Below are 72,089 nucleotides of genomic sequence, written 5' to 3' on the forward strand. Positions count from 1 at the left end.
TTTGCCCAACCCAGCCTCTGAACTTGGCAATCATGAGTCCCCCCTTGAAGGGAAATGAACCTTTTCTAAAATCCCAAGTTTCCTTTAGAACACCTCTAGGATCCACCTCTGCTAACTCCCTCTCTTATACACTGTCCTATAACCTCCTCTCCAAACTAGAACAAATAATAGGTACTGGGGAAGTGCAGATGGGACATAGCCCTGATCTCAGAAGTTCAGTAATTACAGAAGAATCTATTTAGGAAATCCAAGTTGGGGTAACAAGTTTCCTGGGAATGCAACTCCATCTCTCAGAAAAGTTTACTTTTCTCCTCTAGAAAGTTTTTTGGTTTGTTTTGTTTTGTTTTCAAATACAAACTTACTAAAATTATAGTCCTCTCCCTTTCTGAGAGATGAGTTTTACTCAACTATGTTTTTCCTCTTTACCAGTAAGGAAAAATAGTCAGCAGGCAGCCCCTGCAGCCCACTCCCTATAGCCTGTGTATCTGTTCACAGGCTCACTTACACATGCCCTCTACTTCTTCATGATCAGGTAAACAATTTTTTAATCCTTTTGTGGTCGCACACAATTGAGTTTATTTTCACCAATGATGAAATCGTGTGAAGTCCCGCACGTGTAACCGAGTAGTGAGTCTGGCTTTCCTTGAAAATACTTCTATTGTGGAGAGAAAGAAATGATCCCTGCAGGTATCCAAATGGTAAGTCAATACTCCCAACAGGTGTATCCACTGAAAAGGGGCCAACAGGTAAGGCAGCTGGGATCTGTGACTGGTTCACTCCCCCATGGACACCACAGGTCTGTAACAGCATTAGCCAGAGTACATTGTTGAACCTTGGACTCTAGAACAAGTCTATAAAACTAATGCCTTTGTAGCATTACTCCAAGGCTGAACAAATTCCAGTAATTATTTGACTGCAGAACAGTTTCTGAGATGCTCTTGCTGTTGGCGTGCCTGTCCCCTACCAACTATTTTCCAACAGCAGCCAGGGTAAATCAAAGCCTGTCTGGTGTAAATCAGAGCCCTAATTGTAAGCAAGGGAGTCAAGCCCTTCAAAAGGCCATCTTAATGTAGAATAAAACCCATACTCACTTTAGGTCTCAAAGCCTACTTAAGCTGATCCCACCTACCTTTCTGATCTTGCTCCCGGTCAGCACACTTGGAGACTCAGGCCTTCTATTGGCTCCAAGGGCAGATAAAGCCCTGAGTCTTAGAACCCACAGTTCTGTCTGTCTGGCATTCCCCTGTCAAGGTTTTTCACTGACTTGACCCCTTCAGGCCTGAATTCCAACTCAGAGAGCATCTGTTATGACTCTTGGCTTCTTGGCCATGACCTCTTTGCTTTCCATCACTAACTCTCCTTATTTCTTCATAGCATACCACCTGCTACAATTTTATTCATCATGTTGCTATTATGTGTCTCCCTGCACCAGATGAGAAGCTTCATCCCACCACACCAACACTCAGGAAGTGCCTGGCACACGGAAGGTGCTCAGTAACTATCTGCTGGACGATGGATGGATGCATGGATGGACAAATAAAGATCATCTATCTACCTATAGAGTTCAGACAAAAAACTCCATAGTACCTCCCTCTCTCTCTGCCCCTCTCCTACTCACACTCTCTCTCTCTCAAAAATAAACATTAAAAAAAGTTATGTTTACTACTCTAATTTCATAATCTAAAGTCATTCCTTCAAAATATGGAGAATTGGGGTTGCCTGGGTGCATCATTCAGTTAAGCATTTGACTCTTAATTTTGGCTCAGTCATGATCGTAGGGTCATGAGATCGAGCCCCAAGTTGGGCTCTGAGCTGGGTGTGGAGCCTGCTTGAGATTCTCTATCCCTCTCCTTCTGCCCCACCCCCACTTGCTTGCTCACTCGTGTGCAGGTGTGTGCATGTGCACATTCTCTCTCTCTCTCTCTCTCTCTCCCTCAAAAAAAATAAAAATAAAAATAAAAACAAAAGTACAGGGAATCCAATAGATCTAATATATCTGTTTCTGTCTATTCAAAGTGAGTATTCTGGCACTGAACTAATCTCCTTTAGAGCTGCAACCTCTCTTTCCTCTGTGGAAAGAACAGTATTGTGGTTAAGAGGCTTCCAACCTTGGCTGACAGGAAATCCCTGACCAACAATGTGACTTTGGGAGGTTATTTAAGCTCTCTAGGACTTAGATTCCTTGTGGGTTCAGCTTTTGTCTTTGACCAGCAAAGCTGAGGATGGCAGAAAGGATTACTCAAGACTCCATTCAAGACAAGAGAGGTGAGAGGGAGGCTAAGGGAATTTTCCCCAAGCTTCTCTCAAGCTCCCATATTCATTAAGCATACATTTAGGGAAACAATAAGTCAGTGGTCTATGTGCAAATAAGAACATATTGAAAACGTGCAGAAAAACAAGTTAAAACAAGATAAAATATTCCATGCGATAACATGCTCTAAGGAATTTATGAGCATAGGCAGGACATAAACCCTCAATATACATTAACTAGAGAAGTGAAGCATGGCCACTGTTTTCTGCAAGGCCAGAAAGCAGTGTTCTGCTTTGCAATGTGTTCTCTATAATCTCCTAACCCAGGACATAGCTCTTTGATTTCCCACATATCCCCCTTTTTTTGGTTGAAGAATATTCTTGTTCATGGGAGCTGAGGAGGGCAATAAGTTGTTGCTGATGACATCTTAAGGAGGCCACTACAGTGTAGATCATTCAAAGAGCTATGAGAAATTTAAAAAAAGATTAACAAGCAGAGAGCTCCAAAAATCCAAATACATAAATTGAGGCCATGGAACCAGTTGGTTGGATTCAACCATTCCACATTTTCAGATAACTCCTGTTCAACTTGTATCTGTGCTTTCTGTTGAATATCTAATGGTTGTTGGTGCAGCTGGGAAGACAGAGCATTCATCTCAGACTGTAAATTGGTGGAAAAAGATCCTTGTAGGTGTTTTTTTTTTACTAAATCCCAGGAGTATAAAACGTATTATATTATAAGGAAGTGACACAAATTTTGTTGTGTTGCTGGTCACATTGTATATTTTGATCAACAAGTGTCTGTTGGTGGTCCCCCATATGCTCGAGTGCTGTTCTTGCAGCTTGCAGTTTCTGCATGATACTGTTATCAATCTGTGTTTGAGTAATCATTGCTTTGGTGATATTAGTCATTAGTGATTGACTACTTTAGCAGTATGGATAGACTGTCAGGGAGACCACTGCAACAGAGGCTGTGGCTAAGATGACAACCAATGAGATAAGGAAGGCAATGAGCCATCCAACAAATCTTTTAGGTCTCCACTTAGAAGTGGCTTGGGCTAATTCAGTGAAGCCATTGGAAACTTCCCGGGGCCTTGTTAAATTTACTGGCAGCCAAATTTGAGGATGTCTTATTAAGATACACATATGTGAGACAGGAAGTTTGGTATTATAATGGCTGATACAGGCTGTGTACCAAGCCAGAGGAGGTATTTCAAAAACATAATATGGGTTGGCAAATGTTATATTAACAAGCTTAGTGGGAATTATGAAAACATAGGGATGAGATATACAGATCATGACGCTGTCTGAGACATTCTGTGTGAAATTCATATAATAGGTACTGTTATTATTAGCATAATGCCTATGGGAGAGAGTGTATTAAAAAGGGTGGGGGGGCACCTGGGTGGCTCAGTCAGTTAAGCGGCCGACTTCGGCTCAGGTCATGATCTCGCGGTTCGTGAGTTCGAGCCCCGCGTCGGGCTCTGTGCTGACAGCTGGGAGCCTGGAGCCTGTTTCAGATTCTGTGTCTCCCTCTCTCTGACCCTCCCCCATTCATGCTCTGTCTCTCTCTGTCTCAAAAATAAATAAACGTTAAAAAAAAATATTTAAAAAAAAAAGGTGGGGGGGAGGCTAAGACACCATAACTTGTCTTATGCATTGGGCTATGTGAAACTTTGTTTTCAATTCTTAATATTGGACTTAAAGTCTGCCATCAGTCCAAAGGATGGAAGATTTGCTAGGTTCTGAAAACCTAACAGGTTTGCCTGCTGAGGTTAAGTGTCCTTTAGGACCCCAGTTAATGAGAGTAAGATTTTGAAAAAATTCCTTTTTATTGGCAAGTGAGGTCTGGCAGGGGCTGCCAGATAACTGAAGAACTACTAGGGGACCATATCTTGTTTATCTGGCAATGATCAATGGGGGGTGGGCAGGTGGATAAGAATCATTGGTGGAGGTGTATGTAGCAAAAGAGGCTACTGAAATGAATGTCAAATTTGTTTTATAGTTTTTGTTTAGGCATGTAGTGAAGATATATCTGTGCTGTGATTTTTAAACATTCAGAAGTGTTCATAGTGGTTACACAAATAGGAGGGAAAGGTGACACAAAAGGAACAGAAGTATTCAGCTTTAAGCAATCTCTCCATTCAGTAAGAGGGCCTTTTGGCAGGAGCCAGATGTCTCCAGTCCAAAAAGAATCATTAATGGTTAGTGGTGGGATGCAGAGCCACGACTAACCAGTAATGTAACCAACTTAAAGAAAGGGGGTGGGGGGGTCTATGATATTAGCCCAATGAAATGATGAAAAAGCAATAGAGGTCTGGATAAAGAGAAATATTAAGAAAAACATTACCTTAGCCAAGTTTTGAGAAACCACAGCTAAATATGCTAAAAACCTGTTTTCTGGGGTTGGTGGTGCTCCAACATGGTGCATGACTTCAGTGGCATTTTGATCAAGCTTCTTAAGTTGTCCCCAGGTGACATCATTTGCCTTGGTTGCTCATAGGCATGGTCTCCTCTATTGTCCTTGTAAGGATAAATTAGCCATGGGAGAAAGAGAGGTGAAGGGCTGATCCTTCCAACTCATGATATGGTTATAATCAGATGGGCAGGCACCCTGTGTGGTCCTGATGGGAGAAGAACATGTGCATATTACCTTCCCCGTGTTATCAGTTCATAAGGTTCTTTCCAAGAATTATTGCCTTGTATGTCTTTGAGTAAAACCTTGGTTCATGGAGTCGAGCCAGGAGATGGTTTAAAATGCTGTTTGGCAGCTGTGAGTCCTTGGAAAACACAATTTTAAAAAATTAGAGTGTATAAGGCTTTACGTAGTGAATTCCAAGGGGAGGAATTCTGTGGGTTTCCCCTTTTTTGTTTATGAAGCATTTCTTTTAAACTGGCATGTGTACATTCTATAATAGCTTTTCCAGTAAGGTCATTTAGTTGTTAGCAAAATTTAGCTCCTTCAACACTGAGAAGTTTTAAATAAGTCACCAAAGACCTGAAAAACACAAAACATAAGCTTTGGTTTTCCTGGCAGACAAAAAAAGGAAAAAAGAAAACACCTTGTTTACATTTTCTTATTAAGAGCAGATCACAGTCCAAGAAAACTTTGTAATTTGAATAGAGGGGAAAGCAGAATTCCAATTTTATACCAGTGTACTTTTAAAATTCATTCATTCCAACCTTGGTCCATCCTGACCACACATAAAATTTATTTTCAAAGATTTCCTTTCATGAACCTTCTATAACTTTCCTTGCATTCAGAGTTTGCCCCACGTCATTTCTCTCCAAACAACCAGTCTCATTTAGGACAAAATTACATTCTTTTACCTTTAGTAAAAAATGTATTTCATTCCTTATATCTTTCTTACATACCTCCTACTTGCCTACATACAGAGTTGCTTTCCTTATTTCCATCAGTCTTAAGTACACTTAGCAGAATTTTAACTCTTAGAAACCTTAGCCTCCAATGAAAACTTAGTAACCAATTGAGAACAGTTACAACAGTTTTTAGAAGGTAAATTTATCAAGTAAGCACAAAGAAGGTTTTCCATAGTAAAATCTTAAAAAAGCATGAAGCATGTTTACCAGACCCAAATAGACTTGGTTGTTCTGCAATAAGCACAAACCTACATCTACTAATCAGTGCCTTAGCTTTTTATCTTATTAGATATCCAAAGAATTCAATCCCATTTATGGTGCAAATAAAACTTTAAAGTTTCAGGTTACCAAAGACTTTGAAAGCTATCTCAATTACCCATGAAAAATTTGAGACAGAATTAACTATTATTCTAAGTCATCCTTTTGCTAACAAATTACAACAGAGATAACATGAGATTATTTGGCCTTTAGCAAACCAAGATAGAATAAAAAGTTTTTTATTTAATGCTGATAAACAAGTCTGTATCAAACCAACAAACTTAGATTAGCTTAAACATCCAATACATTCTGTATCCACTAAAAAGTTAATTTGTTAGGGGCACCTGGGTGGCTCAGTTGATTAAGCATCTGACTTCGGCCTAGGTCATGATCTCATCAGTCCCAAGTTTGAGCCCTGTGTTGGGCTATGTGCTGACAGCTCAGAGCCTGAAGCCTGCTTCAGATTATGTGCCTCTCTCTCTTTGCTCTTCCCCCACTCACACTCTGTCTCTTGCTCTCAAAAATAAAATAACACATTAAAAGATAATTTGTTGTTCCCATTGCAAGTTTTTACCTGGGACACCAGTGGGGGAATCTGAAGTAGTTGGTCCAAGGGGGTGCTCTTTGCTACATGACATTGAGGATAGGAGGAGGAACGTATGGTGCCTGAGGCACTGAGGAGCCAGTATGCAGGGAGCACCCCAGGTGGTACAGAAACAGGAGGAGGGGGAGGGGAAGGCAGAAGATGTGAGGTGCTAATAGAAGACAGAGAAAGAGGACTCCTGGTTCTAAACCTTGTCAGCTCAGACAGAGGAGCAGGCACCAGGTTTTTGTTTTGTTTGTTTTCCACCAACTAGTGGAATTAGGCAGTCCATGTCAGGCTAGAGAAGACAGGGAATTTCCTGAAACAAAGGGAGTTTCAGCAGCTGCTTGGGAATATTCTTTAAAGTTGCCATCCTGAGGTAGACTAACCACAGTTGGCTCCAATTATCATAGCCATTAACCTGGGAAATGAATGAGGGACAGGCCCTCACCTTTATTAAAAACAGTAGGAGAAAGTCAGCATCCCCTTCATTATGGATGGCCTGTGTTTCCTCCAGCAACTGGGTTCTATTAGGAGGTGGCATATTTAGATAATTATTATCCAATATATCAGGGGGAGTTTACTGGCCTTGTTCCTGACCAAACACACTCTGCAAGAGGCCCGTGGGTCCAGGTCCTGATTTAGAGCCATGAAGGCCTAGACCTAGGGTACCTCTGTCCATTTGCCCTGTTTAATAAGGTCATGTAGTGTTACAGGAGATCATTTCCTTCCCAAATTTTTCAGTCTGAATTGTTTCCAGTGGGTTAAAAAGGCATCCCAAGGGAGAGTCCTTGGAGACCGAAGACAAGCTTCCATATTCCTCCTCGAGAGAGGCCTTGCTGAGAAGGCCAAGAAGAAACTGCTGTTTCAACCCATGGAAAACACTGTAAAAGCTTTGCAAGGGGGAATTATCCAATTTTGTAATGTAGGTAGTTGGTAGGGGACATTGATAGAAAACAATAAAGACAGAAATCCATCATGATCTAAGTGACATTCCAACACATATAGAAAAGTGAGGTGAGAGCCCCCTAGATATACATTAACTAGGTAAGGAAAGCATGGTCTGCTGTTTTCAGCAAGGCCAGAAAGCAGTGTTCTGCTTTGCAATGTGTTCCCTATGGTTTCCTAACCCAGGACATAGCTATTTGATTCCCCAAAATTCCTTATCTGTAATATAGGGAAAAAATGATACTATCTCTCCGGCATGGCTATGGTAAGAACTTTAAAATTATAGTAACACAAGTAAAGCACTTAGAAATTGAGCCCAATATATTTGAGCCTTTAATGAGTGTTAGCTGCTTATTGTTTGACTTAATTCATTTGGGGGCCCATGGTTTCCTTGCATGGTAATTTCCATAAGAGGGCAAATATTAACATGTAAGCCTTGAAAATATCAGAGAAAGAAAAAAGGCAGTTTAAACTGTGAGTAGCATAAACTCATAAGCAAATGTAGCTATCACTTTGTGAAATAAATTAAAACAAACAGATTTTGAAAATGCAAGATAACCATGTGTAAGGACATTTTATGATAATAGAATTGTGTAAGGCACCCAGGTAGTTCAATTAAACAAACAAAACAAAACAAAAAATGTTTACTTTGCAATTACCAATAAATGGAATCCTAAACAAATTTTAAAGATCCATTGCATTTTTAACCTTTGACTTATATTCTATCAGAGCATTATGAACATCATAAACCAGGAATGGCAAAAGGTTTCATCTTTTAGCCAACTATTATCAATTGGAACTCTTTGAAAAATGTTAAGAAGGATTCTGAGGACACATTTCGGTTCATTGGAAAGAGTTTCCTGATCAATTATTAGCACACACTACAGATATACAGGGAAAGTGATGCTGCACATGCCACAGAATTATTCTTCCTTGTAATTCCAAAATAGTTTACCAGTGCCAGAAAATAGACAGCCATATAGCAAACAGTTTGGAACCAAAGGTCTGTCTGTGTTGTCAGTGAGATCTGCTGCAGATAATGACCAGGGCTTTCATTGGCTACTTCTTTCACCTCCTCTTTCCATTGTTAAGCATTTAGATGTAGCCTGATGCTCGACTTACCTTAGCGGGTCCTATATCAAGGGAACTGAGGGACAGGATCAGTGTACATCCTGTCCTTGTTTGTGGCACACATCTGAGGCTTCAGAATCACAAAGAATCCTGCAAGAAAAGCCTAAAATAAGCAGAGTCATCGAGTGTCAACAAATAGAAAGCAACGATCAAGGTCTCATAAAACCACTTGCCTGGAATCTTGTGAGTATTACCCAAAAGTCCTTATATGGAATCACCAGATTAGTTTCCTTCAAGGAGAACATAAAGCAAGGTCAGGAAGATGGAATGAAAGCCGATTACTTTCTACAGCTCATAAAGGAGAAATCTGTTTTTCAAATATCTGAAGGAGAAAAAAGATACTTTTCTGCCCCTAGTCCCAAATTTCCCAAGGCCTCTGTCCATTGCTCCTATGGTGGCCTTAATGGATTAAAGTATAACTCTTTCCTCAGAATTAACTTAAATTCTCTCTGAGCACACTATTGCCAGGTCTTTCCCCTCCCTGCAAGTGGGAGACACTGCTGGTCTACCTCCACAGAGTAAGCCTCCCAATCTGTGTCTGTCAAATAATGGAGACCATCCTAAAACAGGTTTCAGACGAACCAAGACACTTAGGTCTCAGGTTCTCTGCCAAGGGTGTCATGACTGAGCCAGATTTCCCTGCCTGTTCAATGGACGTTGTTTTGAAAAAGTTGAAGGGCACAGTGGCAGCAGATTCAGGAGCCCAGGCAAGCAGCCTACAGGGATGACCATAGGCCTTCTTTGCCTTTCTGTGGCTACAGAAAGAATTCTCTCCTCCTAACTTACTATCTTCAGAAAAGGTTCGGGCTAGGCAACCATAGACATTTAGTTCTGGGAGTGGAAGGGCAATGCGCAGGCTCTCTGGAGCCTCAGGCCAGGGAGCTGTGACATTGAGTTGTGACATTCCAAAGCCACAGGAGAAACGGGAGCCTGAGGTAGTGCAGGGCATCTTGCATAACCCACATCTGCATAAATGAGGCTCAGAGGTTCTCTGAAAGCTTCACCCTTTACCTCAGTAACAGGTTGTCCCGTTACTGAAATCTCCACCCCTTCCCGAGATGCCGGAACTTGGGTGGTGGAGACAGTCCCTGTGTGGCCAGCATGATCAAGTGAGTGAACTGCATCAGGTCAATTCTGTGACATTCCAGAGCTGAAGTTCTCCCCTCAGGTGGGCACTAGTAGTGTTAACTACTACCCCCAGTAACCTCCTGAAAGCTGCTCTACAGGGCAGTGTGGGCTCCTGGGCCCTTCACCTTGCCTGGGAGCCCAACAAAGTTGTGTCAGAATGCAGTAAATAGGTGGATGGGGAAGCAAGATACATCCCTGGCCCAAAGGGACACATTCACATTCCACCAAGACAGGGGACTGGAACTAGGGGCCTGCAGGGGGGCACTCATGGGCTAGTGTCCTGGGCAAGTCCTATCTCATGCATGCCTCCACTGGCTTAGCTGTGATTGAGGTTGGACCCAGAGGGCTTGAAATCAGGAGGAAACTCCCACCTTCACAGTGCACAGGAGAGCTGACCACATGCCAATTCCATTTTCCCACAACGAAATACACAGGCTGGGGCTTTGTCTGTAAGTAGTATCAATGATGATATGCTGTTGGGGTTAAGGTCGCACAGAAGGCAAGCTGTGATTCAGGAAGAAAAAGATGTGTCTTCCTATTTGATTTGATAGATAAGCACATTTAAAGTCAGTTAATGACAATAACAAAAATCAGGATCCCACTCTGTGCCAGTTATCAGACCAGCACTGTGGAGGCCCTGAGATAAATGGAATGTGGTTCCTGAGATCAAGAAGCTGAAACTAGTTTGTTTATAGATTTCCAGGGCACCACTGTTTTCCTGTGTCATGGAACTTGTTTTCACCGAACTTATTATGTTTAGATGATCTTTTAAGAAGGATTTGGTTTTTAAATAAATGTTATTTAATTTTTCAATCAATGTAAGAAGTTTTAAAAGTTTAAAACCCAGGGGAGTCCTTTCTGCTGGTGTACAGAATAATAGTTTCTTCCCTTAAGCCAAAAATAATAGATTAATAAACTGGTTCCAATAACAAAACAAACAAAATTGCTTGAAAATCCTGCCAATGCAAAGAAATTCTATTACATACAACAAGCATACTTTTGGGCCAGGGATGTATCTTGCTTCCTCATCCACCTAAATGTGAAGCTGAGCATGGAGGAAGAAAAAAGGACATTTAAAGGTACCCAGGGGAAAAAAGGCTTGGTGTAGCAGGGCACCGACCACTGCTGGGTGTGGTGGGGAAAATGCCCATCTCCTCGCCTGTGAAGGTCAGAAGCGGGGACCTGAGGGAACTGAAGATAAACAGCCCTGTTGTGAACTTGGATTCTTTAAAATATTCTGAAAAAAAAAGTGTTCTGAAGAAAACTTGTCTCTCTGTACCAGGAGACAGTGAGGAAGCTTGACTATGTTTTCGTGGGTTATGGATGGAAACAAGTGTCCCCTAAAGATTTGTGAGCTTGAGTCTGTGCTACAGATCAAATTCTACAACCCACTGGGCCCAGCAACTGCAAAACAATAAATTAACATAAAAATAAGTCACAAATTAGAAATAGCTCTGGTCCACCTCACAGGGGCACATCCAAACCTCAGACAGACAAGCCTGCAACCAGACCACATAGGACTCTGACATGTGTCCCCACAGAAAACAAACTCACAACTCCAAAATTAAAACCTCATTTATAAAGAACCAGCAGAAAGGTCAAACAGCATATGAAGACTTCTTAGAACTTTAGGTAATATGACTATGAAGCCATCAATATTTTAAAGTTTATATTAGGCATAGCCAGAGACAGAATTGTATGTTTAGAGAAACAAATACCCTGAACAAGCCAATAGTTATAGAACGTCCTTTTAAAAAACTAGACAAAATATTTTTCAAATATATCTTGTATTTGATGTGGTACTGGAACCCATGCGAGGCTGGAACCCACCAACCTTGAGATCACAACCTGAGCCAAAATCAAGGGTCGGATGCTGAACCAACTGAACAACCCAGGTGCCCCTACGTGAATTTTTGTTTAAATAGTGTGAAGAACACCTATAAACATTCTCCTAGATTCAACAAGGAATAAGATTTTGCTGCATCTATTCCCCACCCTTTCCCTCTATTTACAAATAAATGTATAATATTTTAAAGGAACATCAGAATGTAAATTGAGGTCACTGTGACACTTCACCTCCTACATACTGCAGTTGATATTTCCTAAAAGTAAGGACATTCTCTTCTCTTATTAGGACACCACTAGGCAGGCAATCTATGTTCAGACTTCCCCAACTTGCCCAATAATGTCCTGTAAAGCTGCTTTTTTTCCTGTTAAGAACTCAGTAAAGATCCTTGTGTTGCCTTTTGTTATGTCTCTTTTGTCTCTTATAAATCTGGATCAGTACCCGTGGCCCAAACCATTTTGTTCTCTTTTGTTGTCTATTTCCCTGATATTGATTCTTTTGAAAAATTCAAGCCAGTTATTTCACAGAACAGCCCACATTCTGGTTGCATCCAATTTGTTCTTGATGATGAAATTCAGGTTAGACATTGTTACTAGAAAATGCCCCAGGTGATGCCTCTGATATCTGGCTGCATTGCAGCTGGCACACAATCCAGGTCATTCTGCTATCAGGAATGCTAATTTACACTTGGTGGAGGTCATCGCCTCCCCATCTCTTAATTAGAAAGTACATTTTCCCCTCTATAATCTGCTGCGAGTGGATACTTTGTGTGAATATCCTATTTCTCTCAACACTGTATCTAATGGTGGTTAGCATCCACTGGTATTGTTTTTATATCTACCGTTCCTTTTACACTTATTAGCTGTATTCATCCATAAAGAAGATCAGCTGAAATGCTTTAAAAGCAGTCACAGAGCCCAGCAGAGCAAACAAAAATGTTGTCTGGAGGATCCTACCTTCAAAATAGAACTAAAGAAATTCCACATATCAAGTGTTCCTGACCATAAATTGTGCTGAGAAGCCAGAGCAAATGTGCTGAAGTATGAATATGCAGGACTGACCTGCTGAATGAAGAGGCACGAGCTCAGGGGCAACAGGTAGCTCTCTCAACATCTGACCTCCCAGTCTGGGGCCATGAAAACCCTGGAGTCATTTTGATTGAAGATGCAATTTCAGTATACCCACACAAACGAAGTACAGCCACAAGATTTATTATTTAGAGATCCCAGAAGGGAGGTGATGCAATGAGCCCAGGGAAGGGCTGTCTTCAGTCCCAGGTCACCAGTAAGCAGGAGATCAAGAGTGGGGTAGCAAGCATCTCTTACAAGGTGATCAGGATGGTCGTCACTGACTTTTCATGGGCCTAACCCTAAGTGGTTATTTTAGAAGGTGCCCTGGTAAAAGTCAAGCAGGAACTTATGGTGGGCATCCTAAACTGAATTTCAGACCCTGGGTGTGAGCAAGTTGTCATACTGTGAAATCCCTGGGCAGCAACTCAAAATAGCTGTTTTCACATCACAAGTGACCCCTCAATGCCTAGACTTTAGTCTTTAGGGAAACTCATGGGCACTGTCCAGACAGCAGAGATAATAAAAGCTGCTGACATGGATTGGTCACCCAGCACGTGAAACATATGAACAAAGCATAAATGCCAAACAACAATATAATTCAACGAACAACAGTTCGAAATCCTGTCAAATCTTTCCCCTCATTTGTTGCAGTCCAGCCAAGAAAATAAATCAAAGCCCTTGGATAAGATAGTTGTACCTGTTGGGCTGTCTGAACTTGTCCAGAATTATTAATTCATATGCATCAGGAGGTGGCCTTTATAGGACATACACCTCCTTGCTGGGCCAATAAGTAATCTAAAGCCACATCGTTATCTAAAACCATCTGTATTAAGAAATCAGTAAGAAATGCACTAACAAACAAGACTATTAGAGGGCTTAACAGGGAGATTATGGAGCCCTGAGCAGTGACTATGGGGAAGGGTGGTGTGGGAAGGTAACCCTGTGGCTTTATTCTTGAAGTGGGGAGTGCTATGCCAGGTGCACCTCCAGCCAGGGAAGGGTCCTCTCAACAGAAATTAAAATCACTAACTCCTAGTAGGATGCATGATATGGACCAATCTAACAGGTGGGATGACAGCAAGCAATTGAGTGATGTGTTTAAAGGGGCCCCACAAAGTGGTAAGACTGGACACATACCTTGGCTTCCCAAAGCTTAAAGGCACAGCAGAGAGCAGCCTGCCTCACAGTCAAGTAGCAAGCAAGGGGGCCTGGGATAAACATAGCTAACTATGCCAAATGGGGATCAACAGCAGGGGATTCTGATAAATAAATTCTGTTCAGTTCACAACCAAGTCCCGAGGAGTATTCACCATCATCAACTGCCATGTGTTCCTGGATGTCATCTCTGCTACAGGAGAAGGTCACAGAGATAGCATTCAGGATGAGGCTGTGTCCTGGGGTGTCATGGGCTAGGGTTCTATCATGTCCAGAATCCTCAAGTCCCATGCTGTTGGTATGGTCATGACTCAGATTTCATGCCATTGTGGACATGGGCATTGCCATCTCCAGCATAGCCACAGTCAAAGGGAGCCATACCATAGTAGAGTGGCTCTTCCAGGAAGCCACTTAGGAGGGGGACTGAGGGGCCAAGAGGTCTAACAGTGTCTCATGGATTTAAAACACCCTGATTAAGGTTTGCTTGCCCTGCCAGGAGAATTTATCACAAATTCTCAATAAATTTTGGGGGTCCTCAGAGATGCACCTCACAAATGATTGGGTGGTGCTCTTCTCCAAGGCATAAGTCTCCATCATTGAACAGAACAGCTGGAGGCACACGTATAGCCGTGGTTTTAAGAAAATTTAGTGATATGCACTTGGCAGTTTGATGTTTGGCCTTGTCTTGCCAGAGATTGGTGTGAACTGCATACACCTATCAGCCAATTAGGATTGAAATTATGGCAGTGTAATGGCCTGTTTCCAGAGGTGAGGATGCTGGTGATCATTTGGGCAGGGCTGGTGGCCTTTAAGCATTTGTGCCATTGGTCCCATTTAAGAGAGAGGGCTTGAATTGCCGGCTAGTATCCACATGTGGCGTCCTTTCAGGTGTAGCCCCTCCAGAACTGACTTCCAACACTAGCCTTCCCCTGACTCTGGGTGCAATTTCAGGCAAGTGGCCAGGCAGTTTCAGCACCTCTCTAGTGTTGCCTCTCTGGGATCCAGGCAAAGCCCCATGACCCAGATGGCATGGCACACGAGGCACAGAGTAAGACCAGCAGCAGCAAACATCTGTATGCTATAATTTCATGCCTGTGCACTGACTGCTCCTCGTAGTGATTTACTATGGGACCATTGTGGGTCAGCTGCTTGCTGGTAACCTCTTCCAAAGTGGGATAGGACAAAGTGTTGTGACTGTCACAACACACCATCATCTAACATTTCTGGTGTCAGGCATCCTGAGCTCCTTATTGGCTTTTAGGGTCTCACTTCTTGTGGGGAGGTGTGGTTAGGAAAAATGAGCTATCCACTGAAGCCACTAAACTTCGGAATTTCAGCTGGAATTTGCATATAAAGTGGGTAAGTGTGGCCCAGCAGCAGTAGAGGGGGTATTTGTTTTTCTAATGGGCCAGGACTACCTACAACCAGGGGATCATCACTAACCACCTGTCCCCCATTGGGTCACCAGTGAATATTGGAAAGCAAGATGTTTGACGTTTGAAATCAGGAAGGGGACTCAAAAATGTTGGAAAACATGTAAATAATATCTCCCATAAGGTGAAGGCATTAGATTCTTGTGATAAGAATCAGGCAGCAGGGCCAGACAAGCCCATTGGTGTGAGGAGAGTGGTGGCCATATGGCCAAGAGTTTAAAGTGTCCCTGCAGCAACGAAATTCATTTAGGAGTCCGTGTGTTGCCCTGTCGCTTAAGGAGCAAAGACTTTAAAAGACCACTGTGACATTCAATAATGCCAGAGGACTGTGGTGGTATGGGATGTGAAATTTCCATTGGATGTCCTGCAGGAGGGCCCAGGGCAGTAAAATGAGATCCTTGAACTGAGTCAGTGGTATCAAGAGGGCTGAATGGGGGCAGGACATACTTAGAAAAGAAATATTATCGGGGCGCCTGGGTGGCACAGTCGGTTAAGCGTCCGACTTCAGCCAGGTCACGATCTCGCGGTCCGTGAGTTCGAGCCCCGCATCAGGCTCTGGGCTGATGGCTCAGAGCCTGGAGCCTGTTTCTGATTCTGTGTCTCCCTCTCTCTCTGCCCCTCCCCTGTTCATGCTCTGTCTCTCTCTGTCCCAAAAAAATAAATAAAAAACGTTGAAAAAAAAAAAAAAAAAGAAAAGAAATATTATCTGCTCTATGAAAATGTTCCTTGTGGGTGTAGCAAGCAGTAGGCTGGTAAAAGTATCCACACAGGTAATAGTGAAGTGGGTAGTGCCCACTAACAGAGGAAGTGGTCCTATGAAATCAAACTGCCAGTGGCTGAAAAGGCAGTCCCCTCCCTGAACTGAAGCATAACCTGAAAATTTCCAGTGTTTGGCTTGAGAGTATAGTTTGCAATTCAGAACAATGCATTTTGCAAGGGCTGTCAACTGCCCTACAGTGGGCCCAGACCAGTGTGGCAGCAGCTCCCCCGCGACCTGAAGAGACACGGGAAGAGTAAGTAGTGAGGGAGAGGTAAGTAAGAAAGGCCAAAATGGTGGAGGTGAGACCTAGAGAATGACGGGGGCGTGGGGGTGGGAGCTTTGGTTTTATGATGGAAAGTGGAGCCTGTAGAGTTGTTGGTAGAGTCAAAAGTTGAAAGCCCCAAATGGTTGGTGACCTGTATTAGGGGAGAGGCATCCACCTTGTAGTTAAATACAGCCTCTGGTATGGTCATTTGTATGTGCTGAAATGGGAGTAATCTTAACTGTGACTGGTTCATAAAATGGAAATAAGTCCAGTATGGGTACAGCACAGGCATGGTGGAGAGGAAGATGATAGTAGATGAAAAGGGATTTCCATCATGGACCAGATTCTCTCTTCCTTGAAGCTGTCTTTGGAATCACTGGTAGAATCATATTTCTCTACATTTGGAAAAAATGCCGTTTTTTAAATATCTCATACTTCTACCCAAACCTAGAACAATTTCTAAAAGAACCCAGGCAAAACATAGATCCCGTTTAGGAAGAAGAGGTAGCACCAACAGGTATGGCGGGCAACACCTGCCAAAGTTGGCTTCACTGGCCTGTCAGGATTTTCTACCATTAGAGTCACTTCTTAAAGTTATGACTATGTCTCCATGGCCCTATTAAAGCCATCCTGCCAGACTGGTAACCTGTTAATTTTGTTTTGTTTTGTTTTGTTTTGTTTTCAACGTTGTTTTTTTTTTATTATTTATTTTTGGGACAGAGAGAGACAGAGCATGAACGGGGGAGGGGCAGAGAGAGAGGGAGACACAGAATCGGAAACAGGCTCCAGGCTCCGAGCCATCAGCCCAGAGCCCGACGCGGGGCTCGAACTCACGGACCGCGAGATCGTGACCTGGCTGAAGTCGGACGCTTAACCGACTGTGCCACCCAGGCGCCCCTGTTAATTTTGTTTTTAAATAGCATCTACGAATCTACAAATGCTAAAGAAAATATGTGTAGTGGCTCTGGGTGTGCATGAAACAGACTACATATCTCTGAAGCATCATGTTTACTTGAACCTTCTGGGTGGAGACAAAATATTGTTATATGAAACATTAATAGATATATCACAAGGAAGAATGGAAAACTCATTTTAATTTTTTATACGAATTTATTTTCTTTTTTTTTTATTTTTTTAATATATGAAATTTACTGTCAAATTGCTTTCCATACAACACCCAGTGCTCATCCCAAAAGGTGCCCTCCTCAATACCCATCACCCACACTCCCCTCCCTCCCACCCCCCATCAACCCTCAGTTTGTTCTCAGTTTTAACAGTCTCTTATGCTTTGGCTCCCTCCCACTCTAACCGCTTTTTTTTTTTTCCTTCCCCTCCCCCATGGGTTTCTGTTAAGTTTCTCAGAATCCACATAAGAGTGAAAACATATGGTATCTGTCTTTCTCTGTATGGCTTATTTCACTTAGCATCACACTCTCCAGTTCCATCCACGTTGCTACAAAAGGCCATATTTCATTTTTTCTCATTGCCACGTAGTATTCCATTGTGTATATAAACCACAATTTCTTTATCCATTCATCAGTTGATGGACATTTAGGCTCTTTCCACAATTTGGCTATTGTTGAGAGTGCTGCTATAAACATTGGGGTACAAGTGCCCCTATGCATCAGTACTCCTGTATCCCTTGGATAAATTCCTAGCAGTGCTATTGCTGGGTCATAGGGTAGGTCTATTTTTAATTTTCTGAGGAACCTCCACACTGCTTTCCAGAGTGGCTGCACCAATTTGCATTCCCACCAACAGTGCAAGAGGGTTCCCGTTTCTCCACATCCTCTCCAGCATCTATACTCTCCGGATTTCTTCATTTTGGCCACTCTGACTGGCGTGAGGTGATATCTGAGTGTGGTTTTGATTTGTATTTCCCTGATAAGGAGCGACGTTGAACATCTTTTCATGTGCCTGATGGCCATCCGGATGTCTTCTTTAGAGAAGTGTCTATTCATGTTTTCTGTCCATTTCTTCACTGGGTTATTTGTTTTTCGAGTGTGGAGTTTGATGAGCTCTGTATAGATTTTGGATACTAGCCCTTTGTCCGATATGTCATTTGCAAATATCTTTTCCCATTCCGTTGGTTGCCTTTTAGTTTTGTTGGTTGTTTCCTTTGCTGTGCAGAAGCTTTTTATCTTCATAAGGTCCCAGTAATTCACTTTTGCTTTTAATTCCCTTGCCTTTGGGGATGTGCCGAGTAAGAGATTGCTACGGCTGAGGTCAGAGAGGTCTTTTCCTGCTTTCTCCTCTAAGGTTTTGATGGTTTCCTGTCTCATATTCAGCTCCTTTATCCATTTTGAGTTTATTTTTGTGAATGGTGTGAGAAAGTGCTCTAGTTTCAACCTTCTGCATGTTGCTGTCCAGTTCTCCCAGCACCATTTGTTAAAGAGACTGTCTTTTTTCCATTGGATGTTCTTTCCTGCTTTGTCAAAGATGAGTTGGCCATACGTTTGTGGGTCTAGTTCTGGGGTTTCTATTCTATTCCATTGGTCTATGTGTCTGTTTTTATGCCAATACCATGCTGTCTTGAGGATGACAGCTTTGTAGTAGAGGCTAAAGTCTGGGATTGTGATGCCTCCTGCTTTGGTCTTCTTCTTCAAAATTACTTTGGCTATTCGGGGCCTTTTGTGGTTCCATATGAATTTTAGGATTGCTTGTTCTAGTTTCAAGAAGAATGCTGGTGCAATTTTGATTGGTATTGCATTGAATGTGTAGATAGCTTTGGGTAGTATTGACATTTTGACAATATTTATTCTTCCAATCCATGAGGAGGGAATGTCTTTCCATTTCTTTATATCTTCTTCAATTTCCTTCATAAGCTTTCTATAGCTTTCAGCATACAGATCTTTTACATCTTTGGTTAGGTTTATTCCTAGGTATTTTATGCTTCTTGGTGCAATTGTGAATGGGATCAGTTTCTTTATTTGTCTTTCTGTTGCTTCATTGTTAGTGTATAAGAATGCAACTGATTTCTGTACATTGATTTTGTATCCTGCAACTTTGCTGAATTCATGTATCAGTTCTAGCAGACTTTTGGTGGAGTCTATCGGATTTTCCATGTATAATATGTCATCTGCAAAAAGCGAAAGCTTGACTTCATCTTTGCCAATTTGGATGCCTTTGATTTCCTTTTGTTGTCTGATTGCTGATGCTAGAACTTCCAGCACTATGTTAAACAACAGTGGTGAGAGTGGGCATCCCTGTCGTGTTCCTGATCTCAGGAAAAAAGCTCTCAGTTTTTCCCCGTTGAGGATGATGTTAGCTGTGGGCTTTTCATAAATGGCTTTTATGATCTTTAAGTATGTTCCTTCTATCCCAACTTTCTCAAGGGTTTTTATTAAGAAAGGGTGCTGGATTTTGTCAAAGGCCTTTTCTGCATCGATTGACAGGATCATATGGTTCTTCTCTTTTTTTTTGTTAATGTGATGTATCACGTTGATCGATTTGCGAATGTTGAACCAGCCCTGCATCCCAGGAATGAATCCCACTTGATCATGGTGAATAATTCTTTTTATATGCTGTTGAATTTGATTTGCTAGTATCTTATTGAGAATTTTTGCATCCATATTCATCAGGGATATTGGCCTGTAGTTCTTTTTTTACTGGGTCTCTGTCTGGTTTAGGAATCAAAGTAATACTGGCTTCATAGAATGAGTCTGGAAGTTTTCCTTCCCTTTCTATTTCTTGGAATAGCTTGAGAAGGATAGGTATTATCTCTGCTTTAAACGTCTGGTAGAACTCCCCCAGGAAGCCATCTGGTCCTGGACTCTTATTTGTTGGGAGAATTTTGATAACCGATTCAATTTCTTCGCTGGTTATGGGTCTGTTCAAGCTTTCTATTTCCTCCTGATTGAGTTTTGGAAGAGTGTGGGTGTTTAGGAATTTGTCCATTTCTTCCAGGTTGTCCAATTTGTTGGCATATAATTTTTCATAGTATTCCCTGATAATTGCTTGTATCTCTGAGGGATTGGTTATAATAATTCCATTTTCATTCATGATTTTATCTATTTGGGTCATCTCCCTTTTCTTTTTGAGAAGCCTGGCTAGAGGTTTGTCAATTTTGTTTATTTTTTCAAAAAACCAACTCTTGGTTTCGTTGATCTGCTCTACATTTTTTTTAGATTCTATATTGTTTATTTCTGCTCTGATCTTTATGATTTCTCTTCTTCTGCTGGGTTTAGACTGCCTCTGCTGTTCTGCTTCTATTTCCTTTAGGTGTGCTGTTATATTTTGTATTTGGGATTTTTCTTGTTTCTTGAGATAGGCCTGGATTGCAATATATTTTCCTCTCAGGACTGCCTTCGCTGTGTCCCAAAGCGTTTGGATTGTTGTATTTTCATTTTCGTTTGTTTCCATATATTTTTTAATTTCTTCTCTAATTGCCTGGTTGACCCACTCATTCGTTAGTAGGGTGTTCTTTAACCTCCATGCTTTTGGAGGTTTTCCAGACTTTTTCCTGTGGTTGATTTCAAGCTTCATAGCATTGTGGTCTGAAAGTATGCATGGTATGATTTCAATTCTTGTAAACTTATGAAGGGCTGTTTTGTGACCCAGTATATGATCTATCTTGGAGAATGTTCCATGTGCACTCAAGAAGAAAGTATATTCTGTTGCTTTGGGATGCAGAGTTCTAAATATATCTGTCAAGTCCATCTGATCCAATGTATCATTCAGGGCCCTTATTTCTTTATTGACTGTGTGTCTAGATGATCTATCCATTTCTGTAAGTGGAGTGTTAAAGTCCCCTGCAATGACCACATTCTTATCAATAAGGTTGCTTATGTTTATGAGTAATTGTTTTATATATCTGGGGGCTCCGGTATTCGGCGCATAGACATTTATAATTGTTAGCTCTTCCTGATGGATAGACCCTGTAATTATTATATAATGCCCTTCTTCATCTCTTGTTACAGCCTTTAATTTAAAGTCTAGTTTGTCTGATATAAGTATGGCTACTCCAGCTTTCTTTTGGCTTCCAGTAGCCTGATAAATAGTTCTCCATCCCCTCACTCTCAATCTAAAGGTGTCCTCAGATCTAAAATGAGTCTCTTGTAGACAGCAAATAGATGGGTCTTGTTTTTTTATCCATTCTGATACCCTATGTCTTTTGGTTGGCGCATTTAATCCATTTACATTCAGTGTTATTATACAAAGATACGGGTTTAGAGTCATTGTGATATCTGTATGTTTTATGCTTGTAGTGATGTCTCTGGTGCTTTGTCTCACAGGATCCCCCTTAGGATCTCTTGTAGGGCTGGTTTAGTGGTGACAAATTCCTTCAGTTTTTGTTTGTTTGGAAAGACCTTTATCTCTCCTTCTATTCTAAATGACAGACTTGCTGGATAAAGGATTCTTGGCTGCATATTTTTTCTGTTTAGCACACTGAAGATATCATGCCAAGCCTTTCTGGCCTGCCAAGTTTCAAAGAGAGATCGATCAGTCACGAGTCTTACAGGTCTCCCTTTATATGTGAGGGCACGTTTATCCCTTGCTGCTTTCAGAATTTTCTCTTTATCCTTGTATTTTGCCAGTTTCACTATGATATGTTGTGCAGAAGATCGATTCAAGTTATGTCTGAAGGGAGTTCTCTGTGTCTCTTGGATTTCAATGCCTTTTTCCTTCCCCAGTTCAGGGAAGTTCTCAGCTATAATTTCTTCAAGTACCCCTTCAGCACCTTTCCCTCTCTCTTCCTCCTCTGGGATACCAGTTATGCGTATATTATTTCTTTTTAGTGTATCATTTAGTTCTCTAATTTTCCCCTCATACTCCTGGATTTTTTTATCTCTCTTTCTCTCAGCTTCCTCTTTTTCCATAACTTTATCTTCTAGTTCACCTATTCTCTCCTCTGCCTCTTCAATCTGAGCTGTCATCGTTTCCATTTTGTTTTGCATTTCGTTTAAAGTGCTTTTCAGTTCCTCGTGACTGTTCCTTAGTCCCTTGATCTCTGTGGCAAGAGATTCTCTGCTGTCCTCTATGCTGTTTTCAAGCCCAGCGATTAATTTTATGACTATTATTCTAAATTCACTTTCTGTTATATTATATAAATCCTTTTTGATCGGTTCTTTAGCTGTTGTTATTTCCTGGAGATTCTTCTGAGGGGAATTCTTCCGTTTGGTCATTTTGGATAGTCCCTGGAGTGGTGAGGACCTGCAGGGCACTTCCACTGTGCTGTGGTGTATAACTGGAGTTGGTGGGCGGGGCCACAGTCCAACCTGATGTCTGCCCCCAGCCCACCGCTGGGGCCACAGTCAGACTGGTGTGTGCCTTCTCTTCCCCTCTCCTAGGGGCGGGATTCACTGTGGGGTGGCATGGCCCATCTGGGCTACTTGCACACTGCCAGGCTTGTGGTGCTAGGGATCTGGCGTATTAGCTGGGGTGGGTAGGCAAGGTGCACGGGGGTAGGAGGGGCAGGCTTAGCTTGCTTCTCCTTAGGTGATCCACTTCAGGAGGGGCCCTGTGGCAGCAGGATGGAGTCAGATCCGCTGCCGAGGTTTGGCTCTGCAGAAGCACAGAGTTGGGTGTTTGTGCACAGCAAGCAAGTTCCCTTGCAGGAACTGGTTCTCTTTGGGATTTTGGCTGGGGGATGGGCGGGGGAGATGGCGCTGGCGAGCGCCTTTGTTCCCTGCCAAGCTGAGCTCTGTCGTCCGGGGGCTCAGCAGCTCTCCCTCCCTTTGTCATCCATCCTTCCCGCTTTCTGAGCAGAGCTGTTAACTTATGACCTCCCAGACGCTAAGTTGCGCTTGATGTCGGAACACAGTCCGTCAGGCCCCTCCACTTTTGCCAGCCAGACTCAGGCTCTGCTTGACCGGCGAGCCGCCCCTCCACCCCGGCTCCCTCCCGCCAGTCCGTGGAGCGCGCACCGCCTCGCCGCCCTTCCTACCCTCTTCCGTGGGCCTCTCGTCTGCGCTTGGCTCCGGAGACTCCATTCTGCTAATCCTCTGGCGGTTTTCTGGGTTATTTAGGCAGGTGTGGGTGGAATCTAAGTGATCAGCAGGATGCGCGGTGAGCCCAGCGTCCTCCTACGCCGCCATCTTCCTCCAATCTTTCAAGAATTTATTTTCTAAAGTGATTTTAGGTTCACAGAAAAATTGAGAGGATTGTATAGAGATTCTTTGTATATCCCCTCCCAGTGTATGCCTAGCTTTCCCATCATGGATATTTCCCACCAAAGACTGAATTCCAGTTCAAGATTACAATGTAGGAAGATCCTGAACTCAACCTCCTCTCACAACCTCACTGAGTCTATAGCCATATATGGAACAATTTCCTGAATAAAAAACCTAAAGGCTGACTGAGCAACAGCTATGGATTGGGCAAATGGGAAGACCATATTGAAGTAGGTAGAGAGACTGGGACAAAATCTCACCAAAAATCCTACCTTTGGTGCTGCAACTCACAGCTGGGAGGAAAATCAAAACCCACAGTTTCTCCCTGAAGAGCCCACATCGAGCACCCCAACTTTTAAGGCATACACCTGAGAAATGGGTCTCTAAAACATCTAACTTTGAAAACCAAGGAAGCTCATGTCCCAAGACCCCTAAGACTATATATAGCAAACCGAGAAACAGCTTTTAAGGGGCTCATGTGCTCAGACTCCCCGCCCCAGGGCTCAACACAGAGGCAGCTGACCACTCCCAGACTTAAAGTGAAGGAGGCTCACCTGTTTAATGACACCAAATAGCAAGTGATGGTGAGGATTGTGCACTGTTGATGGGAAGGTAAATTGGTGCAGCCATTATGAAAACAGTATGGAAATTTCTCACAAAATTAAAAATCCATCTACTATATGATCCAACAATTCTACTTTTGTGTATTTAATGAAGAACATGAAAACACTAATTAAAAAAAAATACATGCACCCCCAATGTCACTGCAGCATTATTTACAATAGCCAAGATATGGAAACAACCTAAGTGTTCTTCAATGAATAAATTGACAAGGGATTTGTGGTGTACATATACAATGGAATATTATTCAGCCATTAAAAAAGGGGGGGTGCCTGGGCAACTCAGTAGGTTTAATGTCTGACTTTGGCTCAGGTCAAGATCTAATGGTTCATGAGTTCAAGTCCTACATCGGGCTCACTGCTGTCAGTGTGGAGCCTGCTTCAGATCCTATGTCCCTCCTCTCTGCCCTTCCCCCTCTCACACACATGTGCCCACACATATGTGTTGTCTCTCTCTCTCCCTCTGTGTCAAAAATAATAAACATTAAAAACAAAACATAAACAAAAAAAGAATAAGGGGCACCTGTCTGGCTCAGTTGGTAGAGCGTTTGAAGTTCACGAGGTTAGGAGTTCAAGCCCCACATTGGGTGTAGAGATTACTTAAAAAAATAATGAAATATTGCCATTTGCAACCATATGGATGGACCTCAAAGGCATTATTCTAACTGAAATAAATCTGACAGAGAAAGACAAATACTGTATGATCTCTCTTCTATGTGAAATCCAGAAAAAAATATACATGTATTTTTTAAAGTAAGCTCATAGATACAGAAAACAGATTGGTGGTTGTCAGAGGTGAGGAGAGGTGAGGAGAAAGTGTTATGAGAAATGGGTGAACTGTTTTGGTTACATAAAATAAATTTTTAAAAAATATCCTCTCCCAAAAAAGAAATAAAATAAAACAGCTATTTTAAAAATACTCCATATCTTCAAAAAGGTAGAGGAAAGTGTGATCATGGTGGCAGAGATATGTAAGATATATAAAAGACCCAATTAAACTTCCAGAGATGAAAAAAAGAAACAACATCAAATATGGACAACACTATGAACAGGATAAGCAACAGACTGGACAGTGCTAAAGAAAAGATTAGTAAACTTGGAGGTGTAATAAAATAGAAATTATTCAAAATGAAACACAGAAGATTAGGGGAAAAATAGAATGAAGCATCATTAAACTATGGGACATTGTGGGGGCGCCTGAGTGGCTCAGTCGGTTAAGCATCTGACTTCGGCTCAGGTCATGATCTCACAGCTCATGAGTTCAAGCCCCGTATCAGGCTCTGTGCTGACAGCACAGAGCCTGGAGCCTTTTTCAGATTCTGTGTCTCCCTACCTCTCTGCCCTTCCCCCACTCACACTCTGTCTCTCCTTCAAAAATAAATAAACATTTAAAAATAAAAATAAAAAAACTGTGGGACATTGTGCAGTCTAACAAATGTGTAGTGTGAGTCTCAAAATGGGAGGAGAAAGATGAGGAATGGAATAAACGAAGTAATAACCAAAATTTTCATAATTGGATGAAAAGTATAAACTCACAGATCCAAGAAGCCCAAATAAATCTCAAGCAAAAGAAACATGAGGTAAAACACATGAATGCACAATAAAATGAAATTGTTGAGGGCCAGAAACAAAAAGAACATATTAAGAGCCATCCAAGAAACAAGATGCAGTACAGAGAAACAGAGATGAGCCAGAGTACATGGAACAACATCCTGAAAGTACTGAAAGACAAAAACATGCACCTACAATTCCAGACCCAGCAAAAAGCTTCCAAAAATGAAGTCAAAATAAAAACACTTGTTGACATAGAAAAGCTGAGAGAATTACCAGCAGACCAGTCGAAGAAATGGAGAAACAGAAAATGAAGTTCTTCTGGTAAACGATAACCGGTCAGAAATGTAGGTCTACACAAAGAATGAGGAGCACTAGAAATGGTAAATATGTGGGTAAATATAAAAGGCATTTCTCATAATTTAAAAAATATTTAAAATAAAGATGTCTGTTGAAAGCAAAAGATAACAACAAGGTATTGTAGGGTCTATAATGTACGTGGAGGTAAATATGAATGGCAACCAAGCACAAAGGCTGAGTGGAAACAAAAAGAAGTATGTGCTATTACCATCTTTATACTATATATGAATTAGTATAATGTTACATAGGGTAGAATGTGATGAATTAAAACATGTATACTGTGAACTCCAGAGCAATCATTTAAAAACAAAAACAACTATATATCACGAATAAGCAGATAAAGAAGATAAAATAAAATTATAAAAAGTATTCTAATTAATCCAAAAGAAGGTAGGACAAGAAAAACAGCAAAGAACAGATGAGACAAATAGAAAACACATATAAAAGTGGTACATTTAAACTCAACCATATCAATAATCACAGCAAATGAAAATGATCTAAACACACAATTTAAAGGCATAAATAGTCAAAGGCAAGCATTAACCTAACACCAAAACCAGATGAAGACATTTCAATTAAAGAATAACAACTACAGTCTACACACCAATATTCCTTGCTAACATGGATTCAAAAATTCTACCAAATCCAACCCAACAATTGACAAAAATGGTAATATGTCATGACCAAGTAGGGTTTATCCCAAGGATGCAAAGTTGGTTTAACATTTGAAAATCAAACAATGTAGTTCACAATTTTTTATAGACTTAAAAAGAAAAATTTGTGTAATGGTCTCAGTAAATGCAGAATAATAATTTGACAAAATTCTATATCCATTTATGCTAAAACTCTCATCAAACTAGGAATAGAAGGGAACTTCATTTAACTAATAAAGGGCATTACAGAAAACCTATAGCTAATGTCATACTTGAAGATGAAAGATGGAATGCTTTACTCCCAAAATTGGAACAAGACCAGGGGGTTTGTTTTTACCACTTCTGTTCAACATTTTACTAGAAGTCATAGCTAATGCAATAAGGCAATGGGAAGAAAACAAGTAATATTGTTTTTCTGAAGGAACCAATAAGTAACCCCGTAGAACTAATTAAGTGAATTTAGCAGGATTGCAGAATACAGATCAATACACAAAAATCAATTGTATTTCCATTTACCAGGAACAATCAGAAATTGAATTTTTTAAAATACCACTCATGAATAACACTAAAAAAATTTTTTTGAAAAATCCCCCACCAGAGTGTCACATTTGTTACTATTGATGAACCTGCATCAGTACATCATAATCATCCCAAATTCATAGTTTACATTAGGTGTCTCTCTTGGTGCTGTCTTATCTACGGGTTTGGACAAATGTATAATGACATGTGTCCATCATTATAGTATTATACAGAGTATCTAAAGACAGCTGCACTTATTCTTCCCTCCCTCCCCCGAACCCCTGGCAACCACTGATCTTTTTGCTGTCTCCATGGTTTTACCTTTTCCAGAATGGCAGGTGCTTGTAATCATACAGTATAAAGTCTTTTCAGATTGACTTCTTTCACTTAGTAGTATGCACTTAAGTTTCTGCCATGTCTTTTCATGGCTTAATAGCTCACATCTTTTTAGTTATGAACAATATTCCACTGCAACTCATTTAATCATTAAGACAAAAGAAAGTTCTCCAAAATTGTTTCATTTGCTTCAGTATGCGGTACACTTCCACCTGTCTCTTCTCCTCCACCCCCAATATTCATCTCCTCTGACTTTAGGGACATTAATTCCTGGAAAAGTACTGTAATTGCTGCTTTAGAAGTGGAGAGCAGTGTCCTAAAAAGGTGGTTGTCACACTTATTCTGGGCATCCCAGAGCCCTTTCTTCAAAACAAAATGTATCTGGAAACCCAAAATAGAAGATAGGTAAATGCAAACCTGCCCCATCCAAATGGAAGAACAAGACCCAGAGCCCATCTGCTGGAGAACCACAAGCTCCCAGGCCTCCCCTGCAGTCACAAAGGCATCCCAAGTGATCCAGAAGCATCTATTGCTGCCTGAAAATAGCTAGGAGAGGGATGGAGGAGGGACAGACCAATTGGAATGACAGACCTAGATGTGGTGTGCCATGCCTGCATGAAGACCCCCAAGGTAGAGAACAGGTGAAGGTAAATGCCACAGTCAAGCTCTGTCAAGAGCGCAATTGCATATTCTGCTTGATCACTTTAAATTTTAGAATTGAGGGAAGAGATCTCAGGAAGCAAAAACCTCCTTGTGAATGGAGTGGTCATGATTTTATCTGACTTTCGGCTAAAGAAAATGTTAAATTAGATATGCAGTTAAGTCAGAGGCAACTTGGAGTTATAGCCTGATCCCCTCATGCTACAGATGAGAAAGCAAAACTGAGAATTAAGATTAAAGCAGTAGATCACAGAATATCAAGGGCATATGTGTAAATGTTTTCCACTTACAAAGGCTTCTTCGACCTAGTTAATAAGATTCCACTAAATATTTTAAATTACATTTATTCTTTTTAAGTTCTTTGGTTGTCTGACAATAACAAAATAGGAAGAAATCCTAATTACTTCATTAAATCTCACAAATCTAGCAAAATTAAGCTTTGAATTGACTCTTAAATTCTCTTAAACATTTCTCGTAAACAAAGTAAAATTGCCTAAACTTTCAGCCTAAAATCCCAAGTCTAAACATTAAAATAATAACATATTAACTTCTTTTTTTTAATTTTTTTAACATTTTATTTATTTGTGAGAGAGAGAGAGAGAGAGAGAGAGAGAGAGTGCAAGCAGAGAGACAGGAAGACACAGAATCCAAAGCAGGCTCAAGGCTCTGAGCTGTCAGCACAGAGCCCAACACGGGGCTCGAACTCACAAACTGTGAGTTCATGACCCGAGCTGAAGTTGGGCACTTAACCGACTAGGCCACCCAGACACCCCAATAACATTTTAACTTCTAATTGCAAGGCTTATCTGTTGGATATTCCAGTATGTCAAAGTTTCTTCTACATAATAAGTACTTACTAAGTGTGCCAAGATTATTCTTAAACTTAAAACTAGTAATGCTGTGGTTTGATTTAGTGTGCTACATTTCTATAATAGATGTAGGATTTCAAGAAACTGAAATAAGTTATCTGCAAAGGGAACAGCTGTGGCATCCCAAGCCAGTGGGGGTTACTCCCCCAAGCAAACTGAGGTTAGCTTCTCAGCTGGCAAATGTTGCTCTTCAGCCAGAGATTTGGGGCAGGGAGTGATACCTGGAGCTGTAGACCCGCAGGGAGACTTTCGTGTAATGCAGACCTGACACACTGAGATCCCTTTCTGCCCCACCCCCTCTATGACTCTGGTCAGATCTAGAGCTTTCTAGGTCAGACGTGATTTCACCGACCCAATTAGCCCAAGTGCTGATTCTGTTCTTGCCCTCTCTTGTTGCTCAAACTTGACAAGGGCCTTGTCAAGGCCCACTTGAACCCAGTGGCCTTCTGCCCTGGTCCCCTCTTGTCACTCAGGCCTCAGACAAGCCATCTCTGATGAGCGCCTTGAAACCCATGCAGTCTAGCTCATTTCCCAGTGTGCTTTCCTCTGAAATATGTTCCTGTCTTCACCATCCTGATGCTCTAAAACAAAGCTATTGAAAATGCTTTCTGGCTCCACCATGACTTCTCTTACTTAAGTTAACATTAAGCATAGTAATGAATGCCCACCATGTCTCTCCTTTCTTTCTTTCTTTTTTTTTACATTTATTTTACTTTTGAGAGAGAGAGTACATGTGGGTAGGGACAGAGAGAGAGGGAGACACAGAATCTGAAGCAGACTCCAGGCTCTGAGCTGTCAGCACAGAGCCCGATGGGGGCTCAAACTCACAGACCGAGAGGTTATGAACTGAGCCAAAGTCAGACCCTTAACTGACTGAGGCACCCAAGTGCCCTTCTCCTAACTTTCTCAGAGAATATTTTCTTGACAGGAATGACTGTTCTAAGCTGACACAAGCACACTTTTCTTTTATGCATCTGTCTCATAAGTCTATGTAGAAAGATGTCCCTGGAGGAAATGAAAGATCTTCAGCTGGGGGCAAAATACATACAACCAGAAACCAAGGAAGTGAATGGAATCCTTGTGACCAAGACGATGAGTGAAAATTGGGACAACATCTGGAATTTCCAAGCAAGACCTGATGATCTCCTCATTGCATCCTATGCCAAGGCAGGTAGGTTTGCAAAACTGGAAGTGGGGAGGCCAGCTATAGAGGAGCAGGGGCCTCCTGATTTTAAAAAATGCAGATTTTCTCCAGGCCTGGCCCCAGGAAAAATGAAACCAGACTTGTTTCTGGGCTCCAATCCCCTAGGATCCAAGGTTCTCCTGTTTTCTTAGGTCTCTGATGGAGAAAGAGATTGCCAGAATCCCAAATCTTCAAAGGACTGAATGAATTATTTAAAAGCAGAGTCTGAGAAATTGCACAGAAGTTATGACAGTCATCTTGCCAACCCAGCCACTCCTGGTTCCCATCCACGAGGAAATCCTGGAGTGAGAGCACCCCTTGCCCATAAAAAACATCTCTTAGTGGGGGACACTGATGTGGAAATGAGGGCTTTCACCCCAATATGAAATGTTCTGATAGTACTGGGTCCAAACCCCAAGCACAGTGGGAAGAATCTGGAGGAGGGGAGATGATACTTACCAGGACCTCATAAAATGAAGAGGAGGTTGTGACAAAAGTGAAGGTCTGAAAAGGCAAGGGTTCCCAGGCTTGTACAGGGGTGGAAGAATCCTAACTGGGGAAGCTCCAGGAATGACTGATGATCCCCCTGCATTACCTGTGCTTATAATGTCAAGTGACGGAGTGAGGCATGGAAGTTGAAGCTGTAGCCAGTTTGGGAAAGTCTCAGTGACCATTTGACTCACCAAGAGGGACTCTAGGTATTCATAACCAGAAAGAACTCAGAAAATAGTCTGGTCACTACAGTTCTTCAAACCTTCACTAGACTGTTCCTGTCCTCTCTGGCTGGGAATTCCCTCCTTAACCTCACTCTGTTCTCATGATTAAGCATTACTTAAACTAGAGAAGGGTCTTCCTGTCATCAGGGTTCAGTTGTTTCAAGAATCTCCTTCTCTGTCTGATTTGCACAGGACATTTCTCCTGCCCAGAACTGAATTTGAATTTGCATTGCACCTCAGAGCAGAAATGTTTTTCAGCTCACCTTTGAAATTATGCAGTCAGTCCCAAAGCCCCTCATAAGACAGTCCCCAAGTCTCCAGCCTTATTCCCTCACCTTCCCTACCACCTCCTACCCACTGTGAGCCTGCTTATACTTCCCAGTGAGGAAATGTGACTCTATCTTGCTCCTGAGGCTCCCTGCCTGGGATGCCCTGGCTTCTTAATGTGAATGGACCTTCAGTCCTGCTTGACTCTACACTCCAAAGCCATCTCAGCTGAGCCTTACTGACCTCTTCCACAGCAAGTTGGATCTTCTCCTCTGTAGACCAGTCTTCTAGCCCTTTGCACATCCTTTCTGGCTTTTACTATATACTGTTCATCTTCTAGTTATCTGTGTATATGTCATATGTATCAGTAAGGAGCAGGTTTTGCTAAAAGCCAGAAAGACACAAATACTTCTTATGTAAAGAGGAAAATGGGTATCTGATGGACAATGAGCACAGTCTGCCTCTTTGCCTATCTATATGTCTATGTCCACTCCTCTTCTGTGTCTATTTGGATTCAATTTGGCCAGAAGTGTCAAAAACCCAAAATAACACAAAAGAAAAAGCAGTCTGGAGAATTAGTAGTCAGTTATGAAATGGTGGCTGCCTTGATCATCAAAGACCTGGGCTTTTTCTAACTTTCTGCTGCACCATCTCCAGGTGTAGCTTTTGGTTTTATTGTCCAATCTGACTCCTGGAGCTCTAGCTATCACATGCGCATTCCAAAAAGCAGCAAGAAGGTAAGAAGGGAGGAGTAAGGTCATGTCCCTTCCCTTTAAAGACAACTTCCCAAAATGACATGGCCACATCAATCAAGAAAAATATTACCTTTGAGGCAAGTAGCTATATGCCCAGCTAAAAATTAAGGATCTATTAACTTAAGAAAGAAAGGAAGAATGGATATAAGCTAGGCAAAAAGCAGTCATTGTCCTATCTTATCACCTCCAAAAAGATTGTAAATGTCGTAGGACAGGGAGGGTGGCTAATTCATCTCTGTATGTCCCTACATTCACTTGATTCAGTATTCATTCACTCAGACTACATTTACCAGGTGCAAAGCCCTATGCAAGGCACTGGGAATTAAAGAGAATAAGGTAAGTAAGCTGATTCTGTTTAACACTCAGCAAATGTAAATTTTACTGAATACATAAATAATCAAGGAAATGAATTGAACTGTGCAGTGAGTGGATGGAACTGACAATCAGTATTGCCTCTAGGCACAACCTGGACACAGGAGATTGTGGACATGATCCAAAATGACGGAGATGTGCAGAAGTGCCAACGGGCCAACACCTTTGACCGGCATCCTTTCATTGAGTGGACTCTACCCCCACCCTTCAACTCAGGTAAGTGCCCAAATAAGGCCTATGATGTTGTAGCTAAGACCCATGACTACTGTGTTAGGTGAGTTTGCATCCGAGAATAGAATTATTTCTACAATCAACCTTCTGGAAAATATTTCAAGGTTACTGGGGAAAAGGTTACAATCAAAGTACTCACTTCAATTGGGAAATAATACTCTTAAATTCTTCTTCTAAAATATATGATTGGGGAGGAGCCAAGATGGCAGAACAGCATGGAAGTTTTATTTTGCACCTCGTGTCCATGAAATACAGCCAGATCAATACTAAACCATTCTGAACACCTAGAAAACTTATTTGAGAATTAACACAACAATCTGCACAACCTGAACCAGAGAACTCAGCAGGTATATGGTGTGGAGAGGTGAACTGGGGAGAGAGAAGCCATGGAGAGCAGGGAGCTCTTTTTGCTTGAGGAGAGAGGACAGAAATGGGGGGAGAGTACAGGAAAGGCACCCCCCCCCAAGCAGCTGGAGAGAAAGTGGAAAAGTGGAAACAGCTGCAGGAACTGAACTAAAAAGGGAGAAAGGAGAAAGGAGAGGGTTTAAATTCCATTGAGACTCTATAAACAGGGGGAGTGCAGAGTCTGAAACTCTGCAGCTCAATACCTGGCAGTGCTTTGGTGGGAAGAGCAAATTCCCAGGAGCAGAGTGAGGTCTGGGGATCATCAGGCCACATGAGGAAAGGTGGTTACCCTGCTGGAAGGACATTTGGAAGAGGCTGTGTGGCCACCTGGTCCCAGCAGACCCTAGAGAACAACCACATTTGCTGCTGCTGGAACAAGGTCATTAAGGGTGAAGCCTGGTGCCAGATGTGTGTTGTGACTTTCCATAATCCCTGAAATGCTGCTGCTACATGATCATGTGAACTTTTTCTGGGGAAGGCTGACACCCAGCCCCAGTCTCTGGGCACTGGCAGCAGCTCGGTCCCACAAACGTTCCTGGGTGCAGCCAGCATCCGGCCATTGCTTGGTGAGACCCTCCTCCAGAGGGTCAAAGCTGCAGTCCCTCAGAAGCAAGGGGTCAGGAAACACAGCCACATCTGAGATAGAACTCAGGAGAGAGGTGCCACATGGCAACCTGATGGCGTGGTCACAGACAGTGTAAAAGCAGGCAGTAGATGGAAGCCAGAGACAAAGGATGGGTGCACAATTGCTGATTGGGGAGAACAGAGTTCTGATACTAGAGATTAGGTAGCTGGGTGGCATCATTTTCACCCCTCCCATGCATGCGTGTACACATCTACAAGTGCCACAACAATCCACCCCAGTAAGCTAAGCAGCACCACCTACTGGAGAATGGAACCATTACACTAAGCCTAGCCCAATTGGGCCAATCTCGCTCTTCAGGAACACCACAACTCTCTCTGCCTGCTTAGTTTATGGACTATAAAGTGCTTCATAGTTTGACATCTAGGAGAAAATGATGTAATTTCAGTCGTATTTCAGTCGTTCACTGGTCCATCTATACAATTTTCTTTTTTTTTCCTTTTTCCTTTCTTTTCTTTTTCTTGTAAACAGAAAGAGAAAAAAATTATATTTTCCAGTTTTATTAAAAATATTTTTCTTTAACTTTTTTCTATATTTTTTTTGCTTTTTTGTAAAATTTCTCAAATTCTATTCCATCATTTCATTTTATTATATTTCATTCTACTCATTTTTTCAAATTTTCAAATGTTTTTCTTTTTTCCCCCCTCTCTTTTCTCTAATCTATCAAGCTTCTTTCAACAACCAGACCAAAACACACCTAGGGCCTAACATCATTTATTTGATTTGTGTGTGTGTGTGTGTGTGTGTGTGTGTGTGTTGTTTTTAATTTTTTAACTAAAAAAAATTTTTACCTTATTAATTCCTTTTCTTCCTTCAAAATGATGAAACAAGGGAATTCACCCCAAAAGAAAGAGCAGGAAGAAATGACAGCCAGAAACTTAATCAACACAGATACAAGCAAGATGTCTGAACCAGAATTTAGAATCACGATAATAAGAATACTAGCTGGGGTCAAAAATAGATTAGAATCCCTTTCTATGGAGATAAAAGAAGTAAAAGCTAGTAAAGATGAAATAAAATGCTATAACTGAGGTGCAATGTCGAATGGATGCCACGGTGGCAAGAATGGGTAAGGCAGAACAGTGAATCAGTGATATAGAGGACAAACATGGAGAATAATGAAGCAGAAAAAAAGAGGGAGACTAAGGCAAAAGGTCACGATTTAAGAATTAGAGAAATCAGTGACTCATTAAAAAGGAAAAACATCAGAATCATAGTCCCAGAAGATGAAGAGACAGAAAAAGGGGTAGAAGGGTTATGTGAGCAAATCATAGCAAACAAAATTTTTCAAAAAAAAAGAAAAACTTTCCTAACCCGGGAAAGACACAGACATCAAAATCCAGGAAGCACAGAGGACTCCCATAAGATTCAAAAAGAATGAAATCCATTTGCAACTAAATGGATGGAACTAGAGGGTATAATGCTAAGCGAAATTAGTCAGAGAAAGATAAATATCATATGACTTCACTAATGTGAGGACTTTAAGATACAAAACAGATAAACATAAGGGAAGGGAAGCAAAAATAATATAAAAACAGGGAGGGGGACAAAACATAAGAGACTCTTAAATGTGGAGAACAAACAGAGGGTTACCAGATGGGAGGGGGATTGGGCTAAATGGGTAAAGGGCATTAAAGAATCTACTCCTGAGATCATTGATGCACTATATGCTAACTAACTTGGATGTAAATTTTTAAAAAGAAATTAAAAAAAAAGAAATTTTGTTAACAGAAAATCTAAAAATAAAATAAAATAAAATAAAATAAAATATGCAATTGGGTAACATCAGACAGCTTACTTCCTACTGGTGATTGGGAATTCAAGAGTGATCATTAATGTATAACACAGAGAAGGCAGGGTGAGGACTCCTAGCATCCAGTGATTAAGAACCATATTCCAGGGCCCCTGGGTGGCTCAGTCGGTTGAGCATCCGACTTCAGCTCAGGTCATGATCTCGTGGTCTGTGAGTTCGAGCCCCGCGTCGGGCTCTGTGCTGACAGCTCAGAGCCTGGAGCCTGTTTCAGATTCTGTGTCTCCCTCTCTCTCTGCCCCTCCCCCCACTCATGCCCTGTCTCTCTCTCTCTGTCAAAAATAAATAAACATTAAAAAAAAAAAAGAACCATATTCCTCTGTGATTGTGCTCCTTTGGCATAGAGGATTATCTTCAAATATATTTCATCTATAACCAGTCAACCACAGAATCCAACAAAATTATATATAGCATCATTATCATTAACAAACAATTACACTTCACACCAAAGATACTAAGAAACAGCACACATACACAGATATCAAATGTAGGATTTAAGAAACAAAACAGACGAACATAGGGAAAGGGAAAAAAAGAAAGGGAAACAAACCATATGAGACTCAACCATAGAGAACAAACTGAGGGTTGATGGAGGTGAGGTGGGTGGGAGATGGGCTAAATGGGTGATGGATATTAAAGAGGGCACTTGCTGTGTTGAGCACTGGGTGTTATATGTAAGTGATGAATCACTAAATTCCACTCCCGAAACCATTATTACTCTCTCTATATGTTAACTAACTAGAATGTAAGTAAAAGTTTGAAAAAAAACCACAAAATTAAACTTAAAAATTAAAAAAAAAAAAAGGAAACAGCACACAGTCACAGACAGCACCCTTGAAGAGCTTGAAATCAGTTAAGAATAAAGGACATGTTTTTATAAAGTAAATAGTGGCAAATACTAGCTTTTGTAATAGATGACAACCCGATGATGAAAAGCCATAGACTTTGGAATCAAATAATCCAGCTTCAAATGTTTATCTGGGTGACATTGAGCAAATTATTAACTCTCAAGGCCAAATTATTTTTTTATTTTTAAAATAATACCTATTGAAAACCCATTATTGATTGGGTCAACTATTCTAGCACCATTAGTTGAAAAAAATATATCTTTTTTTCCCATTGAATAACCTTGGCCTCTTTTCCAAAATCAACTAACCATATATGTATAGGTATATTCTAGATTTTCTATTCTGTTCCTCTCCATTTTGTGTCTATCTCTATGCCAACACTACACCTTCTGCTTGCTGTAGCTTTATAAGCTTTGAAATTAGGTATTATAAATTCAGATTTCTTCTTTTTCAAAGTTGCTTTAGCTATTTTAGGATCTTTGTAAATTCTAGAATCAGGCTGTTAGTTTCTAGGAAAAAAATATCTTCCAATATTTGTTTGGGATTGTATTGAATCTATTGATCTGTTTGGGAAGAAGTATTACCCTAACAAAATCAGGATTTCTGATCTGGGAATGTGGTTCATCTCAATTATTTAGGCTTTGTTTAATTTCCCTTGCTGGTGTCTGGTACCTTCTATCACTTATGTCTGGCACATCTTCAATCAAATTTAACCCTAAAAATGTTTATTTAATGCTATTATAAATGGCATTTTTCTATTTTAATCTTTATTTGTTGCTGGTATACTGAAATATAATTGCTATTTGTATTGGACCTTGTATCCTGCATCCCAGCTTATTGACTCTAGTAACTTTTTTGTATATTCTATTGGGTTTTTTACATGAACCATCATGTGTTCTGTGAATAATGAATATTTTTCTTCTTCCTTTCCAGTCTGGATATCTGTTATTTTCTTGTCCTTGCTTTATTGCATTCCCTGGAACCTCCAGTGCAATGTCAAACAGAAATCATGAAAACAAACATCCTTGTCTTCTTCCTGATCTTAAGGGAAAAGCATCCAGGTCTTACCATCAAGTATGATGCTAGCTAAAGCTTTTTTGTAGATATTCTTTATCAGGGCAAAGAAGCTCCCTTCAATTCTTTATTTTCTCAGAGTCTTTAATCATAAATCACTGTTGAATTTTGTCAGTGTTCTTTGAGCTGGGGATTTAATCCATTCATTTTCAGCCATTCTCTGTTTATGACTATACATTTTTTCTCGATTGCTATTTTAAATATATTTGTTTTTGATATGTAGTGTTTTCTTTACATTTCATTTTACCACATTTTTCAGAATTCCTGTAATTTTACACCAGAGGCACTTAGTAGATGTTTTTAATTTCCAGATGGAAGGGTGGGTTTTTTTGGGGGGAGGGGGCTTTGTATTTAATTACTAGTTTTATTGCACTTGTGATCAAAGAGTGTTGTTTGTAGCATTCCACCTTTTTGAAAATTATTCATTTGTACTATATTATCAATTTTTATGAATATTCTGTGTGCACTTGAGAAAATACATTCTCTATTATCCACATCTAGTATATTCTGTATGTTGCTTAAATCTTATATATGCTTTTTCTTTTTGTCCACTTGACTTGTCATGTACTAAGAATTAAACATCCTATTATTAGTGTATTTCCATTTTTCCTTACATCTATTGTGGTTTCTGTTTTATATAAGTGGTTATTCTGTTATTTGGTACATAAATATTCATGATTTTTCTATTGTATTATTATAATGGAGACTTTAGCATTATAAAGTTCTTTTTTTTTTAAGTTTATTTATTTATGCTGAGACAGAGAGAGAGCACATACAAGTACATGCACAAGGAAGGGCAGAGAGAATTCCAAGGAGGCTCTGCACTGTTAACACAGAGCTTGATGCAGGGCTCAATCCCATGAACCATGAGATCATGACCTAAGCCAAAATTAAGAGTCAGACCCTTAACTGACCAAGCCACCCAGGCACCTCCAGAGTTCCTTTCTTCTCTTATATAATGCTTTTGGGGTTGAATACTACTTTATCTGATAATATCATAATCCTTGCTTTTTTGTAGTTTCCATTTGCATTTTGTATATCTATCTACCCCTTTATTTTTACTCTTTCTTGTGTTTTAGGTGTGTCTTCTATGCTGCATATGATTGGGTTTTCTCTTATGAGCCAATTTGAACCTATTTTTATTCACTTAAGTAATCTCTGTATCCAACATGGGGCTCAAACTCACAACCCCAAGATCAAGAGTCGTGTGCTCTTCCAACTGAGCCAGCCAAGCACCCCTTGAATCATCTATTTATAATAGATGATTTAATCCCACTCACATTTATTGATATGACTGATATGTTTGTTCACAATTATGTCATATATCATATGTCATATGTCAAACTAACATGAGTTTACTCCTTAGTGAGTCACAGATAAAAACCACACCAGGTAGAGCTGTCACACAAAGGAAACTTTGTTTGCAGCAAATAAGGAGATCATGGGGAATAATTTCCAAAGCCATGACTCTCACAACAAGGGTAAATGGGTTCATTTTATTTAGGGTTAGGATAAATATTCAGAAAGGGGAGTTTTGTCATGTATGTTAAGGGGGAGGCATAACGTCATGCATGCGCCTTAAGGAAACATGCCTATACATACATTGCATGTTATGTTACTGAGGCCTGTGCTCCTCCTTGGGTGGAGATTTTAATATTATAATGAAGTAAAGGTAACTGTTGGTCACTCCACAGGTCACTCCATGGTCCATCTGCACAGATGTGAGTTGAGTGTTGAGCTCAAACTGGTCTGGGAGGTCTGGGCCAGTTGGAGCTCATCATCAGGGCAGTCATTATTGCTTGAGGGATAGTTTTGGTTTCCATCACAGGATTCCATGACCATTGGGTCTTTTGCCCGAGTTAAGAGATAAGCTGAAAAGAAGAGCTTGACGGAAAATGTGAGACAAATGTTGGTGGTTACAAGCAGGTGGGTAAGATCAGGTCTTGGTGTCTAGCTAGTGACAATATTGTCATGTGCAATAAGAAATATTTAGTTTCTTTCCCTATTTGTTATATCCTTTTTGTTTTCTTTTTTTTTTTAATGTGTGGGAGTTTTTATTTTTTTAAGTTTTTTATTTTAATTCCAATTATAGTAAACATACAGTGTTATATTAGTTCAGGTATACAATACAGTGATTCAACAATTCTATATGTTACTCTGTGCTCATCACAATAAGTGTATTTATAATCTCTTTCACCTATTTGACCCATCTCCTCATCTAGTTCCCCTCTGGTAACCATCCGTCTGTTCTCCATAGTTAAGAGTCTTTTCTTGATTTGTCTCTCTCTTTTTTTTTTTTTTAATTTTTCTTCTGTGCATCTGTTTTGTTTCCTAAATTCCACATATGAGTGAAATTATATGGTATTTGTCTTTCTCTGGCTGACTTATTTCACTTAGCATAATACACTCTAGCTCCATCCATGTCATTACCTCATTGCAAATGGCAAGAATTCATTATTTTCTATGGCTCAGTAATATTGCATCTTCTTTATCCATTCATCTATTGATGGACACTTGGCTTCTTCCATATTTTGGCTATTGTAAATAATGATGTAATAAATATAGGGGTCCATATATCCTTTCGAATTAATGTTTTTATATTCTTTGGGTAAATGCCCAGTACTGTGATTACTATATTGTAGAGTAGCTCTGTTTTTAATTTTTTGAGGAAGCTCTATAGTGTTTTCCACAGTGATTGCACCAGTTTGTATTCCCACCAACAGTGCAAAAGGGTTCCTTTTTCTCCACATCCTCACCAACACTTGTTATTTCTTGTGTTTTTTATTTTAGCTATTCTGACAGGTGTGAGGTGATATCTCATATTTTTTTAAACTATATACATATATTTTTTAAGTTTATTTTTGAGAGAGAGAGAGAAAGAGACAGGGAGAGCATGAAAAGGGGGCAGAGAGAGATTGGGAGACACAGAATACAAAGCAGGCTCCAGGCTCTGAGCTATGAAGGTTTCAAGCCCATGAACTGCAAGATCATGACCTGAGCCAAAGTCCAACACTCAATCGACTGAACCGCTCAGGCACCCATTATTGTAGTTTTCATTTGCATTTCCCTGACGATGAGTGATGTTGAACATCTTTTCATGTGTCTGTTGGTCATCTGTAAGTCTTCCTGGAGAAATGTCTATTCATGTCTTCTGCCCAGTTTAGTGGCAAAACTTCCCACTTTAGTGGCAAGTGCCCTTGGTTTTTGTGGCATTGAATTATATATGTTCTTTATATATTTTAGATACTAACCCTTTATCAGATATATAATTTGCAAATATCTTCTCCCATTAAGTAAGGTGTCTTTTTAGTTTTGCTAATTGTTTCCCTTTCTGAGCAGAAGATTTTTATTTTGATGTGGTTCCAATAGTTTATTTTTGCTTTTATTTCCTTTGTTTCAGGAGTAATGTCTACAAAAATGTTGCTATGGCCAATGTCAGAGAAATTACTGCCTGTGCTCTCTTCTAGGATGTTTATGGTTTCAGGTCTCACATTTAGGTCTTTCATCCATTTTTTAACTTTTATTTATTTTTGAGAAAGAGAACACAAACAGGGGAGGAACAGAGAGAGAGGAGGACAGAGGATCTGAAGGAGCTGACAGCAGCGAGCCTGATGTGGAGCTCAAACTCACAAACTGCAAGATCATAACCTAAGCTGAAGTCAAATGCTCAACTGACTGAGTCACCCAAGTGCCTTTTTCATCCAGTTTGAAGTGTATTTGTGTATGGTGTAAGAAAGTGATCCAGCTTCATTCTTCTGCATGTAGCTGTCCAAATTTCCCAACACTACTTGTTGAAGAATGAGTCTTTTTCCCATTGGATATTCTTTCCTGCTTGTTGAAGATTAACTGATCGCATAATTTTGGGTTTGTTTCTGGGCTTTCTATCCTGGTCTATTGCTCTATGTGTCTATGTTTGTGTCAGTACCATAGTGTTTTGATTGCTACAACTTTGTAGTATAACTTGAAGTCCAGAATTGTGATACCTCCAGCTTTGTTTTTCTTCTTCAAGATAGTTCTATTTGGGGTCTTTTGTGGTTTTATACAAATTTTAGGATTATTTGTTGAGAATAAGTGCTGTTGGTATTTTGATAGGGATTGCATTAAATGTGTAGATTACTTTGGGTAGTATGAACATTTTAACAATATTTGTTCTTCCAATCCATGAGCATGGAATGTCTTTCCATTTTTTGTGTGTCATCTTCAATTTATGTCATCAATGTTTTATAGTTTTCAGAGTACAGATCTTTCACTTCCTTGGATAACTGTATTCCTAGGTATATTATTATTTTTGATGTAATTATAAATGGGGTCACTTTCTCAATTCCTCTTTCTGGTGCTTAGTTATTATTGTATACAAATGCAATAGATTTCTGTACATTAATTTTGTATCCTGTGACTCTGATGAATTTATTTATCAGTTCTAATAGTTTCTTGGTGGAGTTTTTAGGGGTTTTTTTATATATAGTATCATGTCATCTGCAAATAGTTAAAGGTTTACTTCTTCCTTACCAATTTGGATGGCTTTGTGTGGGAGTTTTTCATTTTTTTTTCTTTAGGAAATTCTTAAGTTTTTTCTAGCAATTGGTTGCTTATGTATTATTATCACCTTTTATAAGTACTTAATCCTCTTTTTTCTTACTTAAGCTTTTACTACCTGATCTGCCAGTTTCAAAGGAATTTTTTATTCCCCCTGTTACTTATACAACCACCAGTAATCCTACTTTAAATTTTAAGTTGCATTCTTTCTACTTTATTAGAGCCTATAAGGTTTACATATTGTTCTTCTACCTATCCCTTCATCCCTTTTAAGTTTTAGTTCTAGTATTAAATAATGTGAAATTCTCACTATCAATCCTTGTACTAATGTTTTCCTTTTGGTTAAATCAAACTTACCCTAGTGAATTGTTCAGGAAAATACATATATGTTGTATTCTGTGTGTGTTCTTGAATGTTTTAAACTGTTTTCTATAGTGTTGATACTTGAAGCACAGCTTGCCTGGATATATCTTTCATTCACACTTTCTTTCCTTAAGTTTCTTGAAAATGTTCTACTGTTTACTTGCTTTGTATGCTGTTTTTGATAGTCTGATGCCAGTTTAATTCTCTTGACTTTATGAATCATTTCATCTTTTACCTGGAGTAAGAATTGTTTTCTTTATCTTAAAATATAATAATTTTAGTTTGGTATGTTTCAGAGTTGATCAATAATAATCAACTTTTTATGATATGCATGGTTAAGAAAGTGTTGCAGAGAAGTGTTATATTTTGGCTAGCATGGTTAAGAATACATTGGGGGGCGCCTGGGTGGCTCAGTTGGTTAGGCATCTGACTTCGGCCCAGGTCATGATCTCACAGTTTGTGAGTTCGAGCCCCGCGTCGGGCTCTGTGCTGACAGCTCGGAGCCTGGAGCCTGCTTCAGATTCTGTGTCTCCCTCTCTCTCGGCCCCTCCCCCGCTCATGCTCACACTCTCTCTGTCAAAAATAAATAAACTTAAAAAAAATTTGTTTAGGGGCGCCTGGGTGGCTCGGTTGGTTGAGCGTCCGACTTCGGCTCAGGTCATGATCTCACGGTCCGTGGGTTCGTGCCCCGCGTTGGGCTTTGTGCTGACAGCTCAGAGCCTGGAGCCTGTTTCGGATTCTGTGTCTCCCTCTCTCTCTGCCCCTCCCCTGTTCATGCTCTGTCTCTCTCTCTCCAAAATAAATAAACGTTAAAAAAAATTAAAAAAAAAAAATTTGTTTAAAAAAAAAAAAAAGAATACATTGTTTGGCTTGCCACAAAGGTAAAATGATGTCTACCACCACCAGGCAGTCAACAGAGGTTTTGCAATTGTTTTGATGGAGGCAAGTTTCTCCAGAGAAGCAGATAGCTCTTTCAGAAAAGTAGAATCAATGAGGTCTTCAGGTTCCATCAAGTGGAGGCATTTTTACAAATGGAGGCCTCTGTGCTGACAGTTACCACAGTCATTTCCTTCCTGGGGCAGAGGTGATCTCAGGGTGGGAATCCCAAGGTCAAGTAAGGTTGAAGTACATTGTCTCTCATCTTTCCCTTGGGTTGTGGCGTTGCTGTTTGTAAGGCAATCACAACTCTAATGGCAGCAAGAGCTCTTGGCTGGGGCAGTGTTATCTGAGGCATTGCTGTGCTTGGGGATGGTGAGGCCAGGAGAGGGTGGTTTCCCAGGTGAAGATCCATGAAGGGTAGAAGTGGCTGCTGGTGTTAAATACCAAGTACATGTCCTAGAGGCCTGGCTCGGGGTGGGACTACAAGTGTGGACTCTACTACTAGATGGGCAGACCTCATTGGGCTCCATTAGATCATCAGGGTGCACTTTGCAAAGGAGCATGCAATATCCATGACTGAACTTTGTGGAGACCACATCCATAATGCATATAGATTCTGGATACATTGATAGGCTCACAGTAGGGATATTTTGTGAATGGCAGATGTACAATCCAGAGATAACCCCATGAAAACTATGATAGGGTGGTTAGAGCACAAACCTGCCAGCCAAGATGGGTCTGATTTGGTTATGACAGTAGGGCCATTTGGCCTGGGGTAAATATAATTTGAGGCATGGTGTAAGGATGGAATGACTCTTTTAAGCATCACTTCCATTGGCACCATTTAATATAGAAGAGATGAACTCTGGGTCAGAATTTGTGCCTGCTGAATTGACCCCTGCTACATAGAGCCTGCAACACTTGGTGCTCAGCCATCGTTCAGTACAGTTGTATACCTGGCTAATTTTGTTCCAGCTCATCTCCTGAGATAGAGTTAGGCTGGAGGGATCTACCAACAACCCTATTATCCAAGGTAGCCACAGTAAAAGAGAGCATTTGCATTTGACTAGCTTGTGGGGTGTCCTTCAGGGAAAGCAATCTGGATAGCAACAAAAGGAGGAGCATGTTTGCTTAGGAGCAAGAGGTCATTTACCTCTTCATCTAAGGTGGGGTAGAGACCTGGCCTGCATCCACTGAGACCCACCATTGGATTCTATGGTTCTTTTGGGGCTTCATTTCTTAATGTGACTGGCATCCACTGGGCAGAATACCTTTTTCTTCTCTCTGAGATCCACAATCCCACTAGTTGACCCTGAAGCCATAATTTCAATCTCCCACAAAACTTTCTATGAATTTGCTTTAATTAACCTGCCTTAAAACCAGAATATTGAGCAAAGCCAGTGTTCTTAGCTTTGTGGCTAATACTGGACCATCATCCATGCCAAAGAAATTGGTATGATCATGATCTCTAAGCAATTTGGTAGGGTTTGTTCCATTGAGCTCTCTATTAGAAGAGGGTCATATTGTACAATCCACCCCTGATGAGGTTGCCAGCATATGGACGACAGTGAGACAATGGAAAGATCACAATGGTGAGGGAAGCATTCATCCAGTGAACAGAAGTGAATGACATCCTCCTTGATGTCAGAGGAGTCAGGGTTCCCTGTCAGTACCAGAAGGGGGTTTTTGGAGAAGATGTATTTGGTGTGGGGGTAGGAAGAGCTGAGAGCCAGGAATCAAGCAGTATTAGAGCCACGGGGAAAATTTCTGTCCACTTGGGGCCTCCCTTTTGTTTAAAATCTGAGAAGCATGTCTCTGAAGGCCATTGTTCCTCTCCATACGTCCACCTGCTTGGAGTCAGTGAGCTAGGCAGAAATTGCACAAGATTTCATGTTCCAGAGCCCATTATTGAACTGCTTGGGAGGTGGAAGGCTATCTTGATCTGAATCTGTAATGTCTGGTGGGTGTAAGGGGACAAGCACATATCTGGTTAAGGAGGATATTGAGCAATAGGAAGCAGTGTTTCTGGAGAGAACAGCCTGTAGGCATCCTGAGAAGGTATTGATGATGGTGTTCACATACCCACTAGCTCCAGCAGAAGGCAGCAGCAGTCTGATACAACAAATTTGCCATCACAAGTTGTCACACTGACCTGATAATCTTCCAGAGTTTTGTTTGGGGACAAAGAAGCAATCAATTATCTACCACCAGTTTGGATAGAGCAAGGGTGAAAAGGATTCCACGCCTGTTTCCCCAATCAGTGAGTGTTGTTGCTCCCCTGTGGCCTGAAATAGGGGTCTGCTCTTCTGGTGGGCATGGCATCTCTGGAGGAATAGTTATATGGAGGTTATGTCTGGAATGTTATTGGAATGTTGGAACAAGGAGTCTGCAATGTTATTAGAATGTGCTTCTGGTGTTTGTTGGCATTTGTATGCAGACATGAGTGACTATAATTGACATATGTGAATTGGCTGTCCCTCTCCAAATGGAGACACCCAGAGACATTGAATTATCCTTTTGCCATTATCCAGACCAGACTGAGAGCCCACTGGCTAAGAGCTCAGGAGTCAGTAAAAATATATGCCCTTGGGAATCTCACTTTGTGGTCTGTTGTGGAACCAAGCACACTGCCACCAACCCTGCCATCTGGGCCAAGCCAGGAGCGGCCTTCTTGACTAGGGATGACCACTGCAGTCTGCTGGTGGGCAGCATTGTGTATGATGGCAACACTGCTGTATGTGAAGAACACTCACTCCCTTTCCATGCCAGACAACTGGTCCCAGGGAGCTTCTCAAAATGCTATAGGGGCCAACATTGGGGTTGCCACCAGTTGCCTTCATTAATAGTAGGCAAGAGCTGAGCTTTGAGGAGCCACACCCTCCTGTAATCTGGAAAGGCCCTTGACATCAGATTGAGCTTTTTTAAAGGTACCATTTTCACTTTAACAATGAGGTCTCAGGACCATGCTGAACCTTTGCTGGGTTGAATTGCTAACCCAATGAAGGATGGGGACTTTTTGCAAATCAGGGTGGGCTATGAATGCCTTTTTTCCCAAAAGGGCCCAGTGGACTTCCAAAATTTCATGCTCAAGTGGCATGTGCTAAGCTGCTGTCTGGGGCAGATCTTTGATCCAGGGCCCATGGACAGTCAGATAAAGCCATGCTTAGTCCCAAGACTCCACAAGGCCTAATCAAATATCTCCACTGATTCAACTCAAAAGCCTGAGCCCAGAGAGACTAAGGACAGGACCTGCTGTATGGCTTGCTGGGCCAGATGCAAGACAGTTTGGTGAGGTTCTCCCAAATGGAAAGAAGCTGGATTGCATCTAACAACACAAATAGGTTTTAGTAAAATGGTAAATGTAGAATGTGTTGCCCCCCAAAAATGAAGACACCTGATATGTGTTTTGCCTGCTATAATGTAACAGGAGGCTTAATTATAAGGAGTTAATGTTTTATAGTGAGAGAAACTTCACAGTCCACAGCTGCCACATTATGTCTAGAAACTTGAAAGAAGTGGCTGGTCCTTGGATCTTATGCAAGGTAATGGCCCATCCTCTCTGCTATAAATACATTACTAAGTGTAAGTCTCCTGGATGGCAACCTCAAAAGGTTCCAAGGGAGAATGTCACTTATATAATATCAAAGGCTACAGTGGGTTAATTGGAGTGAATTTAAATCTTGTCTGCATTGGTTATATGCAAAAGCAGGGTGCTTAAATGTTTAAATAACCCATGGGCACCCAAGTAAAGGTTCAAAATGCCCTTGAAACGGAAAGCAAATTGAAGTTGTGAGTCTTCCATTATCAGGATCAAGTGAAACACGTTGGCTAGATCTAGGACATCAAAGTAAGGACCGCATGCTTTTTGGATGTCATCTACCATGTCTATAATACTGGGAATGGGAAACTTAATGACAGAAACCTGTGCATTTAAGTTTTGATAGTCAATCATGTTTTTTTAAGTATTTCTTTTTTTTAAGTTTATTAATTTTGAGAGAGAAGGGGAGAGGTGAACGGGGGTCGGGGGGACAGAGATAGAGGGAGAAAGAGATTCCCAAGCGGGCTCCACACAGCACAGAGCCCAACATGGGGATCAGTCTTACAAACTATGAGATAATGACATGAGCTGAAACCAAGAGTCAGACACTTAACTGATTGAGCCACCAGGCACCCCCCCCCTCCAATAATAGTCAATAGTTAATCTCCATTAACTGGTAGCCAGTTTTCACACTGACCAGGCCAGGCTATTAAAGTGTGAGATGGGGGGCCTACTGACCCCAATTCAAGTATATCTCTAAGGACAGACCTTAAGTCCTGTGTACTCAGTCAATAATGTGGTGTATTTAGTTTTTTTCCTGGAGGAGGAAATTGGGCAGGTTATTGTCTGGCACCTTTTATGAGAAATCCAGGAATTTGGGTTTATTCTACTAGGCATGTCATGAAGTAAGTGCATGCAAACCTATAATAGGGAAAAAGAGAGCCAGGGAGGCCACCACCACTGGCAACTGGTTTGGAAAGCCATAGCCAGCATTCCTTGTACTCCCTTTGTGGTTTTATTGGCTCTGACATGTAGGCTGTAGGAGATTATTTGAGAAATTTAGAAGGATTACCTGGGATTTCTATGACTTGGGCTATGGTGTTTGACAAAGAAAAGAATGTCAGGTTACTGCCTTAGTCCCTGTGGACTACTGAGTCATGAATAGGCAATTATCCCCAGGAGGTGACAAGTTCCATGAGCCATTCAGTTCTAGGGTAATGCTCTGGGGGTTTGTCAGGCCCACAGGTCAGTGATGTTCTTTGGGGCAGAGGGAGCTTTGAGACCCCCTAAAGTCATCTGGGCCATTGAGATTGGGATCTTTTTCAAAATGAACATGAGTTTTTGAGAGGAGCTTGCACCATAACTGTCCAGATATGAGATCTGGACCCCCAGCTGGCAGAGTATCTCCCTCATGAAGGAAGAACTGTCAAGTCTATTCCCAGCATGGCCTCCAGAATATTATGGGAGGTCCTCTTAAAATGAAGTTTGGTCCTGTCATTTGGTGGAGGCTCCCTGCAAGAAGAATTCTTTGGATTCATAATCAATTGGGACTTCCTCAGACTGGAGATGAAATCCAGGTCATCTGGATAGGTTGCTATATTCAAAGGAGTGATATACCCAGAGGACCATATCAATCATACAGGAAAGGAGTTGGGCCTCATTGAATATCTTCCACTGGATTTGAATCTTTGCAGTAATAACTATGATAAAAGGGTAAACTTCACAACAAACCTTGAAAATCCAAGTAACCAGAGAGTTGGATTTGCCCTCTATACCTTTGGGGCTTGTGCCTTTGGGTTTGGATTCTCCCTTGTTATTAGAAATCCCAGTTAGGACATGGAGACAATCTGTGGCTGCAGTTTTTGCTTTAATTCTGGTTGAATTAGTCCTGGGGTAGTCTCTTATGGGTTGGGGGTTGGGTCATCTGTGTCTGTCCAGAATTTGGACTTTTAAGAAGTTATCCATTTGGGGCTTCTTGTAAATACTGACTAGTTGACTCATGTCTGTGAGTTGAGTAATAGTAGCTCAGAGTCCGTATTAAACACTCTCAACAGCCAGTCAGCCCCTTTTCCTTCCTCCTGCTCTACAGTCCTTTCAGATATTTTTAATCTTGAGGTGTGTAAAGCTTCAAATTTCAGTTTCTAATTCTCTATTACCCACCACTTATTTGACTTTCTGAATCCTCACTGGAAAAATCTGTGGTAGACGTCCCCAGTGGCCAATACCTGCTGCTTCCCTCTCCAGGGTGTCCCAATTGACTTCACTGGGTTTAGTGTCAGTCTCCATCAGACCAGCAGTGACAGACTCATTAGGGCTGGCCCCAGGTCCCTAGAGTATAGAACCAGTCCCTTGGTCTGTTGGTACACCACAACACTGAGCAGTGCCCACAGCACCTCTATGAGTGTTTTCCATTTAGTACAGAGCTTGCTAATTTCCTCAGACAGTTTTAGTTGATGCAGGCACCAGGTGCTCAGGTCATTTGTACTTGGCTATTAGATTTTGTGCCCCTATACACCAGGAGTGGGACCCCTGATACCGCATAGGGTCAGGGGACAAACTGCCACAGCAACAAGGTATGCAGTGACAGAGGGACTGTGGGACCCAGCCACTCTTGCCTTTTTGAGGGGCCATTACCTCCCCAGTGAGGACATCCCTATCATCCAAGTTATAACTTAGAGTCCTAGTACATCCCATAAGCACCGCCAATCAGAGACAGGGAGTGTCCCTCTCCTCTTAGGGGCACTGCACATTTATCTGGCCCTATGTGTGAGCCGGGTGTGCAACTCACATATTCTCTTCTGTTAACTAAGGGCAACAGGATATTGCTAAAATCTTAGCCAGTTGCCCCTAACAGTCAGCATCTGGGTCTGTACTACAAGCTGAGAAACATGCTCAAAGTCTAACAGCCACTGAGGGTAACCCTTGGGCATTAATAAGTGGGAAATACATCCATGGCCCCTCAAACCAGCTCTGATTAGCAATACTCTCAAGGTTTGGGAGAATTATCATTGCTTTTTTTGTAACTTGCACTTTTGGGATGGAAACTTGGGGCAGCTCTCTGAAAAGGCAGTATGCAGTAGGGCAAAGCAGTGCAACCAAACTCCAGTAGGCAGTGGATTCCTCCCCTATGGAATTATGCACATGATAAAGCCCATCAGTAAACCATTGAAACTAAAATGCATTTCTTATTATCAAAAGCAAGCTGATTTAGTCCATCCTACTTGTGAACCTAATTGTGACTTTGTTAAATTAACATTTGGTGGTCTGGTGAGCCTCAGTTCAAGGAAAGACCATAAGGAATCAAAATAGCACTGTCCACTACTCCTTGGTCCTGGAGGAAGTGCAGGGCATGCCCTGAGTGACCAAATGGGAGGTCAAGGCAGGATGCTGGTAGAGAGATGGGACCTGGGGCACATGCCCTTATTAAGGTCCATAAGTGGAAAGCTTTGGGGCTTCTGGGCTAAGTCCAGAACAGTCAATCCAAACCAAAAGGAGCAGGGTTTTGGTAGGCTCTACAGGGGTCTTATCTAAAGGGGTGCTCCCAGGGAAGGCCTTGGGAGGTAACAGACACTGTTGATCTCAGGGCCATTGGGTAGTCTCTGCAGACTGTTATGCAGCTGGGGCGTGAACTGGCATGCTCAAGGCCCCTGTAGGCTGCTTGGCCACCCAGAATGGATTACGAGACATTATGGAATAGTTTAGCTAAAATCTCAACAAATTCAAGTCTTCTTTTCAAGAAAGTTTGTTCATATTATAAGTTTAAATATTAGTTCTATTCCACCATTTTCATTTTCTTTTCAGGAACTGCAGTTTATACCAACGTTAGAGCTGCCAGGCTTGTCTTCCAAATCAGACACTTTCTCTCTGACCCTTTTTACTTGTTTATTTACCTCATTGTCCATCTCTTGGTTACCTTCTTGCTTTTCTTCAACATCCTTTTTTAAATTTCCTTTCAAACCTATCCTTCATTGTCAACCTTATGATTTAATCTTCCCTTCTTATCTTATTGTGCTTTTTCTTTTCTCAGTTCCATAAAATCTTTTCCCATTTATCCCCTTTTCTTTTTTATATATTTTCTTTTCTTTTCTTTTCTTTTATTTATTTTTATAAATAAATTTTGTCTATTTCATTTCCTAATTTTTATATTTCTGAGTTGTTTGTTCCTTTTCCCAAACGTTTGTTTTGGATATTTAATCAAGATTGGAGTATTGTATCACAATTTTGTTTAGGATTGTAGTTGGTTTTGAGGGGAGAATTTTCATCAGGTTAAAGGCTTTGATTTGCCTTTTCTGGTTTTCATAGCAGTTTTGTATTCATGGGATCTGCTTTTTTATGTTTGTATTCATTTTATTGTCATAATTTCTAGTTTGAAAGCACCCTCTTCTGTCCATTCTGCTCTCTACTGTGCAGTTTTGTTCATGGACAACATTGGTGGTTGGTGGGGAGGAAGAATTGGCATGCTGTTTCTTTCATTTCTGCAGGATCTTTATTTTTCTTTCTTTTACTTCCTTATTTCCCATCACTGCCAGGTCTCCAGGGGGTGCCTCCTCCTTCTGATTCTCCACTAGAAGCTGTGCTTCTCCAACCAAGTCTGCCTCTCTGCCTCAGTGACAAGCCCCCTCCCTGAGACTGGTACTCTTTGTGGCCATATCCCAGCCTATATTTGGTATTTTAACACTCAGGATTGGACATTCTGTTTCCAAGGAGGATTTGGTTGTGATTTATCTAATTGTTCCTTGCCTCTCTGGTGCTTTTCACAAAGTCTCTTGAGCCCCACCTCCCCCCGCTCCATTGGCTTTCCACACCAAAGACTAACTGATTTCCAGCCCTGGCTGTCATAGTTACTAACTTGGAGAAATTACTGAAATTACTTGACTACTGTAAGGCTCAATTTTTCATCTGAAAATACATCCTAGCACAGAGACCAGTGTGGTGTTTAGATAGTGGCTGTTGCAGTTCTTGGCCTGGAAAGTAAAGGTTGGAAGAAAGATCAATGGAACTGCTTGTGTTGTAGAGCTGGCCAGTAATTCACCTACATCAAGAGGGACACCAGCTCTTCTCCAGCTGCTTTAATCTACTCTCTATTGCAGTAATAGAAAACTCCAAAGGATAAAATATCCAAGTGCTTGTTGGGGTCATAGTTATCACCATCCTCAGACCTCCCAAAGCATCTTCATCTTCCCACACAAGTACAACCAATCCATCAAATAAGAAGAGTAATGTTGCCTCCCTTGGTGGTTTCCAGTATCTCATCAGTGATTTCCTCTACCTGAATGGATGGTAGAGGTGTCACCAGGAGGGAAGCATTTAGACATGTAAAACCATAATTTTAGGCAAAGACAACTATTTGGTAAATCTCATTCTAGATATTTAACAAAACAATAATATTGAATTCAGGGGGCTGATGATGAAAAATGTTCAAGGAAATGGTGTGGCCTTCTTTCCCAGGTCTAGATCTGGCCGAAAAAATGCCTTCTCCTAGAACTATGAAGACTCACCTTCCTGTTCAGTTGCTGCCACCTTCCTTCTGGAAAGAAAATTCAAAGGTAGGAAAATCCAACTCTTCAAGCCCAGTTTTGTTCATATGGACAAACACTATCTCTATCTAAGTGGAAACAATCAAAGATGTTGAAAGATAAATAACCAATGAAGGTATACAGCAGATGGTGTCCTTACCTCCACATTCCCACATACTCCACCCTGAATCCAACTTTCTTTCAAAATATTATTTCTGGGTATATACTAGGAAGTTTTCATACAAAATCATTCTGATTAGCTGCCAGTGAAGCCACATCCAAAGACAACAAGTTGTGAAACAAAGCACATATTTCCTGAAGAAGGCTTTTATCTTAGTTTGAATCATCTAAGAAGCAAAAGCCAAGGCATAAAAGTGATTTATTTAGGGAAAACTTGTGAAAGGAAAGGTAGAGCAATACAAAGAAGGATGAACAACCATAAGATCATGATACTACATTGACAACCCTTACAGAATATCTTGTGGAGCAAGCTCCCAGGAACTGTTATAACACTATGTCCTCCGTTTTCAAAAATTTTCATTTATTTTGACCTTCCAAATTCAGGATCAATGTGTAATGTACAGCAAAATGCTAGTGTTGCTTTTTGATATATGCTTCATCAGTGAGTCTTAAAGTCAATGAAATATGGAATATAAGCAAAATACGGACTTATAAATTTGCAGTGAAAAGTGTAACCATCCAGCAGAATCAAAATGTTTGTATCAACTAGACCAGAACATCATCTCCTTGCAGGCAAGCTACTTTAGAAACCCAGTCTGAACCCTTACCAAGAAAACCATAAGGGTCAAGTCTGTTTAGTCAAGACAATTTCCCCTATGTGTGGTGCTCAGATACACAGGGCAAGTGGTTGCTTTTGACTCTTTTTTTTTTTTCTGGGCTTCCATGAGTCACCAGCTCTTCATCTTGCCCATCTCCCATCTCCAAACAAGGTACAATACAATTGAATAAGATTCCACATTCCAATATGCTATCCCATTCATTACCTGCTTCTCTGAGATTACACCCAGGTCATTTTGATTTGTGAAAACTTCCTGCTTTGTTCCCACAGGTAGATAACTCATGTGACTCTTGATGCTCAACAAGCAATATTATTTCCAAATGGTATTATAGATTCAATGTGAGAAGACACAATAGCATTTTGTTAGTCATCATACTAGCACCTTCTTTTTATAAAAATCAGGCCTTCTAAAAATGTAAAAATCTCAATGATGGCACCTCCTTTTATTTGTTTAGAATTGTGGATTACTTGAGCAGGAAGTGACATTAGAGAGTTTAGGCCAAGATTTTCATTTTATGATGCAGTGGTAAGCTAAATAGCCATCCCCTAAAGATATCCATGTCCTAATCAACAGAACCTGTGAATGCTACCTTATATGGTAAAATGAGATTTGCAGATTTGATTAAGTTGGGGATCTTGAGATGAGAAGATTATCCTAGATTAATAGGTGGGCCCTAAATATCGTCAAAAGGATTCTTAGAAGAGGGAGACAAGAAGATCAAAGTAAAAAGTAGGAGATGTGAAAAGTGAAGCCAGGGATTGGGTCAAGAGCCAAGGAATGCAAGTGGCCTTTGAGGGCTAGCAACAGCAAGTGAAGGGATTCTCCCTTACTGCCACCAAAGGGACCAGCCCTGCCAACAGCTTGACCTGAGCCCAGTGAAATCTAGCCTCTAGAACCATAAGAGAATAAATCTCTTATTGTTTAAGCCAGTACATTTGTTACAGCAGCCATGAGGGATTCACACAGATAAGTCAGCAGGCTCTCAGAAAATGTCCTGGACATTAGGTCATATCCAGTCATCAGACTCCTGCCACAAGCACACTGGATATGTTCCCCATCTAGCACAGACTGCCCCTTCACAATTACTCAAGTTTACAAAAAGGCAGTAACCAACACCAGCATTAAGAAATGTATTTACATTATAAGATGGTGCAGCTGTGTCACACTTTTTGGTTCCCTACATGCTTTCACAAATATCAGAGAAAAATCAAGCAGTAGGAAAAGAGGCAGAGAAACATGTTGGGTCTGTGCTCCTCTAAGACAGCAGTGGGGGAAAGGCAGCTGGGAAAGCAAGACCTGGGGAGATTGGCTGAGAGAGAAATACCACTGGGTGAATGGTTGTGTTGGACACAGAAATTCTGTTCAGTAAGTGAGACATGGGAAAATGCTTGTGACACCATTAATGTGCTCCTCCTCTCCGGCTCTGCTGAGAATGCACACAGCAGCACAGGTGGGCATTAGAGCCTGGACAGTGAGTGGGAAAAAGGGAACCACAGGACACAAAGCAAAGAGGTGAGATCTCCCCGGACAGACCACACCCCTGCTTTTCCAATGAAAAGAATCATCACAAGCAGCTCCAAAGGGAGACTTAGCACTGTCGTCAAAGGTCCTGCAATCTTATCACAAATGAAAAGTAGGAGTGATAACATTAATCTATAAAGCTGCAGTTCATGCGCAGATGAGACCAAATGGCTGACTGCATTAGCTACCCCCATACAATAACCTAGAGTCCTCAGTGCAAGCCAAGGAGGACCGACCTTACACACTGGAAAAAAACACAGGGGCCTCTTTAGCCTCCAGGAATATCATAGTTAGGGTGACCATAGTATTTATCAGGCAAACCAGGGTACCTTTAAGAAAAGGAGGGATGCTCCTAATCATTATCTGAAACCACAGATATATGTTGGAACTCTGGACAAACCGGAAAATGTGGTCATCCCGATCACAGAAAAGGCACACACGTTCAGATACTCAAATGGGATAGTCTAAGATTCTTCTAATACTAAGGTCCTCTGCATCGAGCAATAATATTTCTGTGTTTTGTTTTCTCTCTGTCTCAATCACTTGCTGGCTGATTTCAGATTATCTATGTGGCTAGAAATGCAAAAGACACTGTGGTGTCCTACTACCATTTCTCAAGAATGGCTGCACTACTACCTAACCCTGGTACATGGGAGGAGTTTGTTGAGGCATTCAAAGCTGGTAAAGGTAAGTGAAAGGAAATTGTGGGTGCATGTGTCCTTATTCATTCATGTTTCCTTGTTCACTACTGACTTCAGAAAGGATGGGTTTTCAGTGAATGATTGTAGTCATCAAGGTCATAGGAGGGTGTGATGGCACATTCAAACTGGATCATTTGGGGAGAATTTAACCAAGAGACTATTTAGAAAGCTACGGGCAGAGTTTAAAGAAACAAACAGGTGATAATACAGTGCTCTTGGGTGAGTACGAGCAGGGAGCCATTGCCCCCTGGAAAAAGGACAGGGCCCCTTAACAGGAGCTGAAGACTTCATTAAGGGAAACAGACCAAAACAGTGAGCCAACAGGAAGAGCATCAGGGAAATAAACATACCTTCCCTACTCTCCTTTACCCCCAAAAGCCTCTGAGTACCTTTTCCTGGCAAAGCCCAGGTGGAAGTCTGAGCACAAAGGAGGCATCGACGCAGTCCCTAGAGGTCAACCTCACAGGGTGGAGGAGGGTGCAGAGTGGATTTGGCAGGGCCAACAGAAGACACCCAGTGCACCTCTCTTCCTCTCATTCACCATTACAGAGAGTAAAGGTGCCCAAATATCTGGTAATTATAGATTTTTCAGAATGAAAATCAGCCTACTAGGATACAATGTTTATTGTGTAACACTAATCTAGGCATCATGTAGTGATGCAAAAGAAAGAAAGATTATGACTCCCGGCAACTACACAGTATCTAATGTGCTATTAAGTTCCAGAGAAGAAATATAAAACCAAGGAATCCAGAATACTTCTTATCATCTCCTTAAATATTAAAAAAAAAAAAAACTCTATTCTGCAAATAAGAATTCTTTCCAGGGTCTTTGTCTTCTTTGCCTTTTTCCCTTTTATTTGAGACATCCATGCTCATTTTATAAGTTTCAAGTTGATATTGATGCCCCCCCACTTCTCTCTTGTTCCCTCCAGTGCTATGGGGCTCCTGGTATGACCATGTGAAGGGATGGTGGGATGCAAAAGACCAACACCGTATTCTCTACATCTTCTATGAGGACATGAAGGAGGTGAGGGGCAGTGCAGTCTACCATATTCTCCAGGGCAGCAAACCACAGTCGTGATCCTGTTTGTGGGCTTGCCCACAGGAGAGCCTTCAGTGCAAGTCCTTTCTCTCCATGACACTCTTCTTGACTCAGTTTTACCCTTGAAAGTTCTAACTACTTTTCTGCTCTTCTCAATTTTCTTTGCTTCAGTTCACAGTTTCTGGAAGATCCTTCCTCCTCAGGAAATATCACATGTCTTTATAGTTGAATTAATTCTGACACTCATGAACCATGTCTTCACCTACAAAGTGGGTATCATCTCATTTTGTATCTCATGAAATTATTATAAGGATTTATAAGATCATATATGCAAAGTGCCTAGTTGTGTTCAGTGAACATGCAGGGAGAGTTTCCTTCTCCCTCTTCCACACCCCAGGCCCACATCACAAACTGAAGTTTAATCATTGGCAGGACTGGCTTCACATATTGGGACAGAGGATGGATTTTTCCATTTCAAATCATTGTGTATGAGAGGCATGACAAAATCACTCTCAGGACCCCAGGGTTAGTGTCCTAGAATTAAACTACTTCTTGTGCCAATGGTGAGAAATCTAATCAAAAGCTATAGCTCCTTTTCTGCAACTCTTTGATCAAAGAACCAGTGCACAAGAACTCACATTTCTGTATCAACTTGAGATTCCTTTGTATTCATCCCCTTACTGACCTTCTATTAAATTCACAGACTTTTTGTCATCTTTTATAGCTCAAATACTAAATTTGGTCATACCATGACTCACCTGCAACATTTTTTCTCCTTTATACAACTTTTCCTCATCTCTACCAGGAAACATAATTGCTGCTTTCAACAAATCTCATGGATCTCTCTCTCTCAATCTTTCTCTCTGTGTATGTGTGTGTGTGTGTGTGTGTGTATGTGTGTGGACAGCATGTTTTCTGGGCCAGTTCTTACAGTTAGTTATGTCTACATTCATCTCCCTATTGCAGCATGAGCCTCCTGAGGGCAGGAACAGCTCTCATTTTTGTGTCTTGGCAGCACCTTTGCACATAGTCGTCACCTGAGGGATGTTTATTGAATATATTTGAACTGATCCCTTAACTCATTTCTCCCCAAACACTGTTTGTCCACACAGAATGTCATCCTTAATGGAAAACTCAAATTATTTGCTTTGTATAACTATTCTACATACAGGACCCAAAGCGGGAAATTCAGAAGATTTTGAAGTTCTTGGAGAAAGAAATACCAGAGGAAATTCTGAATAAAATCATCTATCACACCTCCTTTGATGTAATGAAGCACAACCCAATGGCCAACTACACCACTTTGCCTATCAGCTTCCTGGACCACTCTATCTCCCCTTTTATGAGGAAAGGTACGTTAAGACTCATATTCTCAGATGCCAGATTGGACTCTGTGGTCCCCATGCTCTGCTTAGATTTTCCAGTAATGTTTCTTGCCCCATTATGCATTCTTGTCAGTGACACTACATAATTTTTCAGAGGCAAACTTCCTTTTTTTTCCCACTCTTATCCTGGTTCCAAGGGTGTGTGCTCACTCCACCCTGTACTCTTGTGTGGTAATCACTGAAACTTTGCTCCATTTCAGGGATGCCTGGGGACTGGAAGAGCCATTTCACTGTGACCCAGAATGAGGAATTTGACAAGGACTACCAGAAGAAGATGGCAGGGAGCACCCTGACCTTCCGCACAGAGATCTGAGGGCAACAGGGGAGCCCATCAGTCAAGGACCTCCTTCCTAGATTTTAGACACTTGAGCCTCATAATCAAGAATACTTAAACTTTAATCCTGAGCTTTCCTACACTCTCAGAAATTCTATGCCACTGTGATATACTTCATCCAAATGCAACCAAATCTTGGGTAGAAATTTAAAATTAAATTACATGATCATTCACATAGACACCCACCACATGATGGTGTGCTTATCTGCAAACCCGTGATATAACCCAATCACTATCTCACAATAGCCTGGCTCCCTGGATGCAAAATTCATTAAAAGAGAGAAATAGAGTAGAGTAGAACTTCAACATAAGATAGAGTGAGAAGCAGAGAAGGAGAAGGTGAACACTATGGAGAATGTGAAAAGGGAACCAGGTTTTATCCTTAACCATCAACAACGAGACACAGAGGATGGCCCAGCTCTTGGAAGTATTAGGTTATGAGGTGCAGAAGGTAAAAAGGAGGGAAGCCAGTGAACTATGCCTGACTCAGGAGGTCTCAAGCTGGACATGAAGAAAGGCCAGAAAGGAATGGGTGATAAGCAGCACAAGAAACAGAAACAGATGCAGTTCACTTTTGAGACCAACACAAGGCAGACAGGCAGAAAACAATATATATTTCAGATGGGCTTTTTAGAGAGAAATGGAGGAAAAATCTTCAAATTAGCCCCCCTCCCTCAAAGAAAATAAAATACCAGCACCACATGCACTTTAAGAAAATCTTGAGTATCACATCTCTGGAAGGATCATCTTTCATGCTTCTTAAAAAGAAGCTCTAAGCAAAATGGTCAATATTGATAAATTATTCAGCTACACATGTAATTATGTTCTGCCTCTTTTTTTTCATTAAAACCTGTCTCAAGAAAGTGTCTAGCATCATTTACACAAGTAGTGTGAATATCAATGTATTATTTTAAAAGGATGTCAGGAAGGTACAGTTTGTGGGAGTACTGCATTCCTATGCCACTAAATCATAATATAGAGAATATTATCAACTTTGTGCAGGAACAAAAGAAGCCCCATTTGCATTCTTTCATTGTCATACTTTCTAAGCATGAAAATCATTAACCACATGGCAAATAATCCAGTACAGTATTTGTGCAGTGCCAAGCTGCTCTGAGGAAATACATGGTGAAGTGAACCAGCATGATTGAATAGTAAATACATTTTTTATCAGTGAACACCCACACCACATTCCCAGCTCACATTCTAAGAGCTACCTAAAAATATAGACAGCAGACTGCTAAAACTCCCTTTCTGTACACAGTATGACCTGGGCAAATAAAGGGAATATCTGTAATGCGTCTGGAGTTCACAAATTGGGAAAACGTGCAGCTATTCTTTTATGAATTGTAAGATTCTTTTTACTTTCATTATAAAAATAAATTCCATTCTTGTATTCTCCATCAGTTTCAGTTGCAGAGTATTCATGGATTTCTCTCTCACGTTCTGATATATGCTTTAAAACAATACTTGGAGTACTAACAAGAAGTAATGGCTTCATTCAATTTTAGTTAGTTAGTTAGCTACCTGGTTAGTTATTTTGAGAAGGGGGCAGGGAGGGCAGAGAGAGAGAGAGATAGAATCCCAAGCAGGCTCCATGCTGTCAGCAGAGCCCAAAGTGGGGCTCTATCTCATGAATCACATCTGAAATCAAGAGTCTGAGGCTTAATTGACTGAGCCACTTAGGTGTCCCAGGCTTCATTCAATTTTAAGTCTTTAGTCCCAGCTCTATAAAATGATAATGATGGAGAAGGTGACTATCCACGTATCCAGGGCAATATAATATCCTTCTAATCACATATTACATATTTACACACACACACACACACACACACACACACACATTCCTCTATATACTGTGGTCGTGTAAGATGATATTGTAAATATTCATGGCTAAGGGATTTGGAGCCATGCACTTAGGAGAGAAAAACAGAGTAATGGGAAATGGAACTGAGCTTGGAATCCTGAAACCAGAATAAAAGGTTGAGGAATCAGGTCACACTGCCCAAAGACTTCACTGGTGATGAGATGACTAAGAATCAACAGGTGGGACCCAGCAGAGCTAAGTGAACTCATGTCCCTGCTCCTGGCCAGGCCCATTTTTTAGCACATTCCTGGAGCTGGAGCATATTGCCTGCACCTCCTCCAGGCTGTAATTCGGTTCATCTGGGCACTCAGAACACTGCCATCACAACCTGGGGTTCCGGGGATCCTTTCTGATTATCTAACAAATACCAAAACCTTCCTAACTGGCATGTTTAGAAAAAGAAAACCAAGGTTTAGTGGAAATATGGTTAGAAAGGCAGTTTTTCCCTAGTAGAACGCTGGGATCAGAGTGTCTTTGTCATGGAAAAGTCTGTAAGTGTGAGGTAGCCCTGAGCAGAAGCTCCCCTTTCCCAAAATAGTGTAGCCTTCTTGGTCCCTCAGTCCTTCCAAGCCATCTGTTGTCCCAGGCTCCTGGGCCCTTCTTTTGCTCTTTGGTATTCTATGGGTTTCCCATCCTAACATACCCAAGCCCATTGCCTACCCTTGGAGAAGAGGATCTCATTCCCCACCCTGCATCCACCAGTCTTCTGTCCCTTACCCATCTCACTCATAATAAACCTGTGTGGGGTTTGCTGGTAATGAAACTTCAAAACATCCATCTGCGTCAAAAGTCCACATAATCTGGAATATTCTGAATTCAAGTATGTGAAATGGTAATAACAAATGATGGAGAGGGGCACCTGGGTGGCTCAATCTGTTAAGTGTCTGACTCTTCATACCAGCTCAGGTCAGGACCTCATGGTTTATGGGTTAAAGCCCTGCACTGACAGTGTGGAGCCTCCTTGGGATTCTTTCTCTCACTCTCTGCCCTTCCTCTGTACTCTCTCTCTCCCTTTCTCAAAATAAATAAATAAACTTTAAAAAATGATGGAGAAAGGAAGGCAAGGCATGGGAATAAAAACTCTTAAATCTTTCTAGGTATCCACTCTTTTTTTTTTTTTTTTTTTTGGCTTGAAGAAATTAGAGTTTATACTAGTGAAATCTGATGACCAGCTTTCTTCTGAGTTTACTTTTCAGTGGCAAACCATCCACCCTCCTTCATCATCAGTGCCCTGCCCTTCTCTCTCCCTACTCGGTTGTTGGTCTAGGGGTCACAAGGCTGGAAAACTATAGCTCCTGGGCCAAATTCATTTCATTTGGTATGCATGGGAGCTAAGAGGATTTTTCTATTTTAAAAAGGTTGTTGCAAAAACACCAGAAACAAAGAAGAAGGGATCCTTAAAGCCTGAAATATCATCTACTATCCTGTCTCAGACCTGAGTTTCTGGATCTGCTTTATCTGGACCAGGACTTGGTGTGAATGAGTCTAGAGGCATCCTGAAGGTCCATATTTGTGAAGACTCAGACTCCCACATTTGGAATGCAAGAGCAGAAGTCCTGGATGGGATCAAACTGAAGCCCCAGAAATCTAGATCTTGCCAGAGCTTCTCCCTCTGCTTCCCAAAGAACAGTGCAGGCACCTCCAGCAACAAAAGTATGTGTACCTAGGAGAGGCCTGCCTCCTTCTGAGGCTTGTGGGGGCAGTACTTCCAGCCAAGTAGGCCCAGACAGGGCCCAGGGCAGCAGAGATGCCCAGCTCCTAAGGTGGGGTCTGCCCCACCACCCTCATCTGGACGCATCTCCGAGAAGCAGCACACATATTTTGGGTTCTAGGAGCAAGCAGGTGAGCATATCCAGGACCCATGGTGGGTGTGGACCAGGCTAGCAGGGATTATAAAGTAAGTACAGGGTGTGGCTATCATGCAGTAGTGGGAACAAGGTCCCCAGCCAGGAGAAGATGAGGACCAGGAAGGGTTGCAAGTGGCTAATGGACATCTCTCTGTGTATTAGGTCACCCCAGTGAACCCCTGTATTGCCAAGGTCTGTGGGTAATCAGTCCCCCAGGAGCAGTCATTGGTGGGGTCAGGCTCAAGCCCAAAGTTTGGCAGGAAAAGCAGGACTGAATGGCTAGGGCTTGGTCCACACTATGCTTAAAATTCCACAGTCCATCATAGCCTTAACCAGAAGACCAATGACTGCCTCCCTGAGTTCCTGGGAGCTGGAGAACATCCCCGACCACCACCAGGATCAGCAATGTGGAGTAGGGAACTGTCGGGGTATGCAGAGAAGCAGGCCAGGCAAGCTTCCTACATGAGGCTTTTTTTACAGAGTTGGCTGTGACACCCAAATATAAGCTCAGCTATCCTTGCCAGCACCATGTGCTCTGAACACAGGACACTAGAACAGAGCATGTCCCAGCTCTGCCCTCTCAGGTCCTAGGGAGATGGGATTTGGTGGAATGGCAGGTCACTACTCTGCTTCTAGAAGCAGCAGGAAGCTGCAATTGGCCACAGGTTGCCCCCAAGGCAGAGAGTTCTCAGGGCTCTCCAGAAGCCCATGGCATCCCCTGTTTGCGATTGGTTTCCAGAAGCAGACCTTGGAATGAAGATTCCAAGTAACTTATTTTATTTTATTGTTTTTTAATGTTTATTTATTTTCGAGAAAGGGAGGGAGAGAGACACAGTGTGAGTAGGGGAGGGGCAGAAAGAAAGGGAGACACAGAATCCAAAGCAGGCTCCAGACTCTGAGCTGTGAGCACAGAGCCCGATGCAGGGGCTCGAACTCACGAGCCGTGAAGTCATGACCTGAGCTGAAGTCGGACGTTCAACCTACTGAGCCACTCAGACACCTCTGCAAGTAACCTATTTTAAAAGTGATCCCATGAGAACCCTCTTGCACTGTTGGTAGGGATGCAAACTGGTGCAGCCACTCTGGAAAGCAGTGTGGAGTTTCCTCAGAAAATTAAAAATAGACCTACCCTATGACCCAGCAATAGCACTGCTAGGAATTTACCCAAGGGATACAGGAGTACTGATGCATAGGGGCACTTGTACCCCAATGTTTATAGCAGCACTCTCAACAATAGCCAAATTATGGAAAGAGCCTAAATGTCCATCAACTGATGAATGGATAAAGCAATAGTGGTTTATATACACAATGGAGTACTACATGGCAATGAGAAAGAATGAAATATGGCCCTTTGTAGCAACGTGGATGGAACTGGAGAGTGTGATGCTAAGTGAAATAAGCCATACAGAGAAAGACAGATACCATATGTCTTCACTCTTATGTGGATCCTGAGAAACTTAACAGAAACCCATGGAGGAGGGGAAGGAAAAAAAAAAAAAAAAGAGGTTAGAGTGGGAGAGAGCCAAAGCATAAGAGACTCTTAAAAACTGGGAACAAATTGAGGGTTGATGGGGGGTGGGAGGGAGGGGAGGGTGGGTGATGGGTATTGAGGAGGGCACCTTTTGGGATGAGCACTGGGTGTTGTATGGAAACCAATTTGACAATAAATTTCATATATTGAAAAAATAAAAATAAAATAAAATAAAAAATAAAAGTGTTCCCATGAGAGAATAATCAGAGAATGGGAAACAGGAAGGGGAGGGATTCTGCACAGCCCCAGCCTCAGTCTCATTCTCTAGGGAGTCCCTCATTCTTGGGAGAGTCCTTCCTAGAGGCAGGGCAGGGAGCTGGGCTTTCCTTTCCTGCCCTCAGTCCCTCCATGTGGCTGCCCCAGGGGGATGTCAGCTCCCAGATTCCTGTGCTGTCAGAGCTTCTGGGCAAAGCCGTTCAGTGCCAAAGGGCAGACTTCCTTCTCTGAAGGAAGCAGGCCAGGGCCTATAAGAAGGAAGCACATTCCTGGGGCATGAGATGGAGGCTGGGGGTGCCAATCCACGGGAATCTGGGCAGGGCACCAGTAGTGCTGCCCCATTCCAGAGCTTTTAAAGAGGAACCCAACCCTGAGTCCCATGTGAAAAGCACACTGCTGTGGTAGTGCCACCAAGAACCATGAGTTCTGCATAATTAGAATGCTTTATTCTGAGGCCTGGCCCTGTGTAGTCAGACCACAGGGTGAGGATGGGGACTGGCAAGGGAGAGGAATGGCAGTGTGGGTGCACGTGGGATAGGCCTGCCAGCTCAAGTCCCCCTTCTTATCCCACCACACCCTGTTCCCTGACACATGGTGTGTAGCCACTCAGGTGGGAACCACCTGGAACCTTAGGCGCATACCCTAATCCCCTCCCATGGAGCAGAAAGTAGGAGGTCCCAGCCAGCAGGGGTGCCAGAGAGCATGTCCCCTGTCACACAAGTCCTACTGTGATCAAGAGAGCAGAGTCAAGAATTAAGTCTGAAATGGGGGACTGAGAGACAAGGTGGCTAGAGAAGATGGCCTGGAGAGGGCCTGAGCGTGTGTCAGGACTGCGACACAAAGCTGAAGGAGAAAGGGATGGGAAAGAGGACAAGATGGGTGGGGAAAGTGAGCATCAGAAAGGATTTGGGGGTAAATACTGGACCCTTGAAGTGAGATGATGGCAAAATTCCTAACCAGGTGAGCACCACTTCACTAAAAGGGACAAAATACTGCCTTATTTTCTGGATATAAATATTTATTAAATACTTTATTTCTGAGAGAAAGTTGAAAATTTGAAAACTTTTATACTTTCCCGCTTGACATTGAATTTTACAACAAAATCTCTTATTGAGATACACACATAGATAGATGATAGACCTAGAGAAAAAAAATTGAAGCTGTTTTAAAGTGCATTTGATTTTGTGCACATGTCTTAACTCCTGGCACAATGTTTGCCTGGCACATCAACCCCAGCAAGATGAAAGATTTGTCTTTTCAGACAGTCTTTAGGAATTCAAGCTGGTATTATATTACATCAAAGAAGATCTAGGGGCACCTGGGTGACTCAGTTGGGTAAGCATCCAGCTTCAGCTCAGGTCATGGTATCTCATGGTTCATGAGTTTGAGCCCCACATCGGACTTGTTGCTGTCAGCACAGAGCCCACTTAGGACCTTCTGTCCCCTTCTCTCTGCCCCTTCCCTGCTTGTACTCTCTCTCTCAAAAATAAATAAATCTAAAAAAATAAAAGATCTAAAGCTGAAAAAAATACTTTGAAATCATAAAGCAATCTGCATACAAAGCTTCATACAGCAAGCCTGTCAAGGTGAGTGATAAAAGACCTTGGAGTTCAGCTTCTTTCTGGAATGTTGTGAAAAATGTAAGTCGTTCATCAACAGAAGTAGAAGCCCTCCATTCCTCAGGAACCTGACTCATCTTCTCACTCAAATAGGAGAGCATGCTTGCACCTCTGTCAACTAATCCAAGGGCATTTCATAGTACATATATTTCTTATTAGGAGATTGGGGGTTCATTGTAAGAAAGAGACTGAAGACTACATGCTTCCCTCTGGGTTGGAGGTGGAAACAAGAGAATCATCTAAGTTTCCTTTAAGTCTAGCGTCTATGAATTTGAAATTCAGATCTGAATATATTCTGCCCCCTTCAAAAACTCCAAATGGTGCTCCTGTGTGATTCACTCGCACATTGAAATATCCAGTCTCAAACCCTCCCCACGATTGTTATATTTTCAACTGCCTCATAGATATTCCCACCTACAGTACCTGTGGCACTTCAGTCTCAGAAATGTTTAAAACCTAACTCATTCTCCTTCTCTTCCCCTGTTCCCTCTCCCTCATAAACAATTGCTCCTGATTTCCAGTTGCTGTTTATAGGAGCACTATTTTCTTGGGAATTTTTCTCCTTGATGTCCTACAGCTTAAATACTATGATGTTATGAAGTAAATACTTAAATAACATGATGTAAAGTCAGTACATAAACACAAACGTATTTATAACAAAATAAGGAGGAAATTTTCATAGTAGTTACTGTTCTCATTAATGTAACTGGTAATGTGGTCATAGCCGGTATTCATAATTAGCTTCTTCTATTCCATATTCCCTTTGCCTTCAGTAAGCACCTCATCAGGTTGTGGTTCTTTACCTGTTGGGGGTACCCAAATATTCATTCCTGAAGCATCTGGACCATTAGTATCCTGCCTGGATTGGGTTGTTGTAGTTTTTCAATGATCTTAATCACAGGGCATGGTAATACTAAATGATGCCCTACAGGATTTCTTGTATTCCAGACATACTCTTCCTCACCTCCATTGTGGAGTATAGTCCCCTTGGTAGCAAACAACTACTTTCTTTACCTGTTGATTCAGAGGCATGAGGAGCCCAAAATGGCCTGGCAGCAATCTTAATTTCCAATTCAATGAGTCTCCTGCTGGAATCATCCTTCCCTTTGGAACTAAGGCCTCTAGATCAGTAGAGCAGAAGCTTACAGGAACAGGAAGCAAAACTTTTGCTGGTGGGTCTCTGGGTGTTGATAGCAATTGGTGCCATTATTCTTATTTCCACACCTCATTCCTGGACTCATGAATCCTGGCTATGGGAGAAACAACACCATACATTGAATGTTGATTCAGAGACTATAGAGCCTCCTAACATATCTTACCACCCCACCTGCACTGTAACTGAGTCTTCAAAAGGACATTCCACAGTTCTATCAAGCCAGCTGTTTTAGGACAGTGGGAATGGCAAGACCAGTGAACTGATTCTGTGAGTACAAGCCCCTTGGCTCACTTCACTTACCATGAAATGATTCCTTGATCAGAAACAAGGCTGTTTACTATACCTTGGTGCTGGATAAAGCATTCTGTAAGACCATGGATAATAGTTTTGGCAGAAGCATTGCATCCAAGGAAGGCAAATCGTATTGTAACAGCACTCCAACAGGTCTTATATGTTAACTTGCTTCAAGGTAGGCACTCTTTGCTTGCTGACCTAAACCCCATAGTTTATAGCAGAATCAACCTACTTCCCTTCAGAGCCTGCAGACCCCTGGCCTTGAGGAAGGAAGGACTAGACTTTCTGGAAGATAAGGCCTTACCGCACTCGAAAACAGCCACCACTGACCATGGTATCCTCAGTAAGAGACACCTGGGTGTCTTGATTCCTAGTACAGGCAGTGGGAATCTGGACTTCCTTGCCAGGACATGGCTTGCTGGCTGCAGGGGCATCCTTTACTGAGAGACACCTGGGAGCCTTGATTACTGGCAGAACAGAGGATTCTGGAGGCCTTGCAAGGACAAATGATTAACCCCTGAGCATCAGTTTTTCCTGCATGTAGCCCGCTCCCCCATTTTCTCTCTTTTCCACTGGTTCCTCTGGATAGGGAAGACAGTCTTGGGACATGAGTCCACCATCTTCCCAGGTTGCCAGCTTCCTGAATAAAGCAACTTTTCCTTTCTCATCATCACCTGTCTCTTGAGTATTGACTTTGGAGCAGCAAGCAGGCCAAACTTGATTTCAGAACTGGTCCTTTGTCCTGCAACAATATCTGGAGTAAGTGTCTGTTCCAGTGGGAACAAAATGCTGCCCCTTTCATGGTGGAAGTGGCCTAATGCAATTAACCTATACCTGATTCATCACCCTGGGGAATGGTGCAGATCTAGGACTCTGGACTGGTCTCTGCTGCTGGCAGATAGGACACTCAGCAGTGCCCATAGCCAGACTTGGGGAATGAAAGCCCATATTGGTGATCCCACACATAACCTCCACCCTGCTACCATGGCCACTTTGTTCACAAACCTACTGGGCAATGACAAGGGTGGCTGGGGAGAGAGGCTGACTGACATCCACAGAACAAGTCATCCTACTCACTTGATTATCACTGAGGTCACTGAGCATTTCTCACAAGATACAGATATCTTCACATTATTTGCCCACTGAGAAAGGCCTATCCACATATACCATGCCCAAATTTCTTTGTCACCAATTTTCCAACATATTCCTTCCAAGTCCTTGACCATCAGCCAAACAATTGGCCATAGCCTACAAATCAGTATATAATTACACATCTGGTTATTTCTGCATCAAAGTGAACAATGAGGTTCATTGCTTGAAGTCATACTTCAAAGATGCCCCATAAAGGGGCTATAGCATGCAACTGTCTATGTTCATGTGGACCCTGCATATCCTGCAGAAGCATCTGTAAAGCAGGCCTGAGTCTTCTCTTCCTCTGTTGACTGATGGTAGAAACTCCCTATGAGGCCACAGGTATAGGCTGGGAGAGAGAAGGCCATGTAGCAGGAGCCAGACCATGGGTATTGGTGCCACTTCATGTAACTTACTTGTGCCCAAGGGCCTGCTTGGGTTTGATCATGTATATACCACCTCCATCTGATTATGGAGTGCTGCTGTGCACACCCAGCTTTATAATTTGGTGGGTCAGGTAACACCCAATTCCTGATGGGCAGCTCAGGCCACACGACAACTTGGCGGCTCAGGGTTAAGTGTTCAGTCTCTACTAAGACCCAGTAATAGGCCAAGAGTTGTTTCTTAAGATGAGTAGTTATTTGAAGAGCTTGGCAAGGCTTTAATCCAAAATCCCAAGGGCTGCATTTCACCTGTAGGAGTCCATCAGATGCTCTGAACAGCATCCTTCTCTGCCACTGCCATTCCAAGCACTGTTGGATCTGCTGGGTCACATGGCCCAAGTGGCAGAGCACCTTGCATAGTAGTCTGGACCTGCTGCAGAGCCTTCTCTTGTTCTGGGCCCCACTCAAAACTAGCATATTTGTCGGGTCGCTCAGTAAATGGGTCAGAGTAGCACACCCAAATGGGGAATATGTTGCCAACAAATCCAAAGAGGCATCCTAGGCACTGGGACTTTTGGTTGTGGGAAGGGCTAGGTGCAACAACTTATTCTTCACCTTAGAATGGTTTCTCAACATGCCCTGCACCACTGGGCCCCTAGGAATTTCACTGAGGTAGGAGGCCACTGAATTTTTGTTGGATTTATTTCACACCCTGTGACATGCCAATATGTCTAGTGTCCAATAAGCCTAGTGCTCAATAGTTCCAATCAGCATAATATCAACAATGTAATTGATCAGCGTGATATCTTGTGGAACGGAAAAGTGATCAATTATGACATAGAGCTGGAGAGCTGATGTACCCCAGAGGTTGGACAGTGAAGGTGTGTTGCCAGCCTTGCCCACTGAAATCAAAAGTGCTGGTGGTCTCTATGAACAAATATGGAGAAAAAAGCATTGGCATGGTCAATAGCTGCATACCAGGTACCAGCAATGCATTAATTTGCTCAAGCAAGGAGACCACATCTGGTACAGAGGCTGCAATTAGAGTTAATACCTGGTTGAACTTACAATAATCCACATCATTCTCCAAGCTCTATCTGTCTTCAGCACAACCCAAATAGGAGAGTTGAATGGGGATGTAGTGGGACTGCATCCCTCCAGTCCTTGATGGTGACATTAATCTCTACAGTGTCTCCAGGAATGTGGCATTGTTTTAGGTTTACTATTTTCCTGGGTGGAGGCAGTTCCAGTGGCTTCCACTCAGCCTTTCCCATCACAATAGCCCTCACTCTACAGATCAGGAACAACCATGAGGATGGATTCTGCCAGCTGCTGAATATGTGTATTTCTATTATGCACTCCAGAGCTGGGTAAATAACCAGAGGATAGGTTTGAGGACCCACTGGACTCACTACAAGACAGACTTGAGCTAAAACTCCATTGATCACCTGACCTACTGATCACCTAAGCCCCTACTCTGACTAAGGGACCATGGTGATATTTGGGGTCTCCTGGAGCCAGTGTCCATTCAGAGCCAGTGTCCAGTAGTCCTTAACAGGTCTGATTATCTCCCTTTCCCAAGTGCACAGTTATCCTGGTAAATAGCTGTAGGTTCCTTTGGGGAGGGAGAGAGAAAGATTAACAGTATGTTTTTGATAGTTTACCAGGGTCTCTCCTCAAGGGACCTGGCCTCCCTTCATCCTATGAGATTCTAGGTCTGTAAACTGACTCCTGTCTCAGAATTGAGTGAGGAGCCTTAACGATCTGTTTTGATGAGTGAGGTTAGACTTTGTTCACTTGACCTAGAACTTTTCTGCTTATACAGATCAAGTAAGAATTTAGCAGGCTTCCTATTTCACTTCTAGGGACACCACAATCAATGAGGCAATGCCGTAGGTCTGTACACATCAGAGTACTTGAGCACTGGTTTGACTCAGCTGTCCTTTACAGCGACCTCTTGCTCAACTATAGACCCCAACGGTTAAAACCAGAAATAGATAATACCGCTTAACTAAGGCTCTAACAGAAACACGTTGTGCTTATTCCTTATCTCACTTTCTTGAGACAGTGACAAGGACATTTTACAATGACTGGATCAGAAAAGCCCTGACAGCAACAGAATGCCTAGAAGACCACATCTGGCACGTGATCACATGCTTAACACACACTGACCCCCACTGGTGACCACGTACTCTCTGCCTGCTCTCTTGCACACACCCATCCCCTACCCCCAGCCTCTCCTTATAAAACTCTAGATGCCCATCTTGCAGTTGGAGAGGTCAGTTGTTAAGGCTTGAGCCTGCCACCTCCCTCAACTGCTGGCACTTGAAATAAATTTTTTCCTTCCTCTTTTCCAAACCCTTGCCTTCTGAGTTATTGGCTTCTCTTGCTACAAGTTTATCCATGTTTTTTCAGCAACAGTGTTGGCAAACTCAGTCAGGTGCTATGCTTCCCATTTGTCCAGCCCCATTGGGATTTAAGCAGTTGGCCATGGCAGCATGCCAAGACTCACCTGTTTGTTTCCTGAATTAGTGGCTGTGATAGATGGATTGGTAACAACCATACCCACTTTGTCTCTGGTGGTTGAGTGCCATCCCTTGGCCCTGCCACCCCAGAATCTAACTACCCTCCTTGCATTAGGCTACCCAGTTCACAGACTGCAGGCCCCACAGTGAGGTGGGGACTTACAGTCACCAAACTCCACAAGGATGCCAGGCTTCCCTCATAAATTTATTCCTCGCAGCCGTGGTGGAAAGGATGCCTTCTGGACCCTCCCAGTGTGGCTGAATAGGTCCTAAATGACAAATCCACTCTAATATTCTGGTCTCCCTAAGCCTTTGAATGTCTTCCTCTACATTAAACCAATTCAGGCACAGTATTTCTCATTGGCTTAGAGTGGGCCACCTCTTGGGCCATGCTTCAGGCAACCACCCACACAGTGCAATGCTCCCTAACCCCCAGAGTTGCAACAGTAAATGCAGAATCTCTGCTTAGTGGGCCCTCATGCATGAATTTGGCTTAATTAAATTTTATATTCCTTCCACCATTACTCCTCACCCTTATATACATTCCTACACATAGTCCCAGGATTTGGTTTTATAAATTAAAAAACTCAAGTAGTTCTTTGGAGTGCAATGCACCTTCTTATGAGTCACACTGTACCTCACCTTTAGGGATCTTCTGGGACTTGAGTCTAGGTATTAGTCTAGAATCAAAGAAGGTGCTAGAGTGAGTCCTGAGAAGAATCAGCAGTTTCTTACAAGGCAGTTGTCTCAGGAGAAGCCAGTACAGTCTCCTCAGGCAATGCAGGGTCAATCCCCACCAATGGAAGTGGAGAGACCATTCTACTGGCAATGAAGATTCATCAGAATTCAGGGGGCACTGAATACCCAGCTCCACAATGGTTTCTATACACACACCCATTCTAAATTTCAGTATCTCACTCCTCCCTCAATAACCTCACTTTAACAGTAGATACCCAATGAGCTGGGTATTCTATTTGTGTTCTAATAATTGCATTGTATTGTAATCCAGCCACTTGCAGGATAGCTTCTGGGTTTGGTTTTTGACATCTCAGCCCTGCAGATGTAAGAGATGAGGATTTCTTTCAGGCAAGACATAGAGGCTTTCAGATCACTTATGTGGCATTTTAGCAGGGAATTCAAGCTCCTGAGCTTGTCATTTTCATTCCTCATTTTGTCCAGCAATATCTGTGTCCAGTGATGTTGCAAGCAACCAGCCAATCTAATTACACTCACCAGTTTATAATGACAAATGTTTGAACATATCACATGCATGATAACCCAGATCTTTGCTTCTCCCAAGTGCTTGATTAGGAGTATCCAATGGTGATATTTCACATATCTCTACTGCTAAATCACGCCAAAGGATGTTCTCTTTACTACCGGAAATAGTATCATTAGTGTCTTTAAATCTTATCATATTAGAGAACCAATTCCAGGAACTCCCAGAACCAATTTGGAAAATTCATCCTTAAGATTCTATTCCTCCAGAACCACTCTTTGTACCAAAATCTTGTTAGAATTCTCCAGAGAAACAGAACCAGTATATGTATTAAAGAATTGGCTCATACAATTATGGAGACTTGCAGAGCCAATGTCCCAGTTCCAAGCCCCTCAGGCAGGAGAATTCTTTCTTAATCAAGGGAAGTCAGTCTTTTGTTCTATTCAGGCCTTCAACTGAGTGGATGAGGCCCACTCACATGGTGGATGGCAATC

The 72,089-nt window shown here is 41.8% G+C and overlaps 1 protein-coding gene across 1 annotated transcript; it reads left to right on the forward strand.

Moving 5' to 3' along the window:
- Positions 1-8,519: 8,519 nt before the first annotated feature.
- On the forward strand, positions 8,520-59,208 carry LOC131485291 (sulfotransferase 1C1-like). The gene is made up of 8 exons (XM_058684600.1): positions 8,520-8,734; positions 29,875-30,059; positions 32,269-32,397; positions 51,957-52,054; positions 54,906-55,032; positions 55,979-56,073; positions 57,260-57,440; positions 57,674-59,208. The coding sequence occupies exons 2-8, from the start codon at positions 29,888-29,890 to the stop codon at positions 57,784-57,786; spliced, it is 915 nt and encodes a 304-aa protein (XP_058540583.1). The 5' UTR covers positions 8,520-8,734; positions 29,875-29,887; the 3' UTR covers positions 57,787-59,208.
- Positions 59,209-72,089: the final 12,881 nt, after the last annotated feature.

Source organism: Neofelis nebulosa, chromosome 9, assembly GCF_028018385.1.
Source record: "Neofelis nebulosa isolate mNeoNeb1 chromosome 9, mNeoNeb1.pri, whole genome shotgun sequence".
NCBI lineage: Eukaryota > Metazoa > Chordata > Mammalia > Carnivora > Felidae > Neofelis > Neofelis nebulosa.

Excerpts from the sequence above, each read along its gene's own strand:
- LOC131485291 (XM_058684600.1), top strand. The coding sequence starts at position 29,888 with ATGTCCCTGGAGGAAATGAAAGATCTTCAGCTGGGGGCAAAATACATA. Across the intron at positions 32,398-51,956 it reads ACCCCCACCCTTCAACTCAG|GTCTAGATCTGGCCGAAAAA; the intron begins GTAAGTGCCCAA and ends CTTCTTTCCCAG. Across the intron at positions 52,055-54,905 it reads TCTGGAAAGAAAATTCAAAG|ATTATCTATGTGGCTAGAAA; the intron begins GTAGGAAAATCC and ends GGCTGATTTCAG.